The sequence below is a fragment of the Haemaphysalis longicornis genome, unplaced genomic scaffold (genome assembly GCF_048455015.1).
Source record: "Haemaphysalis longicornis isolate Haplotype H1 unplaced genomic scaffold, Haemaphysalis longicornis Haplotype H1 scaffold_1, whole genome shotgun sequence".
Taxonomy (NCBI): Eukaryota; Metazoa; Arthropoda; class Arachnida; order Ixodida; family Ixodidae; genus Haemaphysalis; species Haemaphysalis longicornis.
This window is the reverse complement of record NW_027526203.1, coordinates 22,892,927-22,965,015: the sequence shown is the minus strand read 5'-3', so window position 1 is coordinate 22,965,015 and position 72,089 is coordinate 22,892,927. Positions and strand designations below refer to the sequence as shown.

General features: G+C 48.3%; 2 pseudogenes; both read left to right on the top strand.

The window, feature by feature from the left end:
- Nucleotides 1-12,818: 12,818 nt before the first annotated feature.
- LOC144158388 (uncharacterized) lies at nucleotides 12,819-16,964 on the top strand (annotated as a pseudogene).
- A 3,383-nt stretch (nucleotides 16,965-20,347) lies between these two features.
- On the top strand, nucleotides 20,348-27,876 carry LOC144158335 (uncharacterized; annotated as a pseudogene).
- The last annotated feature ends 44,213 nt before the right edge of the window (nucleotides 27,877-72,089 follow it).

Genomic DNA, 72,089 nt, shown 5'->3' with positions numbered 1-72,089 from the left:
GAATCGATGTTGTCAAACTCACTGCCGGTGTCCAATGTTCTCAGGAGCTGCGCGCGCGTCTTAATGAACTTAGGACGCCCGAAATCTCGCAGCTATTTAAACAATGCAATAAATTACGCGTTAAGATCGCGTTGTGTGAGCTCACACGGTGAGTTCAAACAATTGTTTTACATGCAAGCCGCTGGTGCCTGTGAACCACCTGGCTTCGGACAGTGGTTGTTCAAGTTGAAGCCTCGGTCGCTTCGAAGCTTAGTTAAGAGTTCTGCCACCAGATGTCCTTTCAATCAAAGGTCCACGCGCGGCGCCATGGCGCCACCAACTCTATTTGACAGATTTTTGGGCTGCTGTGTTCACACCTAAAAGTATATATTCCACCGTGGTCGTCACAACGGGCCGTATAATTTTACATGGCGGACATTGAACCGAAAAACCTCAGAGTGATCAAGGCGGAGTGGGAAATATGGAAGCAGAAGTGGCAAGCAACACCTTCAGAAGAGCTGCCAAGGTATGCGACCGAGGCCATGAAGCAGTGCAACACCAGCCTGTTTCCAAATATCAGTACTCTCCGCAGGATACTTGCTACACTTCTTGTCACCACAGCAGCAGCTGAGAGAAGCTTTTCGATGTTGAAGCGCCTTAAGACCTACCTTCGCAAGAGCTCTGTTGAGGAACGGTTGAGTGGGTTGGCTTTGATGTCGCTCTACAGGGAGTCCGTGGACGTGAGCGATATAATTGCAACGTTTACGATTAAGGCACGGAGACTTGTGTTTTAGGCTCCCGATCTTGATGCACCAGTGCGGAGGATCACGCTATAGTGTTCGAAGCCAGACGTTGGGTGAAGCTCTCGAGCGTGCTTCAATAAAATTCAATAAAAGGAAATGTATCGCCGTCCGCCCAGTACACTCTGGAGTCGGTACGTGTTTGTCGACCCCTGACATATTAACGATTCTCACCCGCACTGTTGCACCTCTTTAACTCGCGCTGATACACCACCCCACCGTGCCCATCATACCCTGCAAGAGGCGCCACCGAGCATCTCCTGTGGAGTTGCCATGCTTTTGCAGCGCTCCGTGACGCATCACATCAGTCCCTCGGCGGACATCGACCTCGCACTTTCCGAGAGTAGATCGATCCGCGATCGCACATTGGCCCATCGCACAGACTTCGGCTCTGGCAGGCATTTCTTCAGTGCTTTAAGGAAGAAAAAGGACCTGGCCGCTTCTTCGCTGAGCCAGCGTCAAGACCCCCCCCCCTCCACCCCTCGTCAAAGAAGTGGACACCGGTCCCCGTTTTCCTCCACCTCAACTCACTTTATTTCTGCTGCAGTGGTTTTAACCTGTTATATTCAGAAATAAAAACGTAAAAAAATATTGCGGCTATTCGTCCTTTTATTTTTGGGCCTGAGTAACGTAGTTTTATTAGCGGAATTTGTTGAGACATATTGTTCGTATGAAAATATTGTACTATTTGGAAGATTACTTTCCAAACTAAAGAAATAAAACAGCGGAATAGCCCTTAAAAACTCGAATAATTTACATATTGCGATTTTCACCAAAAATAATTACTGAAAAAGGGTACTTTCTCCACATAGTCAAGGCCTACTGCGAGTGGGCGCCCTCCCTCCTCCCCCCACCTCCCGAAAAAAATTCCTGGCTATGGGCCTGGTCACCCGGTATAATCCGGGGAAGATATTTTTACTCCCGAAAGCCAAAAATTTCATTTCGTATTAATGGTACTTATACAGGCCTAAATGGCGCTGAAAATGCCATGGGGTCAGCGTCAGTATCTCATATATATTATTTAAAACTTCCCGAGTAGGACAGCGTGCATGTGCTGGAACGCCCCATCCAGAAGATATGGCGGCTAGAGAAAGCCGGTTCATCCTAAGTCAGCCTTAGAGGGGGTGTGTTTCGCTATACTTTTGAACGCACCAATCTAGCCCATGGCACTGCGCCGTAGAGGTTTGAACCAAAGGGAAAAGCGCGGTAAGCAGCATTTTTTAACTTACCGCCTCGTCCCCACGATGGGCAGCTAGTCTGGGCGGGCTGTGCTTCGCTACTCTGGGCTGGAAACGCTACGATGCTCATGCGCCTGGGCCGGTCGGATCAGCGAACGTGCCAGCATAGAGCGTGACCCACGAGCGCACCAGCAGCAAAAATCACGATGCTTTGTTCTCCACACTGTGATAATGATGACTTTTAAATGCAGAGCATTTGTATAACTCACGATGTCACCCGTGCGTCGGCGTCCGCAACAGCCAGCCTCCCCCTACACTATAAAAAGAAATAAATGTTACCGGCGCCTGGTTTTGATCCCACGACCCTGCGGGCGGAACGCAAGGTACATGGTGCTCTACCCACTGCGCCACAAAGCCGACACAGAATGGAGGGCTACAAGCGCGCCTTATATCCTTGACTCATTCAAACTACGTCAAGAAGCTGCTGATACAACGCATTCACTACCTGTGGGCGGAACCCGAGGTACATGGTGCTCTTCCCACTGCGCCACAAAACCGACACAGAATGAAAGGCTACGAACGCGCCTTATATCCTTGACTCATTCAAACTACGTCGTCAGCGGCGTGCGTTGGCGACTCAGCGGCGTGCTAGCGGCGTGATAGCTGCGTGGTGTACACGTGATAGCACCAACCTCCCAAACAATAAACTTTAACGCAATACACCCACCCCCTATGCGACGCATTTACTCGAGTCCCCCTCGTGGGGAGATGGGCCCGTTTTTGTGAAAATGGTCCGTGTCCACGACTGCAGACTGGTCGGGGATCAAGCGCTCACACCATATTTTGGGCAGAACACGAGTACGTAATCCAGCCACACTATTGCTGTAGTTAAAATGCGCGCTGAACTGCTCGTTGGAAAAATAGGCTGGAGTGATGGCATGGTAGGGTCGCGGAATCATAGGCTCGGGGCCTCCACCGCGTGGTTTCGCCCCCAAGTGAAGCGACGTGGAAAAGTAAATAAATGAAGCACACACACACACCTGACATACGCCATGACAGAATCGCGGTCTACACATTTCCCTGCATCCACGCCAGTAATTCAAATAATAAAACACACATAACAAAACACAATAGTCGCATTCTACTCAGAACTTCAGTGTACTGAGGTGCTGGGAAGGCTACAGCATAATGGTTTCCCCTGCAGGGATTCCTACCAAATACTTCTTGCCAGTGTTAAATCATGTGGTTTGTTTACTTCTTGCAGGTGAGCAAACGTTACACCAAATGTATTCGATCAAACAACCTTTGTTTAGTTGTGCTGCCGTGCCCTCGGCTACTTTGTCCAATGTTGTGCGATGTGTGTATCTATTTGAAGAAATTACTTATACTAGCTGGGGATGTTGAACCCGGGGCCCGATCTCGACGAACTTTTTAATCAGCTTCAAATAATCACAGGGGACCTAAAGGAAATCAAAGAACAGCGATTAACAGCCATCGACAATAAACTGGAAGGGTTAACTTCCCTAGATAACAAAGTTTCTTCTTGCATGGCTCATGTAGTTCAGCTACAGAAAACAGTATCAGCCTTAGAAATGAAGCTGGACGAGTTGGAAGATCGGTCAAGGAGGTCAAACCTTCTAGTGTATAGCGTGGCTGAGGAAGCAAATCAGAATGCTGACACATTAGAAAAAGCTGCAAATCAAAAAATTGTTAAAGAAATTCTTAAAGTTGAGCCGGTTGACATCGAACGTATTCACAGAATTGGAAAACCTGACGGAAAAAAGTGAGACCAGTTATCCTTAAACTACTGGCCTTCCGAGGCAAGAATCTGATCCTAAAGAACTGCCAGAAGATAAAAGGAACAAATTTATCGATAGGAGAGGATTTTTCACTAGGGTACGTGATATCCGGCAAAAATTGTGGAAAGTTGGAAGACCGCGAAAGGAATCTGGCGATAAAGTATCCTTGCTTTACGACAAACTACTGGTAAATGACGACTTATACCGGTGGTATGAAGGAGCAAATGACTCTATGCTAGTCAACATGAGGCCCCGAGCATCTGAAGAGGAAAAAAAACGAGGAAACAGCAACGCGATCCCAACGCCCACGTCACGCACTACCGCGAAAGAAATAACTTTTGTAAATGTGAACACCCGTAGCATCATGAACAAATTAACATCGCTAGAGTCTTGGGTGCTAAGCATCGGGCCCGACTTTTCAGCGCTCACTGAAACTTGGCTAACAAAGGATATCAAAGATTTTGAGATGGCGCTTCCTAACTATGCAATAGTACGCAAGATCGACCGTCCCGAGGCGGTGGTGTGGCCATTCTAATACAACGCGATATCCCCTTCGTAGCCCAGCCAGAAGTGATCGGTGTCGACGCAGTGTTCTGTAAGGTACTTTATGCTCCTCGCCCAATTTTTGTCGACTGAGTTTATCGCAGTCCTTCATCCGACCGTTATACCCTGCAATCTCTGTATGCCTAAAAGCACCATCACGTTCTAGGGACGAAAATTGTACTACTTGGTGATTTTGATCTAGCTGATATAAATTGGCAGATCATACAGCACCACTCCACGTGTTTTGACATACTTATCGACACGATGTTAACGTTTAATCTTTCCCAACTTGTCGCTCAACCTACCCGCGTACAAAAAAGCTGTTCAAGCATTCTTGATCTGGTATTATTAAGTGAACATTTTCCATCGGACAAAGCTAAAGTTGACATCTTGATGGTATATCAGATCACAGTATTATTTTGTGCTCTGTTGCTACATCAGACACCCATATTCTACTCAAATCTTTTGTAACATATCCCGATATTAACAATACTGACGATACCAGTGTAACAGACCACCTTTCTTTGAGCTTGCTTCGTTTGAACACCTAGGCAACGACGTAAACACCGATACAGAAACACTGGGAAAAGATTTAAGGCTATATATCATATCCCATTGCATTGATAACTATGTGCCAACCAGAAAGAAACCAACTGAAAGGCAGAATCCATGGATAACACGAGACATTATTCATGCGACCCGCCCGCGGCGGCCGCTTTTCTGATGGAGGCGAAAAGCAAAAACGCCCGTGTGTACCACATTTCGGCACCCGTTAAAGGAGCCATGAAGACAAAATACAAGTTGGCTTTATTAGAAAGACTGCTTAGTCCCGATAACAATGATACCAATATCATCGCAATCTTCGAACAAATAACGGAGATATTAAAGAAAACGTGTGAAGCAGTCGCGACCCCCTAGCCAATTTCGCGCAACTTTTCTATGACGTCACGGAACCTTGTTTGTGCGATTGGCGGCCGCCTAACTGACCTGTCGTGACGACAAATGACTGGACGTCTGTAATGGGGCCTCTAGTTGCATTTGAACTAACTAAATTTGAACTAGTTGCTAACGTGCACTTAACGCACTGAAAATTATGTTTTATTGTTGGCCCGTATGACGTCATTCTTGCTCATAACACGTCACTGTGGCGCAGAGTTTGAAAGTTTATAAATATTTCTTGCTTTTTTTTTCGTTAAAAAACATCTTTTGTGGGTGTAATGGAGCTGGGTGAGATACTGAATCCTAGTTCTTTTAAATTAAACGAAGTTGTATTTTCTCTTCATGGCTCCTTTAAGGATCCCCAGTTGGTCAAAATTAATCCGGAGCCCTCCACTACGGCGCGCCTCATCCCCTGCGTTGCGTCGGCGCGTTAATCTCTACAATTTATCAAATCAATTATTGATGCGAAACGCAAAGTGCAGAAGCTTAGAAAACAGATTAAGGCTAAACGTGACCCTGAACTCAGAAACACTCTTAGCTTACCGCTAACTAGTATGAAAACAAAAATAAAATCTGACAAATCTATGTATTTTAGGCATACACTCCCTACGTTTTTGAAAACATCTCCCCCAAAATTTAGGAACTACCTTAACCTTAACAAATGTGACTCCAACATTGCTTCCCCTGATGATAATAAAATCAAAGCGAACTCGTTTAGCGACTATTTTAAGTCAGTCTTTACTCAAGATAACGAAATATCTCCTGACATAATCATTCCTTTTAACCGGCAACTTCATCCCCTTACAGTATCCGAAGCTGGTGTTCTCAACCTTTTGTTAATGCTTGATACAAAAAAAGGGAGCTGGACCTGGAAATATACCACATGTATTTCTCAAAAGTTACGCTGAATGGATGGCCAAGTATTTGTTTACAATGTTTACGAAATCGTTGTCAACTAGCTCGCTACCGCCGAATGGAAAATGGCAAAAGTAATCCTCTTACACAAAAGCGGCAGCGAAGCAGATGCCTCCAACTTCAGACCGATTTTCCTGACAAGCACCGGATGTAAACTACTTGAACATATTATCCTGAAACACATAACTTTTCTTGCCTACGAGCGCGTTTTATCGCCATGTCAGCACAGTTTTCGTCAAGGTGTGTCAAGCGTCACCCAACTTCTTGAATTCGTTCATGACCTCTCCTGAAGCATCGACGACCAGAAGCAAACGGACCATATAATGCTCGATTTCTTGAAAGCCTTCGACCGGGTACCTCACACAAAACTATTAAAGAAACTAGAAGCAACCATAGGAAAAGGCCCAATCAGTGACTGGAATAAAGACTACTTGTCTAACTGTTCACAATACGTTTAAATTCATCAAGGTCATCCATAGTCAAAGTTACATCAGGTGTACCCCAAGGTAGTGTTGTGGTACCTAGTTTATTTTTTATATTCCTCAGCGACGTACCTAAAATATTCGAGTTAACATAAGACTATTTGCGGATGACTGAATTATTTACAAAGAAATAAATTCCCCCCCATGACCATTTATTGCTTAACAGTGCTTTACAATCAGTGTCCGATTGGTGCTCCGACTGGCAGATGATCCTGAACACAGTAAAATGAGCTCTTATAAGAATAAGCAGAAAACATCAGATATCAATGTTTTTGCTACACCGTTAATAACGTTCCTTTGACAGCCATGAATGAACAGAAATATCTGCGCGCAACTTTAACACACGACCTTAGATGGGATTCGCATGTCGCCAATGCCGCATCAGCTGCCTACGGCGACTCTTTTTTCCGAGAAGACGACTAAGCCAGGTGCACCACGAGAAACAAAAATACTCGCTTATAATACATTTGTAAAACCAACTTTGGAATACCCAAACGTCACCTGGTTCCCTTACACTAACACACTTACACAAAGACTTGAAAGGGTGCAGAGGAAGGCTATTAGGTTTATTTATAACAAATACAGGACTACTGTTGCGGCCGGGTGGAGGCACCCGATCCGATCTCCGTGGCCTCGGACATACGAGTGGTAGCGTGTATGATGCGAGCGGCCAGCCGCTGTTGCAGCCGTGGAGAAGTCCAGAAGCCGTAGGCTAACGTAGCTGTTTACTTCATAGCGAGAGGTGAGCCGAAGCCAAAGAACAATGCCCCGACGGGCGAGGTTACAATACAGGACTCGAGCAGAGCGACAGCATCGATTCGCTGCTCAAACAGGAATGGTTTACAACGCTTGCGGGATTCTATTTATACCCAAAAGCGGTAACGGTCAAAATGCAACAAGCGGCAAGACGCCACGAACGTCACAGACACACACAACGCTCTTTCCAGAGTTCGTAAGCCGTTCATAGCCTCGGCGCACGTTGAGTCCGGGAGAGGGGAGAGAGGAGCACTCCGCTGAGTTCACGGGGCCTCTGTGTCCTTGAAGAGCGTGGAGACGAGCCTCGCCGCCAGCCGCCGAAGTTTTGAAATGCGCCGAGAGCGAAGCGTCTGACGCGGCTTGCCGCAACTTGTCACTGACATGGTGGCGCCTGACGGCAGAAAGGCGCACGAGGTGGCTTCGCCGCACAGCCGTGGAGTGCTGCGCGAAAGTACTGTGGCGCTGGCCGATTCGTAACAGCTTCTCCGCCGGGGGTCCGAGATCCCGATGGATAAGGGTCTTCAACCGTTGTCCGGAGAGATGCTTTCGAAGTGAAGTGCTCGGCAGACGCTCGACTCCAGGCCTTGGCTGTACGACACCGTGCTGGAGCTTCACCGGGCGGGTCACTGGACGAGTAGTGGCTCCCCAAGAACGTCTCTGGCTTGGTCAGGCAAGCAACAGAACAACACAGGAAGACACAACCGCATTGCCGGCAAGTGCGAAGACAAATCCTCAGTGAAGCTCTACCAGGCTTTTAGTTGCGAAAAGTACGCGAATAACTAACTACTCTAGTTATATTTTAGCCCAGCAGTACTTTAGACAAGTGAAAAACTTGAAAGGTGACATTTCGCGAGATTGGAAATGTCTCACACACAAAAAAATGCAATCGTAAAGGGCGAAACCTGCTCCAGGAAAAACAATGCAATTGAGAAAGTCAGGCGTCTACAGGCCACTTCTCGCGCAGAGAGCCGCGATTTGAGCTCTCGTCATTGCTCCGAGCTTTCCCCAATTTGTACCGCACTTTAGGTGCACCTGTTTCCCGAAAGCGACTGCTGCGACCGCGTGAAAGGACACTGGCCGTTGTTTTTGACAAAGGCCGTGCGCGCGGAGGAGCGGGCGAGATTTTCCATCGTTCGAACGTAAAACGCGCACTCCTTCCTGGAGGCGGCGTTCCCTTGGCGCGATGCGAGCTCACGGCTTTGCCCCTTGGCGTGTCCGCACTGAAACACGCGGAAATTTTCCCTCTATCCTTCTTTCTCGCCTTTTCACCAACGCGTTCGGCAAGCGAACACCGGAACGTGTTTACGTTCTCTCCTCTAGGCTGATCGGTTCCCGACTTCGGCTCAGCCACAGGCGCCACCGAAATCTCAACTAGCCTAGCCCATATTGGCCTAGCGTCGGGAGAATAAGCTGGGAGTGACAAGGGCACGACGTGCTCATTAGACACCTCGTAGCTTCCAACAGACCCTATCTCGGCGTCCATCGCCTTTTTCGCAACACCCTCAGCAAGCGAACACCGAAGGGTGTTTTCGTTCTGTTTTGCGGCTGTCTAGGCTACACTAGATCCAAGCTGCCCTGTCTCAAAAGACGGCTCAGCCGCCCCAGACACCTGAATCTCTACGAGCTCGGCTGGCCGTGGCTCGAGGTCAGCTACCTGAGCTGGTGGCAGGACGGAATCGGCTTGCTCAGTGGCGAGATCGTCACGACTCCCAACTGAACCGTCCAAACCGTTCGCTGCCTCGGCTGCAGGCTTTCCTGCCACGTGGCTCGTTTCTGCACTACCGTCCGAAGTAACAACCTCCGTTTCGGCGGACTCGTGTTGCCTTTTGGTAGCCTCATCGTTTACGCATTCCTGCGAAACGTCGCTATCTCGCGAAATGTTCACGTTCAAGTCGGTGGCCGTTCCCAGGGCCTCCCGCGAATTTGAACCGTCCGAACCCTCCGCCCAGATCTCCAAAACAAACGCCGACACCTTATTGCACTCAGTGGACACGCACTGTTCTCTGCCGCCTCTGCCGACAGTCTGAGCTAATGCGCCGTCGTTATCTCTCTCAGCAACCTTGTCGCGCTGCTGGGCCGCAACCGTCGCCTCCGACTCGCGCTTCCGAACGTCTGCTACTGGCAGCGCTGGCGCTGGCACGGTGCTTTCCTCGACAACGAGGTCTTTTTCGAGCAACAATTCTAACTCGGGCTTCACTTCTTCCTGCTCGAGTTGAATTTCATGCTCTAGGTGCTTGTTCTCCCGTTGGAGTCCCTCTCGCTCGAGCCTCCTTGTTTCCCTTCGGATTCGCTCGAGGGCGTACCATCGCATCTTTTCCTCGTGTTCTCGTAAAAATATCTCATGTTCTCGCTTCCGTTCCTCGCGTGCCTGTTTCCGTCTCTCGAGCTCCTCACGCTTGCGCTCAGCCTCTGCCTCTGCAGCTTGACGCTTAGCGGTCTCCCTGCCATTGATAAGCTCAATGCATTCCGACAGCTCGTCATCGTCAGCCCCAACAGCGAGTATAGCCTGTATCAGCTCTGGCTTTCTCAGCGCGTCCGTAACATCCAAGCGCAACTCTTTTGCAAGATCCAACAACTGCGATTTTTTCAACGCCTTCAAATTCATGGCCGGTCTAGAGTACTGCTTTCCCACTGCTCCAAAAAATGTTTTGCGCGAATAACCCCCGCGACAAAAACACACGCCCTACCAGCTATCCTCACAAGCCTGGTAAAACTCAGTGAAGAAAAGTCATGCACTAACCCTTGACCGCCGTGAATTCTGCGAAGTCCGAAGCCGCCTTGACGTTCGTGGTATTGGGTCTCGCACCGCTGGCTTCAGGTGTTACGAAGTTGCCATCCCACCGCTGCCAACCAGTTGTTGCGAATGGGCGGGGGCACCCGATCCAATCTCCGTGGCCTCGGACGTACGAGTGGTAGCGTGTATGATGCGAGCGGCCAGCCGCTGTTGCAGCCGTGAAGAAGTCCAGAAGCCGTAGGCTAACGTAACTGTTTGCTTCATAGCGAGAGGTGAGCCGAAGCCAAAGAACAATGCCCCGACGAACGAGGTTACAATATAGGACTCGAGCAGAGCGACAGCATCGATTCGCTGCTCAAACAGGAATGGTTTACAACGCTTGCGGGGGTCTATTTGTACCCAAAAGCGGTAACGGTCAAAACGCAACAAGCGGCAAGACACCACGAACGTCACAGACACACACAACGCTCTTTCCAGAGTTCGTAAGCCGTTCATAGCCTCGGCGCACGTTGAGTCCGGGAGAGGGGAGAGAGGAGGACTCCGCTGAGTTCACGGGGCCTCTGTGTCCTTGAAGAGCGTGGAGACGAGCCTCGCCGCCAGCCGCCGAAGTTTTGAAATGCGCCGAGAGCGAAGCGTCTGACGCGGCTTGTCGCAAGTTGTCACCGACATGGTGGCGCTTGACGGCAGAAAGGCGCACGAGGTGGCTTCGCCGCACAGCCGTGGAGTGCTGCGGGAAAGTACTGCGGCACTGGCCGATTCGTAACACTACTGACTCACCCAAAAAATTTTTAAAAGAGCAGGAATATTAACCCTTAATCAGCGAGCAAAACGTGCTCGGCAGAAAATGTTGTACCAATTAGTAAGCAGTTAAACATAGATAGCTCCAAGTATATATCAAAAAACAGAAACCGGATCAACACGACACTCGCATTCACTAACTCTTCGAGAATACCAATGCCGCGCCGATTGCTTTAGGTTCTCCTTTTTTCCACTCGCCATACATGAATGGAGCAACTTGCCTTCCTCCGTAACAAGTTGTCCTACTTAAGAAACGTTTTCGCCTTTGCTGGAAAATTGCCTGCGCAATTCGGTGTAATTCAATCATAGTAGCAGCTACTTATACGCATCATGTTGTTTTCTTGTTTTTTTTAGTATTTCAGACTTTGTTTGCAGCTGCATGATTTTTGGTATGTACTAATACTGAACGGTTACACACGTAGGTGCACAAACCGGTACTGTCTTCTTCAAATTTTTGTATAATGTTGTACGTGTAAACGTAAGTTTGTGTTATGTTAAAATTTGTATTATTTTGCCCTTCTTGCAGCAATTCCTGCCGGGATCGGCGTATGAATAAGTAAATAAATAAATGTCTCCTTCTCTTTTTTTGATATCGTTTCTTCATCTTTCGGGTCGAGTTACTGTGACAGCAGACCGGCCGCACTTGACGCAACGCCGTCCCCAGAGTCAGTGCTCAGCTGTTCCACGTGAGTGCCGTCACGTGTCAAGAGGCATGCGCTGGGCCAACCGTTGTTCCAGCGCTGGCGACGTATTGCGATAGCGCGGTGGCAAGGCTGCAGACCGTATACCTCTCCAGCTGGTACCGGTAGGGCTTAGAAGCCGGTACTCTGGAGACCGGTGTCGAATTCTCATACACTTGAGACTGCTTTCTCTACGGACAACAAACTGGCCGGTGTTCGCACAATGGGCCGTATAACAACTGGAGCGCTATTCCTGAAAGCCCGAGTTCCGCCTATTCCCGAGTTTCAAGCTGCATGGGTTAAGAAGCCTTATTGGGGCCGCTTACGGTGAGGATGTACGGCGTGTGTTAACATCTGCATGCAGCGCTATGTGGCATCAAGCTGCACTATTCACTCCCTAGCATAAAGTGGGTAGCCCAATTACTTCCTTCAACACTTCAGCCTGGTTGCAGGCCACGACGGTTGCGCACGCAGGCAATAAATAACCACTACGTGATTGTTCTGCAGTGGCTTCCACCTCAGTGCGGTGCGGCTGGCAAGGACAAGGCCGACAGAGCGGCTGCATCCGCTCATTTCAGCAAAATTATTACTGCAGTGCAGGTAAGGCGGAGTGACTATAGTGTCATCGGTGGTGGCCAAGAACTCTCAGCGATTGCTGTGGACTGACGCAAATAAGACCTAAGTGCCGTTGCTCACATTAGACCCACAGTACCGATTGTGGATGCCAAACGGTCTGTGCAAGCGAGATGAAGCTTTACTAGATCGCATCAATCTCAATGTGGCTTACACTGCGCAGTTTAATTTTAAACTTTGCCAGGCTTCCTCACCTCTGTGCCCGACCTGTACAGTTTGCGAGGACCTGAAACACATTCTCTACGCATGTCCTCGCTACGAGCATGAGCGTACCACGGTTAAGCTTTCTTCGGGGCTTCCCGAGTCCGCTCAGATCTCTTTGCCCTTGCTTACAAAAGGCATGGCAAGTCGCGCAATGAATACGTTCTTAACGTTCCTCCGGAGTACTGAACTTGAGAGTAAAGAGTTTTAGCAGAGCGGGCCAGCGGCCAGCGGAACGGAGCGGACGAGCGGAGGCGCCACTGCGCATGCGTCAGTACGCTGATGCGGCCAGCGGCTTTACGACGCTCCGCGCTCGCCCGCTCCTTTGGTCATCCCAGCGCAGCGCGCCAGCGGCCCGGTGAGCGAGCGTCGGCATTCAAAATGGCTGCCTGTAGCGCGAGCGGCGGTGCGTCGTCATCGCGCATGGACGCATCCGAAAGGCGGCGACAAGTCAAGAAGCCCCGCAGGTGCTTCACGGCGTACGAAGACCTGTGCATTTTCGGGATGTGGCCCCGACGAGGCCTTTTGGCGACGACCACAAATGGGTTCGCGTCGTCGCCACGGTGAATCGGGCGGTGGGCCGAGAATTGACACTGCGCGTTGTTAAGGATCCAGTGGACATCCTTCTCGGATATTGGAAGACGCAGGACGCGAAGAACCTCAAAAAGTGTGCATTTGTTCGTTCTGCAGATACTGCTTTCTGGCCGATCACCAGCGCTAGTCTTGCGTGTGCTTTTCTTCGTCTCCTCTCTACCGCGCTTTTTAGCTTTGACTGCTTTCTGGCGCACATGTTGATTTGGCGTGCGTTCGTTGGCCTACTCCGATCTGGTACGGAGGAGCAATACGCCGAAAAAGAAGAGATCCTGCAGGATATGTGGGACTACGCACAAAGCGTCAACTATCAGCCGAGGGTTGCACCTAGAAGTGCCGGCAGCGCGGCGCGAAGGCGCAGGCGAGAATTTGCTGTTGACCCCAAGAAAAACACTGAGGAGGTGCCGTGGGTGCCGTACTGGGATGATGGTTCTGGAGACGTCACGTACTCCACTGTGGCAGACTCGCAATGCGGACAGACGTGCGGTAAGTTTTCAGACGTAAGCATCTGATTTCGCCTTGCTGGTACTTTTGTTTGTGCTGATAAGTATGAATTTTAGGAAAGCTGTACGATATCGTTACGTGCATGATGAAAGGAAGCGCAAAAAGCTATGAAAACAGAAACTACCAGCTGAGGTTTTATTGAAAAAGAAGCAGAAATATATGCCACGGGAAAATATGATATGGCATGACTCAAGGCTTCACACGAGCCAGCTGGCATCCTCCTACGCACACTCCGTTACATCTTCTCTCCCTCCGATAGGACTGCATAACCATAATCGTACTCGGTGTAGTTCTTTTTCTGCAAGTACATTGTGTTCACATAAACTGATTTTTTGAGGGTATTACATTGTGTTCGCATGCTTTTTTACTGCTGAGCAGTATACCTCCAACCAGCCAAGAAAGGTTTTGTGTCCGCATCAGCAGAAAATTCCCATGCTACTACTGACTACACAAACAAACATCCCAGGCTACTATTCACTACAGGCTAAATCCAGGCTACACACGCAAACTACAGGCCCCGCCGGCATCGAACCAGGACTTGAACAGAAGCGTAGCGAGTGCTTATTGTCTTGCCGACTAAACTATGCCCACACGTGAGACGGAGAGACAGATGGTGGTCTGAATTCAGCATCTGGGGAGGAAGAGGGTGATTTTTGGAGGCAACACATGAAACAAGAGTGAGGGGGAGGCACTGAGAGAGATGACCCTGTAGCCGTGCGTTGCACCCTCGTCACCCTTCAAAAAACACTCCCCTCTTTTTTATTCCTGCTGTCGCAGCTGCATTACGATGCAGCCACCGCAAAAGCCAGGTAACAGCTGGCAGAATCTCAGTTTTAACTCTTTGTAGAGCCATATGTGTGAATTCAAGTGATCCCGCATGGACAAAATTCTGGGTGTCGTTTCCAGCTTCGCAGTCCAAGCACCTTCGGAGGGTGCATTGGAGAGAAATTTTTCTATATGGGAATCCTTTCAATCACTTGGCTGCATTTGAACATAGTTATTAGGTTAGCGAATCGATAAGCTGCTTGCAATCGTGATTCTTCCAGTTGGCCACAGTACGCAGTGTCAGTAACGAGCAGTCAGACGGGAGGAAATGAGGAGCAGCCAACTGCGTGATTGTGTCCGGGGCTGCTGAGTGGTTGCAGGTGGCTGACTGACAGTAAAATCACTGCTGCAGTGGCAGCTGTGTGCCAGTATGCTGATTTCTTAAGTCACTCAATTGCAGGAGACGAAATCTTAAAATGAAGGCTATGATTGCCCTGTCTTCTCATTTCTCTTATTCATTAGCAGCGGGACCTTTTTCTGCAGAGCTGCTGGAGAGTATCTACCGGGAGCATGCGGTGTCACCGTCTACTGTTACGCATGATGCTGAACCGGGACAAGTGAACAGCGACCAGCAGGAGCACCGTACCTCACCAGAGCTACCGCAGCAGCAGCAGCCTTCCCCAGTTGGGCAAGAGCGCCACCAGCCTCCTAGTACACAGCCCGTACTTCCCGCCACCAGTAGAGGTAAGCCTGGAGAAATGGTTATACACTACTACACAACACGGTGATTTGCAGGAGAGCACCACAGACACACAGGGGGAAAAAGCATTTCTGAAAGCATGACCAGTGCGTGCAGATGAGGACAATCAAGAAAGAAAAGATGGCACAAAGCACTGAACAGCAACTGAACTTTCATTCAGATAGGCATGACATGCAAACTGGCATATCCATTAGGAGGGCCAACAAAACCTTCTCGTGTATGCTTGTTTTTTGTTGCGGGAATTACTGCGCACTGTCTGCACAATGCAGCACAAGCACACGTTTCACAGTGCAAGGCTAAGGGGCCCCAAACGAGTCTTATAACAACGTTCTTATGCTACCGTAGCCTATCCTTGATGTGTCAACCTGGCTGGCCAATTTTTATAGCTCTCGCCGCAATCCAAGGGGAGAGAGTAAATGAAACCTTTCTTACGTGCAACATATTACTCCCTGTGTGTCTTCAAGCAGCACGGTACTTTTTTCTGGCCCTGCCATTTACCATAGGACAATGCTTAGAAAGTTCCCAAGGGCAGCTAAAATGACATCAGCACCTGCGCTCATTGGTCAGACAGGTAGACCTATCAACGACAGGCTAAGTGAGAATAAGAACCGTGTTGAAAAGCTGTTTGGGGTCCCTTAGCTTCACTGTGTAAAAAATGTGCGTTTGTTCCACTGTTCGGAGAACGCACGGTAACTTCCTGGTGAAAGTATTGCGCATTCATGGGACCCAAGTAAGGCGTCCAAAATTGATCGTCCTAATGACCGCTGCATCAGCACGTGTCAGCTCACATTCGGCTGCTGCGTTCTCGAAAAAAAAGAATGTCTGAAGCAATGAGGGTGGCAACCAGAGAGCGAAATGATAAGTGTTTACATAGGGTTTGTTGGCCTTCCCCATTGGATGTGTCAGGGCTTTTGTCGTTTCTGTCTAAATATAACAGTGAGTTGTAGTTCGGTGCGTTGTACTGTCTTTTCATTCTTGAGTGTCCTTGCCTACCTGTGCGGATAACTCTTTCATGATGCTTTACCAACGAGCCTACCAAACCGTCCTTGTAGTAGTAAATGCAGTCATCAATCAGAACTCACGCACTTCTGTCCAGTAGTGGAGACAAGTAGGGCTTGAGCGCTCGCTGTTGTTAACACTTTCGCGGTGTTTTGACGCCAATTCTGTATTTTTCTGAAGCACATGCTTGGAGCTCAATTCTATGTATTCTATAAAATCTCCACAGCGAGAAGGGAATGTGCAATGCAAATATTTAGCAGGAACACATTTCGCCAAACCACACCAGCTCCCAAATGTACCTTTCAAATGTGAACCATCACCAGAATTCACACCAGGTTTTTGAATAAATGTAGGAAATGTTATGCAATTGCACAGGAATAATATTCGTTAATCAGGGCGTGTAGGCCATGAAAGCAGTACACGTAAAATCTATGTGCGCTGAAATGCATTCTTGCAAATTACATCAAACAGTAAATTATGCACTTAACTGCATTTGAAGTTTTACAGCGTCTATGTGGTACCGCTGAGTTTGGAGATCGGCATCTTCGCTTGGTATCATACAGTTATACAGCCAAGCTACAGTGCATGACCTCACATTAACTGATGGCCAAAAGTTTCTTGTCTATTATGCAGGAATAAGAGGATTGCAAAGAATGGGCTTGCAGCTGCTCGCCATGCGGAAGAAGAATGAGTTTGCGTTGCGCACCAAAGAGCTGGAGATTGAGCAGCGGAAAGTGCGGAACGAGGACCGACGTTTGGATTTGGTGGAGCGAAGGTTGGCGCTTGAAGAGGAGAAGCATCGATTTGAAGTGTCCCGCAGGGAGCAAGACCGGCAGAAGCTTCTTGAGCACATAGAAAAAATGTTCGACGAACAAAATAAGAAGTTGTCACAGCACCACAGTTCATAATAGTCTCAACTAGATTTTTTAACTGGAGTTTAACTAACAGTTTTACCTTAACAATTTTAACTGAATAACAGTTTTACCTTGAGGTCGCATTTTTGGGGAAATGCCTGTTTTGGTCCTTGCGCTCGTATCGCCCCACTTCGACTCGTAAGAATGAATTAGAAGGGTGTTTATTGTTTTTTATAGGGCCTATGAATGCCTATTTTCAGAATCGGTGCGTATATGAACGCTACTTATCCCTAAAATTTCGCTTTCAACTAAAGTTTTATGTTACCGGGAGGCTTTGTCAGCTTGAAACTGTATGCGGTTCAACCTAGTGGGCTAGTTTAATGAACTCCAGAACAACAACAACTACCAGCACGTTAGATTGTACAGTCACACTCAGTTAAAAGTGGCATAACTTTGAATCCCCAAATTTTGGGGATGGTGGCCGTTTTCGATTTTTTCCGCAGTTTTTGCAGTCTTTTTTAAACTACATTCTGCATGCTCTCCAAACAGATTTCTTCAAATGTGCAGACGCATCACGTTTTGTAGAATTAACTCAAATCTTACTATTTTCGACGTAATACTTCAGACTCGAAGACGCCTTTGTTAGCAGACGCCTTTATAGAGGAGCCCGCCGACAGCGAAACATAACTGCACGCCTGCATTTACTTATGCTTTAAGGTACACATTACCGACGGGGTGGAAAACACAAACTTCTATTAAAGACGTGTTCGGCTGCGAAACAGCAATGGAAAGTGGTCTTAAATGTATTAAATTGTATTTGCAGTGTTGAGACGTGTTGCCTGAAGAATCCTGATATCACTGAGTATTGGAAAATTGCTAGAGTTGTACATAGCAGTCTTCATGTAGGAAAATGTTAATTTTTCTGATAAACTGTGGTCTCTATTGCCTTCGTTACTTGGTTTTTTTGTGTTGTAATGCCTAAGAATCCCTACTCCAGTGGTAACCTGATAACACCGTCCTCTCATACGCTATGCAATTCTTGAATAAAGGCTTTGTTCTGAAAGATATGCGTCGTGGACCACTGCCATGGGGGAAACGTAAATTTTGAGGGATGGTGGCTCAAGGACCGAGTATGTGATTACCCTAGGCGCTGCACAAACAATTTGTACTGCACAGAGAAACCTTATATTACAAGCTGGGTAATTAGATACTGCGAGTAATGTTCTGGCAACTAGCACAATATAGCAGAAGCACTGGTACACTGAACGAAATCAAAATGCCTTGCAAGCGAAACAGTATTTTATTTGAGTACCCGAGAAGCATTACATGGGGGGATACCTTTATACAAGGTATGCGTCAATACGTGTAAAAAGGACCGCACACCACAGTCGGGCACATCTGAGTAAAAGATACATTTCGAAAAAAAAAGTCGGGGAGATAATACACGGTGCATTTAACATTAGCAGTACATAGCTCAATTCAAAGAAACACATGGCACATAGCAGCTGGGTGGAAATAATACACTAATAATAAGAAAACACTGCGCACAAGAATTATCAGTTGAAATTTTAGACGTCAAGAAATGTGCGAAGGGCAGGCTGGAATGCATACGGGTTATTTATCGTCACAATCACTCGGGTAGCTCGTTCCGCTCCTTTATGATAACACAAAAGGAAAATTTTGTTAAGTTTTTGGTTTAGTATTTGTCACAGCTTTAGCATTTCTCATTCTGCACATTTCATTTACATTGTGATGAACCAGTAGCGTGAATGTAGTACGATACCTGCCACGGTTACTCAGTAGCGAAGGCGTTCTACAGCTGAGCCCAAGGATGTGGGTTCGATTCCCGACTGCGGCAGTCGCTTTTCTGATGGAGGCGAAAACGGCCGTGTGTTCTGAGATTTCGGCGCACGTTAACGACCCCCAGGTGGTCAAAACTAACCCGGAGCCTTCCACTATGGCGCGCCGCATGGGCTGCGTAGCGTCGGTGCGTTAAACCTCATATTAACATTAATAAAAAAAAGAGTTCGACAAATGAAAGCTACAAAGTGAATTTAAAACATGGCTCGTGAGTAAACTTAATTTTCATAGCTGTTTGTGGTGAGAGAGCACTATTTACGGGAAAGGTAAACTTCAAGCTGTGGCGATTCAATGCCGAAGTACTGCGATACCTGGGCACCATACAAGTAAGTGTGACAGTTTGCGAGGTGTGCGCTCGCTTTGTATATATATCGAAGATTCTGCCGGTAGAGTTTCTGCTTTTTTTTTAAGTCTACGAAAGAAAACAGTCCCACAATTTTCCCAAAACTCCACTCCACAGCCTGCCTCACACTGCTCATAGCTTTGTTAAAAGCACACCGTTGGGGATTCAGGAGAGCTCCGCCATACGGCATTCGGGCACATTATAGCTTGATACGTCAGGGCGTAAACTCACTTGTGGCCGCTGAAGTGCAACTTCTGATTCCTTGATTGATTGATTGATTGTAGGGTTTAACGCGCCGACGCAGCGCAGGCGATGAGGCGCGCCGTAGTGGAGGGCTCCGGATTAATTTTGACCACCTGGGATCTTTAACGTGCGCCGAAATCTCGTACACACGGGCGTTTTTGCTTTTCGCCTCCATCAGAAAAGCGACCGCCGCGGCCGGGAATCGAACCCGCGACCAACTTCTGATTCCTTGTTGGTCGACATATCGGTCGCGCTTTGCCATCAATGAAGGCACAGCAATTCGTCAGCGGCGCACCTTTCACGTGAATGCCTAAAAAAATAAAAGAATATTTAAGAAAGTTAAACTTGCAAACGTACAATTCTAACTATTATCGCTTACGTGCGAGAACTCCTCCAGGGTGTCCAGGTTCAACCACGTGTGGTTGTTAACGTCATCCAGCAGGTGGGAAAAGTTTTCGTCGATCTGCTTGAGCACCGCGTTCGTCAACGACGATATGGCGGAGCTGTGTCGGGCGAACAGGTGCTCGAGATCGCGCAGCCGGTTCGGGTACGCTAACCTTCTAAGCGTGATGCAAAGGGCCTCGTCGCCGGGAACTGACACTCTCTGAGGAGTTGTGAGCACTTTAGGTATGCACAATGCTCTCTGCAGCCTCGGTATATCGTCATTTTCAAAACGAAAGTACGTCCGAAAGAAGCCACTGTCGAACGCGTCAATGTTCAAAAGACCGCTCATGAACAGTGGGTCACGCCGTGTCTCGCCCAGTACTTCTAAACACACGGCGTCTGATGTATCTGTGACGTCACGCCAGCCGAAGCCGCCGTTATCACCACTGCTCCTTCTCCTTCCCTCCCTCTTAACCCCTCTCGCACAACGCTACATTAACCCGCGCTATCGCAATTAACGCTTAGTCTTGGCCCAGCAACTGCCCCAGCGTGTTCGTTTCAGTGGCGACGAGGATCGAATGAGAACGGGGCGTTAACTCAGTCGACCATGACCGCGGCAACAACGGGAGGATACGCCAGCCCTCCGCAGTTCGACGAGACGAGCGACAAGTGGCCCGCTTACCAGGTTCGGCCAGGGGGATGAAACTTCGCCGTTTTTCTGTCCCGTGACCGCAGTGATCCTAACGTTTGGGGGCTGTACTACATACGAGCATAAATGAACGTTATTGTATCATTTTATATTTATTACCAGGTTACTTCATTTTTACGGATTTTTTCAATGTGAGAGGGAACTTAAAAGAAGCAGTTCGAGATTGCGAAAATACGAGCGCCACCCGGAGTGGAAAACGGGAACCGCGCCTTCCTACTTCGCACCGCTGAAAAGGGGCGTTTCTTGTCGCGGGCACATGTATGCTACTGTCCACCGTGTTCCGAAGGCCGTTTTTACCACCGTAAAGTATGTTTCCTCGAAACAGGCGCATGCATGAATTCGCGCCGTCATCACAGGTCGTGCTGTACTGAATGGTGTCAATTCTGCAAGCCACACCGGCGTAAAATTCTTTCGGATCCCGGCGGACGAATGGTACGATCTGCATGCTACTGGTTTTGCTTTTCTACGCTTGCACGACATAACAGGTTACGGTTGCAGCAGTAGCTTTATAATTTAATTGAGCATATGCGTGCACTTCTTATTTATTGTACTCAGACATGTCTTATTTGCTTCTTGAATTATGCAAGAAATGCACGGCAGAGCATCTGGCAATTAATCCAATGACTACATTAGCTACACACGCTTGTTTATACGTGCGTTATTGATTTATTGCGTTTCGATCGTGTGTTTTGCATTTTTGCTCAAGTGAATGCACGGTATGCAGCAAAATGTATTTGAGGCAACATATACAATACCTAATGGAATAGTGCGAGCTTGTCTGCACTCTTTTTATTATCTTTTAGTTGCCCACGTTTAGTTTGTTTTCGTAGCATGTGTTCTTGTTGGTGTTGTTATTATTATTATCAGTATTATTATTAACGTTATTATTATCAGCCTATTTATGTCCACAGCTGAAGGAAGGCATCTCCCATAGACGTTTGGCTCAAAGGGCGGGTTCATACGTTCATAGCATGTGTTGTTAGCACTATGTTAATTAAGTAGTGACTGCATAAATTATTTACACATGTGAGTTTATACGGGCACTATTTAATTTATTGCATTTCAATTGTGTGTTCTCCCTTTTCTCTTCACGTGAATCAACGGCATATAGCAGAATGAATTTGTTGCACTAACTATACAAACTAAGCGATTCCTGTATTTGTTCATAATACAATCATAACACTAATAATTATGAAACTTATAATTTATAATTTACGCTTCAGTTCCATGCTTCGAGTTTCAGCATTAAGTACAAGTACGATATATTCACAAGAACGCAGTTACAGCTATAAGCCGATAAATAATTAGACAATGCAGCCTTAACCTGTGCTAGTTATTCCTTACAGGTTTTTAAATAAGGTTTTTATTACCGGTTTACTGCAGGGCCCGAGAAATACCAGAGGAACACATAGTGCCCGAGAGTATATATGCATGAATAATTGTTTATATATCCTGGTGTGGGATGGCTGCTTTTGTCTGCAGAAATGTATTTTGGATTAGGAGGAAGGGTGGGTTGTTGCCACCAAACATTATGATCGCACAAATATAAAAAAACGTATCCGCGTCTCTTAATAATAAAGGCTGATTTTAATTTAAAATTCGCCTGCGCGATCGGTGTTGCCTTTGTAGCCAAACTCAAATTAAAAGAAAGATTCCTAATATATGAGGTAATGTTTATTTTGAATACAGATGCCAGTTTTCACTCAAAACTATCTTATGTGCGCCTGAAAGTAGCAATAAAGCTAGTATTCATTCTAACCCAAATATACACACGTGCATTTTGATGTTCCAGATCTCGCGTTTGGCTCCATGTGCGAGAAAGCAGGACCTGGATTATTCGCCACATCGTCAGATCAACAGCAGCTACCGCGGTGTCCTGCCCATTTCACCAGCAGAGACTACGCGGACCTTGGAGAGAAAAGGCACTGGACCGATATGCACTGGCTGGATACCTAGTTATTAGCATGCGGCCATGTGTCATACGCATTTGTATGCGATTAAAAGTGTAAAATATCCAAGTTGTGTTTTTACTGTATGATTGGTACATTTAGGCAATAAAAATGATAAAACTGAGCTCTTTATTCTTGCGTAGTTTGTGTGTACTAGTAAACTAAAACAACGCCGTACTTAGAATAAGTGGCGCAAAAAAAAAAAAAAGTGGACGTGCGAAACTTCATCAATCAGAACGAAACAATTGCCCTTTTGACAATGTGGCGGGTTGCGCAACAGGAACAAGATCGCACGCTGGCCATCTGAATATCTTCCACTAGCTCAATTTATCTTGCATGTGCGTCCCAATTGATTTTGGCGCTAAATCACCCCTCCCGCCCCCCGCCACGCTCGGCATTTGAGTCCTCATCAAGATGGCGTCTCCTAGTGCATGTCTGCAACGCGGCGCCATGTTTTTAGTACCGCCCCAAACACCAGGGGTTTGTCCGGCGCTGCGGGCGAATATCGCGTCCCATGGATGGTATAGGAAGTTTCACTCCCCTGGTTCGGCTGGAAGCCTTCTGTGAGGGGAATGGCATCACGGAAGAGAAAAAGAAGCTGCTGGTAACTGGTAACTGCTGGTAAAAGGCCCTGCTGGTAACTGCACTGTCCACCCACACCGTCGACGTGCTGAGCGGACGCTGTGCTCCGGATAAGGTGAATAAACTTTCGTACCCACAAGTGGTAGCCTTGCTTAAGCAGCACTTTTCGCCGCAACTGAACGAGATAGCACAGTCTTTTAAGTTCTTCACCCGCAACCAGCTGCCCGGCGAACCCGTCAAGGATTTTATCGTGGCGATTCGACAGATAGCGGACACCTGCAATTTTGGTACATCGTTGGATAGAATGCTACGAGATCGCATCGCGTGTGGACTGCAAGGCGCAGGAGTGCGTCGGCAGCTACTCGCGAAACCACAGCTGACGAGGAGCGAAGCGGAAGAAATTGCGATATCCGCCGAAATGGCCGAAGTCAACGCGCAAGAGATAGTAAGCCCCGCCGCTAAGGCAACTGTGCATGCGCTGGGAGGCCAGTCCTATCGCCCAAAAAGCCGGCCACAGATTACGTGCTACCCCTGCGGAGCAAAGGGGCACGAACCCGAGGATTGCCGCTTCCGATCGGCGTCATGCTTCAAGTGCAAACAACGAGGTCATATCGCCCGAGCCTGTTGCCGCCGTGAGAGTCATTTCGGGGTGGTGCCACCAGTGCGCCAAGTACAGTCGCGTGCGATTTGAAGGTAATCGCGCGAGCTTCGACCAATAAATGCGATAACGCCCCCGTGCGGCCTTTTTCGGAGCGACTGGGACCTAGTTTATGCATTCTCCTCTCTCTCGGTCGCTGTTCCATGAAGCAGTGATCACTCCCGCGGCAAGTAAACCACCCTTTCCGCTTTGTGGTGATTTTGTGTGCAATCACGTGTGCGTTTTTTTCTTGGTTATCATGAGCAGCGATAGCACCCATTGTTATAAATGTCCTGTATTTCCCGAGAATGCGTTTCTGCGCACCTTTTCGAGAACTGCTGTAAAATACCACGAGTGGGACGTTGTCGCTGCGTGCGCGATAAAAAAAGAGGAAGGGGTTATTGGAGTGATGGCTGCTGAAATAAACAGTGACCGAGGGAGAGAAGAATGCGTAAACCAGGAACCAGGCAGAGTAAAACAAGCCGCGTGGGTGCGTTATCGTCGTAGTCGGTCGACGCTCGCGCGATTACCTTCAAATCGCACGCGACTGTACACGACCTGTCGTCGCGGGATGAAGACACGGGCACCGACGGTATGTTCGCGCTGGAGGCAGCGAACAGTCATATCGGCCACATCGGCATGACGCAACCCATCGTGCGCACCTTGGATTTTGCTGGGGCTCCAGTGGACATGCAGGTCGACACAGGCTCACCAGTTTCGGTCATCACGTGGCCCACATATGAACAGAACAAAGCAGTGTGGCCCAAGCTGCCCCAGTGTGGCCCAGTGCGTGGTTCGCCATTGAAACTGGCCTGCTTCCTGGGACGGCTTCCAGTGCGGGGACAACTTAAGCTGAAGATTTCGTGCGGAAACAGGTCGACGGAGGGATCTTTGCAAGTCCTTGGTTGCTCCGGCCCCAACCTCTGCGGACGCGACCTGATTCAAGCGTTCCACATGCTCGAGGCACCGGTCATGAACGCGAACACGCCAGGTGAGTAACTGCCGTTAGTGGGTGCTGACGACATTAACGTGGACCAGTTGCTAGCAGAATTCGCTTATGTGTTCGCGCCAGGTTTAGGGCTGATAAAAGGGCCTCCGGTACACTTTGAGACGCGAGAAAACGTGGTGCCAAAATTTTGGAAAGCACGCGAAGTTCCTTATGCTTTTTGTCCAAAGGTCGACGCGGAACTGGACCGCCTTTCGGGCGCGGGTATTATTGTCCCGGTGCCTCATTCGAAGTGGGCCGCGCCAGCGGTACCGGTAGTGAAACGGAAGAGCTGCATCCGCCTTTGCAGCGATTTTAAACTAACGGTAAACAAAGCCTGTCACACTGAGCAATATCCGTTGCCACGGGTGGAGGACATCCTGGCGACATTAAACGGCGGTGAAGTTTTTACCACGATAGACTTGCGGGAGGCGTACAACCAGCTTCCGTTGGATGAGGAAGCCATGCTACTCACGACCATAAACACCCGTAAGGGACTGTTCAGCTTCACTCGCCTGCCTTTTGGAGTGGCGTCCGCGCCGGCCGTGTTTCAACGTCATATGGCGACCATTTTGCAGGGGCTTCCGGGTGTTCAGGTCTACCTAGATGATGTCATCATGGCAGAGAAACGCAATGACTGCACCACACTGCGCGCAGTATTGAAGTGTTTCCAGGAATATGGCGTGCGCTTGAACGCAGACAAGTGCAAGTTCCGCCAACCAGAGGTGGATTTTTTGGGACATCGAATTGGCGCTCGAGGTCTTCAACCAAAGACGGAGAACATAGACGCCATCCTGGAGGTTCAGGCACCGTGGAATCCCGCAGAAGTAAGGTCGTACAGTCGCGTGCGATTTGAAGGTAATCGCGCCAGCGTCGACCGACCACGACGATAACGCCCCCACGCGGCTTGTTTTACTCTGCCTGGTTCCTGGTTTGCGCATTTTTCTCTCCCTCGGTCGCTGTTTATTCCAGCAGCCATCACTCCAGCAGCAAAATCAATAACCCCTTCCTCTTGTTTTATCGCGCACGCAGCGACGACGTCGCACTCGTGGTATTTTACAGCAGTTCTCGAAAAGGTGCGCAGAAACACATTCTCGGGAAATACTGGACATTTATAACAATAGGTGCTATCGTGCTCACGATAACAAAGAAAAAACGCACACGTGATTGCAACCACACAAGATCACCACAAAGCGGAAAGGGTGGTTTACTAGCCGCGGGAGTGATCCCTGCTTGATGGAACAGCGACCGAGAGAGAGGAGAATGCATAAACTAGGTCCCAGTCGCTCCGAAAAAGGCCGCGCGGGGGCGTTATCGCCTTTATCGGTCGAAGCTCGCGCGATTACCTTCAAATCGCGCGCGACTGTACCTTGGCATGGTCACGTACTACCACAAGTTTCTGCCCAACGCATCGACCGCCATGGCGCCCTTATATCAACTACTCCGGAAGGAAGCTAAGTGGGAGTGGGGTACCACTTAACAACAGGCATTAAGCAATGTGAAAGACCTTCCTTAATCCGCATATTTTCTGGCGCATTTTGACCCACACAGACCGCTAGTCCTGGAATGCGATGCCTCCCCGGACGGAATCAGCGCAGTGCTTTCACACGAGTTCGGGGGTGGGGTACTTCGGCCCATAGGGTTCCGTTCTCGGTTATTGACGGAAGCTGAGAAATATTACTCATAGCTGGAGCGTGAAGCCTTGGCACTTGTGTTTGGTGCATCTAAATTCCGACAATACTTACTCGGGAATACTTTCACATTGATGACGGAGCATAAGTCGCTTGTGGGACTTTTCCATCCAGACAGGCCAGTACCCGTGATGGCTGCTGCGCGAATCCAGCGATGGGCTCTGCTGCTCAGCGCATACGATTACGCCATCAAACACCAGCCAGGGAAAGACAAAGTTCCTGCAGACGCCCTCAGCCGGCTCCCAACGTCAGCAACTTTTCAGCCGGAGACGCAGGAACAAACTACGGACGGTGAGTATGTCCTGCTCACGGAAACCCTCAATGATGGTGTCATGTCAGCGAAGCAACAAGGCACTCTCACGAAGCTCGATGACGATTTAGCAAAGGTGCGAAAATGGGTGCAGGAGGGGTGGCCAAGAAATTTGGAGCCTGAGGACCAGCACTTGATGCCATACTTCAACCGGAAGGCGGAGATAACGGGGAGTTACGGGCTTCTCTACTGGGGCCATCGAGTGATCGTCCCTAAGAGTGCCCGATCAGTGATGTTACGTCTGTTGCATGATACTCATCAAGGAATTTGCTCAATGAAGCCGCTAGGGCGCTCTTTGATGGGGTACCCCCGGATCGATAATGACATTGAGCACATGGTTAAGTCCTGCCCTAGTTGCATCCAAGCTACCCCTATGCCCCCCCCCCCTAGAAACCCCCGGTTGCATGGCCGGAGACGGATGAGCGTTGGTCGAGGCTGCATATCAATTTTGCGGGGCCGATCGATGGTCACATGCTACTGATTGTGGTGGATACACACAGTAAGTGGATAGAAGCGATACCTATGAAGACTTCCACCCCGCACGCCAGCATAGAGGCTCTGCGCACCTTGTTCGGTACATTCGGGTAGCCCCGGACGCGGGTATCCGATAATGGCCCACAGTTTACGAGTTGGGAATTTCAAAATTTTATGGAGCTGAATAACATAGTACACCTGCGAACACCACCGTATCACCCCCAGTCCAATGGGCTCGCGGAGCGGGCTGTGCGTACTGTCAATTGAGTATTCTTTGAGAAAGAATGTGCGAGGGTCACTGAAAACCCGCCTGGCGAGGATTCTGCACAGGTTCCGCAGGATGCCGCAGGCCGGGGGCCGTGCACCCGCGCAACTCCTAATGGGCTACGATCTTTGCTCCAGGCTGGACAACGCAGTGTCCGTTCCGCCCTCGCCAGTGGACTGTCCCTCCCTCAATGTGTGGCAGCCCGATGAGCCAGTCTGGGGGAGGAACTTCGGGCGAGGGGAGCCGTGGACTCCAGCCAGCATTACATCGACATACGGAGCCCGCTTAGTGAATGCCGACGGTCTGGAGGGGGAAACCATTCGTCGCCACAGCGACCAGGTGAAGCCACGGGAGTTGGAGCAAAACCAGGGAGAAGCCAGTGACTCCGGGTGCCAGGAAACTGCCGGCGGACCCCTAGCAGGACGAATACCAAGGCGAGTGCCAACAAGCAAAGAGATCGCCAGAAGCACCTTCACTCCGGTGTTGCGTCGGTCGGGCCGGCAACGCAAACCGCCAGACCGTTACTCGCCGTAGGGGGAGCGAAATGATGTATCTGTGACGTCACGCCAGCCGAAGACGCCGTTATCACCACTGCTCCTTCTCCTTCCCTCCCTCTTAACCCCCTCGCACAACGCTAGATTAACCCGCGCTATCGCAATAAACGCTTCATCTTGGCCCAGCCACAGCCCCGGCGTGTTGTACTTGAGCCCCTCGTTCGTCAACGACGATATCATAGAGAAATAAAAAAATAGAAGAGTGGACACACGGGCTTATCGCGGCCGAGTGGCCTGACTCGCTCACCTTCCGGCAGTCGGCGCAAGTGGTAAAAAACTATATATTTAAAATTAAGCTAACACACAATATTTTATTTTTTAAATTTTGTTACACATTAGACTACACATTTATATTTGAGTAGTAAGTGGAATGGCTGTGCATGTAAAATTTTGTGGCTTCTTTGCGCCAAGCCTGGCCAAGCCGCAAGCGCAAGCCGCCATTTGACTCTTTCGGCAGCGTTTGCACGTGCGTTTCTGCAGCCTCGTGCTAACCTCTGTTGTTGAGAAGGAAACGCCTAGCGCTTTCTTTGCGACATCGGCTTTGCATCCTGAACGAAAGGTGAGACTTTCTTTTTTAAAGTGCTCGTGTGGCGTATCATATTTACGTTTTCTTGTACTGCAAACGCTGCGATCACTGCGTAACCTCAGGGAATCAGGCATAGCTAGTGCTCCGTCTTTAGGATAAGCGCTTTGGAAACGCCCCGGAAAGGCGTAAGACACCATTTTTTAGCCGGACGTAATGGTAGTTTAGGCTTGTTGTGCCGTTTTATCTAGCGCTGAGGGATGCCAGCGGTACGCGCCCGTCGTCACACGTAGCGTTTACGTGCCGCAAACGACGGCGGTGAGTTACGGAAGTGGCCGGCCGGCCGGCGGTCCGGCCGGCGGTCCGTAGGCGAAGCAGGTGTTGTGCGCTGTCGCTGCACTGAATTACGTGAGCCGCAGGCTACGTTGTATTACACTAGCTAGCCATTGCTAGCTTGGCCAACTGTTACTGCTATTATGTATTATGGCCGTGATGCGCTGAAAAGCGTTCCGGGCTCACGTACACGGCGAAGTGGCCGTATCTGCATTAATTTGGCTTATCTGGGCATAACCAGCAGCCGTACACTCATCGTAAGTTTTACACATGGGTGCATACCAAGCTGCCTGCGTACAAAGCAAACCCGCTCGCCGACGCCGATAACGCGCGCTCGTCGCTTCGCTTTGGCGCGTCAGCTACGGTAAAAACGCGTCTTTCGTCGGCAGATAACAGCTTTGCTCGAGGCGGGGTGAGTGCGCAGTGCATTAAAACTTTTGAAATTTGGTCTTCGTTCTACATCGTATATCAATTCCGGTATCGCAGGCATTGCATACAACTGTTCCACACTTGCGGTTTTTTCAAGCGTTTGCTCTCTTTTCTCTGGTCATATTTTGGCTAGTTTCATTAAATGCGTATTGCGCAGATTGCACCGATTCAGTCGGAACTGTGTGTTTCTTGTCATATCTTTTTAAGGCATGGCCTTTGGCGGTCAGTAGTACTCAGTACGACGCTCACTGCTGCTTGCCATGGTGCCCACACAGCGCCCAAATATACTTTCGCCAGGTGCCCGTTCTCGGGATGCGTTTCTTTTGCGAGCCCGTAAGGCAAAAGGTTTGTTTAACGTTCAGCTCGCTCTCGCTCTTCGTCGTGATTTTACAAAAAAAAAAGACAAAGGGATTCAGGCTATGTGAGCAGCGTTATCATTTTTGTTTACCCAAACAATAGCTGGATTGCATTAAGAATGTGCCTAACCAGTGTTGCGAAATTACAAAGACCCATATTTTTAGCGTTGCTAATAGCTTGACCGCATGATTGCTGAATAGAATAAGAGAACTTGTGTTTTAAATAGGTGGCATGCACTGGAGGCAATACTTGAATACTAGTTGCAGTGAAATTTTCAGACTATTCGCATATCATCTGTCATTGCAAGCACTTTGTGTACTATATCACCTATCACCTGTGCAGGTCTACAGGTGCCCTCAAGACAGAGCCAACCAGCCAGCTGCATTCGTCATACCAAACATGGTGCAAGCACTTCATGAATGGTGCCCTCACAGGACTCATAAAAGTGGCCGTGCCAACTATTCTCCCGGAGTTATTCAGTTGTATTGATGACTGCCTGCAATGCTTCTTGCTGCCTTATTGATGCTTCTGATGGATACCGCAACTGTATTCCATCTATTGAACCTTGCCATTAGCACCTAAAATCTAACTCAAGTCTCGGCACTCAATAAGGCGTGACCACTGAAAAGACTATCGTTGACTCAAGGAACAAACTGTTTTTTATCACTGACATGCCTCATCTCATTAAAACCACTAACAACAGCGTGTACAGTCTCTCAACTCTACTCGCAATTTATTGTTGCTGCTAGTTGTAATATTGTGAAAACAGTACATCCACAAAAACCCTTTTACATTATGAAGACTGACAGGGTAAGAGGTCATGCTAAATGTCGTTTGTCACCGTACGTGCTGCCTGTTGTCGGACTGGCCTAGATGAAGATAACCATTTTGGGACCTACGTTGTCAAATGCTTATGGGATTCTGTAATGTGCCACCATTGTCTCATACACGAGAAGCATATACTGCTTCCCTGTTTGTTATATTAGACTGTTCGTATTGACAGCGGAAGGCATGAATTTGTGTGCCTTAATCGAGCCTGGAACCTGTCGGTTGACTACGTGCACGTACCTAAAATATCCCCGCCTGGCCCTTTGCCTATACTGGGAAGGCGACGCTTTCGGAAGGTAACCCGGCTTCTTGGGAAAATGCACCCTTGCAAGGAACCAATAGGAAGTTGATTGTTTTCCTCTTAACCTTTTGCGTGTGCATCTCCACACAAATGGGATTTCTGTTCAATTACTGCTACTGATTTGAAGTAGCCCCGAGGCAACAGATCTCATTAGAGTTCATCAAATAAGCGAGGCCATCAAAGCCCAAGTTTTTCCCTTCTTTCACATCCTAACTGGAGAAATTGCCAGACTAAAAAAATTATCTGCGGAGATTGTGGTTGTAAACAGTTGCAAGTATCCCAGTGTCTAGATTATGTTATGTTTGATATTTTTGTATGACTGCAACAGCGCAAAGAGTCTGAGGGTGTCGTAGATACAAGTAAACCTGTGGGTGGCTGAGTTTCTGGGTTTTCTACATTTTCAATTACCGCGGAGAAAAAATCCTTTGTGTGGTTGTGATACCTTTACTTGTGCATTTTTTTTCATTCCTGGAAGCGTATTTCCTCTCACAACTGTGTATTGTCTCTGTTGTGTATTACTCACTGTTTATTATTATGTGTGTGTTGCAAAGATTGATGACAATTTGAACTTGTTCCGTTTAGTGCCATGCAATAAATATTTCTTCATTTATAATGTGTCTCTTTTATGTGGCTCGGCAACATGTGAACGCGACAGAATTCTTAACCAAGTGTGAGTGGTACTGTAAATTGCAATTTCACGTTTTCAGAAAAAGGTTTTTTTTTTGTAAAAGCATACGGGAACTAAGCCTGAGAATGATATATTCAAATAAACACTAATTATTGCATGAAAGCGTCCGAATACCGTACCGATGCCCGTCGCCGTGAGCAGCGCTTTCCAGTCCTTCAAACTACCCGCCAAAATCGGTGTCCGCGAAACCGAAACCGAAAGTGAATGTACGAAAGTGAACGAAAGTATGGTTAGTAGTTTGGCTACCCGTCCGCTCGGTGCGCTACACTACAGTACAGTCATTCGGCCGCAGGGCTCTATGGGAGTGTCCACTCTTACCAGTATTTCTTTCTCTATGACGATATGGTGGAGCTGCGTCGGGCGAACAGGTGCTCGAGATCACGCAGCCGGTTCGGGTACGCTAACATTCTAAGCGTGATGCAAAGGGTCTCGTCACCGGGAAGTGACACTCGCTGAGGAGTTGTTAGCACTTTAGGTATGCACAATGCTCTCTGCAGCCTCGGTATGTCGTCCTTTTCGAAATGAAAGTACGTCCGAAAGACGCCCCTGTCGAAAGCGTCAATGTTCAAAAGACTGCGCATGGACAGTGGGTCACGCCGTGTATCGCCCAGTACTTCTAAACACATGGCGTCGACTATGTCCGACCATTTCAGCCGAGTCATGAGGAGGGGGTCCTGAAGAATGCTTTTGGGCATCGTGGAAAGCGGTTTTCCGCAGCTAGTTGCAGCGGCAAGCCCTAAACTGTGGGTTAAAATTCGCGGCAACAAACAGCTGGCTTGGAGCTTCGGCTTCAGCTGGCATTGGCGGAGCACGTTTTCTTACTTTAACGTCCTCGCTGAAAAATCCAAATCACAAAATAAAGTAACATAATATATACTGAAACATAAAATTCGTGCTTGTATTGTGGTTTTAGCATCTAAAAAGAAACCTTTGTTTTTATTCCCATCAGGGTAGTTGAATTTTGAACGGACAGATGGCGCAGTACAACGCTTCGCTGTATAGTTCCTGTATATCGCGTAGCGCAAGAGTTGCGCGTCTGATTGTCACATGCCGCGGGTTCCAGTTCGGCAGAAAGCCCGCTTTCAGTGCTGCGCACAGTTACTTCTCCCAATGCTTTACTGGTCACGAAACTTGGGCGCTCGGTTTATATAGGGACCGCGCGCGCCACTACAGGCGCCATCGCCGCACTAAGGTCATCCAGCCGCCGCGCGTGCGGCGTATTGGCCAGCTCTTGGCGTGCAAACGCTTGCTGCTTTTGGTGTCTGCGCGCTGATTAAGTGTGTTTTTTTCGTAGTAGTTAACGATGAATAGTCCAGTCATTGTGTATACCACCTGCCTTCAGTGGGGTTTTAGTTTTCGAAGTAAATTACCGTAGACTTCGGCCGCGAACGGCAACGACTTCTGTGTGCTCTGGCACAAGCGCTACGCCGTCGTGTTTACGGATTTTTAAATTTACATTGCTTCTTTTCTTAAAACAAATTTGTAATTACCACATACTATACGGTAGCTGTGTAGTCACGGACAGCAGCAGGCCAGTCGATAATACAATAAAAAAAACTGAAAGAAACCAAGTACGCGTGTTAGACTACGCTTATTGAATCCGTTGATTGCTCTGGAATGCACAGAACGGTAAAAGAGATAGCCAAATAGTATTGTCGTTTCGAGGAGTGGGTACACACTTGAGAACATATAAAAACGCTGCAGAAACGCGAAGGATCAAAACACGAAGAAATATATGTTGACCATGTGTCTTTCTGCATCCACTCTTTGCAATACTTGAAAAAACAGGAAGCGAAAAAAGAACAATAAAACTTATTTTATCACACGCAACAAAAAATTTCAATCTTACGAATGGAGACAAAAGAGCGTGGTCCAGCGTACAAGGAGGAGGAATAAACATTTAATTGAGCAGTCAATGTTGTTGGGTTGACCGCCAGGTGGGGGACCTCCTTAGTCCAGGAAGCCCTGGGTCTTGGCGGCCTGTCTCGCCCGGTCTACCAGATGTTGTCGCGCTGCGATGTGCAGCACACTGAGAAAACAGAATATTTTCACGTAGCCAAGAACGAAGCAAAGCTTTTTTGAACGCAGCGAGCTAGCGACCTCCTGCACTACAAAAGACTAGACTCAAACACAAACGTCAAAGTAGCAGTCCGCAGTGTGACGTGCACAGATGAACGTCGATAAAGTGAGTTGCGCGGCGTTTGCTATGCAGGCATTACTCTTGGAACGTTATCAATTTTAGATCCATGGAAATAGGATGGAGAACATTGTCGAAGAAACAAAAAATCAAGTTAGCGACAAGGTTAGCCCTTTCCATATCAAACAACATTGCCTGACGGGACGTACGAGAAACAGAGCAAATGGGCGCTCCGGTTGTAACGCAAGATAAGAAACCTGAATCGGCCACGCGCGGTTAAAAAACAAACAAAACGAACCATAAGGGATAATTCGCGGAAATATGAAAACTAAAAGCACAAGGAAGTGCCAGAGATTTTTGACACGCGAGCCTGAGCGCAAGGTAATACAAGTTTGCAAACAGGTAATGGAGCACCGCTACTACCTGACTGATATGACAAAAATCCGGCTTTAAGTTAGCCTTGTACAATTCTAGGTCCACGATGCTCTCAAAACAGTACATTGCTTTTTCCATTCTCATATACAGTGCATTTCCACACACTGTCGCACACTTATAATCGAAGCTGAAATCTCCCTTTGCTTGCCTTGGATTGGCGCGCCTCCAATTAATTCTCACGTAGGTGCCCGTCGCTCGGTCAACAGAACAAGGAAACATTTTCTGTGGTATCGTTGTACAAGGACCGACATCCCGGGACGCAACACATGTTCGGCATCGTCGTTGCACTACTTAAGTCGCATCACAAGAGCGCGATATGCACGATACATTTTTTTCCCGCACATAACAAACACAACTCGCCGCCGCTCCGCCGTTCGAGCCAGCGCAACGCCGCCCGAGGAGTGACCTCAGTGAGAGGGTGGCGTCACCGCGCGGCGGCCAAACGCATCATATGAAGCTCTCCCATTGAGTTACGGAGCAGTTTCGTGACCAGCAAAGCATTGAAGGACTGGTTCTACTCAACTGGCCATCGGCGGTTGTGGGAGCGGCTGCAGCGGCGGCCGCTCATCTGATAAGCGGCCCAATATCGAGTGCCAGTTTTTGCCCGGCCGCCCCTCGCCAGTCCTCCTTGCCGCTGCCGCTGGTGCGGCGGCCCGGAGGCAGCTTTTTCACGCGAGAAGGGTGGCTTTCCCGCATGACCTGGAACTCAACGTGGCGGATGGACGCGCAACTCTGCTTCCCTAGGGGAGCTATATACAGGAGTTCTACATCGCGGAAGGCGGCAGCCGATCGCTCAGCTAAATCTTTTTTTCGCGCGTCGTTCCTCTGGCGCTGCGCTCGTCCGCTCCGGTCCGCTGGCCGCTGGCCCGCTCTGCTAAAACTCTCAGTGATCTATGAACTCCCGGACAAATGTCTATATCACCTGATTGGGTGTGTGTGTGCTTTTCGTGTGCGACTGTGTGCTTCAGCATTCGTGTATAAGTGAGAGTTCTTTTCAAATAATTTCATCACAGCTTCACCCACATTTGGTGTAGGCACTCAGGCTCCTAGCCTGACTGGCCTCACCTGTCCATTAAAGATGTTTCTCTCTCCCCCGGTCGGTCTGGACGTGCGCCGTACAGCGAGCGGAGCGCGTCCACACCGCCCATTGTCGCACGTGCGCAGTCAGCATGACTTCAGAAGCCAAAACAGTGACGCGATGCACACGGCGGAGCAGTGCTCGCCAACAGCAGCCATCGCCTTGGCTTCTTCACGGGAGCCTTGACGTCGGTAGTCTCGGACTCATCGTTCATGCCGATTATGATGTCCAAACGGAATCCGTTCTGAGCTTTCTTGTGCATGCAAAGAATTGAATTGAATTGAATTGAACGACATTTTTTAAGACGGGGAGGCGACACGGCTGTAGTTGGGGAAGGGGAATAAAAGTAATTTAAAATATGTTACACTGAACGTTTGCTGCTGAAACTTCATGGGAGATATCTCTGTATACAATCGAAGCTTTTTACATAGTTAACTTACGTTTGAAATTTCGTCTCAGTGCTCCTTTAGGGCTTCCGCATTCAAATACTTGATTGGTATTAGCACCCTTGCAGATAGTTCAAAGCTGGCCTGCGCGATGCGTGGCTTCTAATATTCTCCTTTTTCCCACTGAGGGGGATTGGCCATGGCTTGAGGTTTTTATAATTATTTAAAAGTGTTCTTTAGGATTGTAAATTAATGACGAAGTCATCCTCTCCGCGAAGCGCTACTTCTTCATCGTCTTCATAGAAAGTAGAAGCATAAACATGGTTTCTACGCGGCGGAAACCGGGGATGCGGTACTTTTATTGTTTCAGCGCGTTTTTCGAGAAAAACAACCTAGGTCAAGTAATGTCTCTTGTGTCGCAAGCGTACCGCTGGGAACCATGAAAAAAGCCTAGCAATGAGTGGCAGGCGTCCCCCGAGGTCAAGTGTGGATATACCAAAAAATAATGCACCCCTTCGCCTAACGACGACGAGCTTTGCCTTGATGGATACCTTGGTTGGCCGATCCCACACTCCGAGTATGTGCTGCTCTGGAGGTATGTACCACTTTTCTAGACTACCCACGGCAACTCTCGGGTGTGCACTCTCTGGGCCTAATATTTGGGTCTGGGGTTTACGGCACGAATCGGTACCTGTTGCTTGGCGCTCGCTTCGACCACGTCGAAATGGGGCAATCGGATATTCGCAGGTTGCATAGCACAAGGGACCCAGGTGAAGTTCCTGCCACGAGAAGCGTTTTTTTTTCTTCACCCACGATCATTCACCATCATCGACACAGAAAGTTTGCTTTCCTGCAGGGCGTATTGGCGTACATCATCAGTAAGGACACTAAAGCTTCGCTATATAATCATGTCGCAGATTCAGGTTCTCCGACAATCTATTGCGCTGGCGAACGTTTCTAGTCACAGGGTGGGAGGAGCGGGGCGGCGGAGGGTCAGCCGGGGTTGCTGCTGACACGCAGCTGGGCCATGTATAACATCGGTCTTCTTCCCGTTTCGGGATTTGTGAAGATAGACTTGTGAAAGGAACGCTCCACAGGAATTTTCTGGTGTAGCAATACCATGTTGAAATACCGTCTAAACAAGTTCCGATGTCACGATGACATATTTGACACACACCTTCTGAACGTTCGCTATGACGCCCTGAGCAGGCGCAGCTTCCCTGCTCGGTACAGTTATTCCAGGACTTGTTACTGTGGAGACCCAGAGAAAAGTTAGCTATTTTGCGTTCAGTTGACTTTGTGCGCAGTTTCACGATTAGGAGGTGGTTCAGAAGCATAGAAGGTAACTTATTTTTTACCACAAATTGTGGGGACGTTATTGACGGTCATGCAAAAATCTTCGGGGTGTACAACTGTGTAATAAATTATTCACCGGTATTCTTTACTGGGTGCGTAACCTCTACACTTGCTATCTGGTCTTTTAGCTCCACGACGCTTCTTTTGAGGCCGTTGGAGTTGCGTCATTACACTAGTGGCCCCAGATTTCGGCAAAACAACCTCCCTCAAATTTCAATAAAAAAAGCTCATCTGGCGTGGTGGAAAAGGACCGCGGACAGGTGTCACTTCGAGCTCCTTTCAAACTGCGTGAACGAATGTAGGAACCACTTTGTCACGAGCCGAACAAATTATAGCTAGTGATATATTAAGAAGGAGCAAAGGTTTTCAAAAAATTGTAGTAATATTAGCATGAAGTATTAGAAAGTTCAAATATTTGCGCTAGTGTGAAGAACGTTTGATAAAGTTTACCCCAAAACGACAAAATTATAGGAGAGAATATGCGTCCAGTTCTTCGACCTCGCAACCCACACTGCGGCTCTCTTTGCAGTCTCCAACACCTCTCGTGCGCCATTCTGGGCCCTCGCGAAGCACTCGAGGTACGCGGTAGGCGTTGACTTCGGGCGGGGAACGGCGCGTCGGAGTAGCTGTGAAGGGCAGCCACCATCCACTTGTCAAGGATGCCGCCTAGGGATCCGGGGGAGTCAGTGCTGAAGCACATGAGGATCAGGTGCTCATGAAGCGAGAACGGCGGCCGCAGTCTGTCGTAGGCCTTCTGGCGGCACGTAGCGTGGCCATCTGCGTTCCAGCCGCGTGGAGGCCGCCGACGTGTTCGTGGAGCATCGTTGGGACGCTCACCTGCGCAGGCTGCTCCGCGCTGAAGGTGGCCCGAAGACGAGTGGTGCCCTCGCCGGCGCCTGCAATCGCCACTGCGGCTCCTCGGAGGGAGGCACGGCGCCATCCTTCGTGCTTGTCGTTTGTAACAGCAGAGTTCTGGCAAGCCGGTCTCCGAACACCGCTGGAGGCATGGAACGAAATGCGAACGTGGAGCTCGCGCAGCCAATGAAGGAACTTCTTCCTCAAGCCAGTCGCTCTATGCTGCGCTTAGCGTCGTACCGTAAAAAGTTAAACGTGTAATTACCGAAAAATGAAATGGCCAGCAGCCGTGATTTTTTACTGATCACACAATTTTTAATTCTTATGCGCAGTAAAACGGCAAATATGACTTTCGCACATTATTACCGAGTAAAATGGCCAATTACCGCCTTCGAGGAATTCTGCACTCAGTTACGGGTGAATAAACTGGGAAGGAGGGGGTGGAGGAGTAATGCTCATCGGCCACTTTACAAAATAGGGGAGGGGTAAAGTAAACGTTGTGTGCACAACGCTTTTTTATACGGTTTCATCTGCGCTTAATCAATATAGCTGCTACGAGCTAAGCAACGCCCTGGCTCGATACACGCAATTCAAGTTTGTGACGTAGTCCGGAAACAACGTGCGAAATTATAATTGCTGGTCCATGAATTTTGTTCCTTGCTATAAGGCTTCAAAGATTCAAAAGCCAGAACCAGACGAGGATGCCGTAGAAAAAATGTATTTGCTTTATTCTCACCTCCAGAGGCTACGCGCCGCTAGCACACACCGAGGAATGTGAAAACATCAGACCTCGTCCTCTTCTTCCACAGCACCTCGTCGCACCGTCCCAGTTTGTGGAAACTGTAGCAAATCCCCCTATAACAACATAGTTTGTTAGTCGATTGTTCTTGCCTTGTGTCATTATATCCGGCGGAACAGCGCCGTCGCTACGCTATGGGGTTACAGCGTCCGGCAGAAAATATGGCTTGAGTAGTGCAACGTAGTGGGTCTCATGGTCAGTCCATTTTTTCCTCCTTACATAGCTTATTTGAGCGAAGTGTGCATTAAAAGCGGTGTCAGTATGACTCTGATGAAGCAATCTTTTGAATAAATCAAACTTGTGTTTTGTCTCCATGGCCCCTTCAAGGGCGGTAGGAAGTTCTTAGAGAACCAGAAGGGGTGTTTTGAACGGCTAGGTTTGCGATTGCGGATAAACTGACTCGTGCCGCTTTTGACTAGTTCAGTGAACCGTTCAACATGCGCATCATAACCAGGGAATTCTGGAATTTGTAAGCATGTCAAACGAAGAACAAAAGTCATACATGCCAGTGGAATCACCACTCACATAACAGTAGAAAGACCACTCATTTTCCTTCACGGAAGCACTACAACGCTGGATCGAGACGGGCGCAGAAACATCTAATTTTTCCAAATGCTGAATAGCAAACTTCGGCAATAAAAAAAAACTAGAAAAAGAGGATGAAGCTTCTTGGGTTTGACCAAGAGGTATCCGACAACGATACTCGCGCGTTTTGAATGTCCGAAAAGCAAAGATAATAATAATAATCAATCAATCAATCAATCAATCAATCAATCAATCAATCAATCAATCAATCAATCAATCAATCAATCAACCTTTATTTTCGGTGCCCAGGAACAACCCTAGGGTCTTGGTACTGGTACACCATATACAAAACATACATAAAAACAAACTAAAATCAAGACAACACAACACACAAAACCGTATGCGTGAAATAAACAATAAAGTAAAGATAGTTACACTAATCTCAGAAAGCAAAACAGCAAAAAAAAAAGAAAACAAACAGGAGACCTAGCGTTGCAAGCCATGACACTCGGACAGCGAAATATTCAAGGCAAGTGAAAAACAGGAAATACTCACTGAACATGACAGAGATACGTTATACGCATAAAACGAAGGTTTTATAACAAAATGTTCGGAAGTTTCAACTTTGAAAGAAGCTCAGTATTACAAGCACTGGCACTCAAACCTACAGAAATTCAAGCAACGCGAAACCAGGAATTGTGAAAAACAAACAAACAAGAACATGATTTGCCTAAAATAAATACGGCACATAAATTTGCAATGACATAAAGGCACTTAAGCTACAACGGTTTTCAAGTCGTTTGAGAACAAAGAAAAAAAGCTCTGGAATATATCAAGACGATCAGAATATTCATTATATGCACATTGTATTCTGCAGATGGACGAGCGTCTTCTACTTAAAGCATCTGTTCTAAAAGTTCGAAATGTTCGGAAAAGTTTGTTCGGCAAGTTGACATTGATAAGTGTAACCAAGTCGTCACACAAAATATCCCCATGAAGAAGTTTATAAAGAACGATAATATCAGCTCGCATTCGTCGACACCGAAGGTGTCACCCGCTTCCTTTAAATTAGGGTGCACTGTCAGAAGATATGGGGAGTCGACTCAAGAGAGCCAACAAACCCCACCGAATCTACAGGGCACAGGTGACAAAGGGGGTGGCCGTCTGATGTGCGGCTTTCGCCGACTAGAGCGGCAAGAATGAGCAAGAGCCTTGAACGGAAAAGACAGCACAAAGACCTATATTTAGACAGGCAAGTTACAACACAAGCACGAGGTAACGGATCGATAATTACAGGCAACTTAGATGGAATTCAAATACAAGAAACAGTCCAATTAGACAAAGTGATACAAACAGGAGCGTTAACAAATGAATATTACGAAACGGAGCAGATAACTAAAAGAAAATGAACAGTTCGATGCATATGAGAGACAGAGTCCCAGCATATTCACCGACCTGGCCGGACGATGCACCGCTGTCGGAGGCGAGTCGGCTACCTGGGAAGCGTGGCTTCGCTGTAGGCCAGGCCGTCCGAGACGATCACGGTCATTCGAGGCCCGGGAGCACGTTGGAGTCTTCCAGGGCGCGGGTCGCCGATGGTGTGATGTACAAACTGGCAGGTGCAGTTGTCAATCACGACGTCCAAACGTAGCTGGTGGGTTTAGGTGCGGCTTCTCTTTTTATAGGCGCGCCGGCGTGCTGGTGCGGAGAGGGAGAGCACAACACACCACGCGCCGCCGCCGTCAGCGAAATAACTTCACTCTTCTCCCTTCTAGAATCTTCGACGCTCTTTAGAGCTGGCAAGGCCACGCGCACCTCCTCGAAAGTACTGGAAGCTTCGACGAAACCGGAGCGGCGGAGGTTTTATTTTTGTTGTTTTCTGGCCGGCCAGCCGGCGTGAGATCGTGTTACCGCCTCTTCGTTCGAGAAACTTCCACCCTTGTCTCGGGCGAATAGAACCGAACTGAATGAATCGAACGACTGCAAGAAGAGTTAGGCGCTGTACAATAAAAATGAAAAATTTATAAGGTACTTTTAGAGGTCGTACGCTCGAGTTTGTGACACAGCCCCCCAGTTTCAGAATATTATGCAATAATATTCTCAAAACTCACAAAGTCGTGCGTAGGCGTCGTTCACACTTCGTGAACAAAAGAGGCTGTGCCTACTAACAAAATCGAGTACAGCCCAATGTGCTTCATAAGAATAATGGCAGGTACAGAATTCGCGTAGAGAACAGCGGTTTGGCGCAGATTTCTCAACAAATACACATCCTAGGCACAACTCATAAGTTGACGAACAATAAAGTTCTAGCAGTCGACAACTGCAACGTTTACGAATGCCACCACTAGTAACGCCAACAATACACGGCAAATGTACTGTATAGCAGCGAAAGTAAAGTTTATGCAGAACGCAACTAGTACGTGAATATACACTGTACAGCCAGAGTGACAAAATAAGTACAAGCTTCGCGTACAGTACGACAGAGAAACAATGAATACAATGTTCAGGTAGACAGTACTCGACGTGAAAATACAACTCTGTCTTACACAATTCCACTCATATCCCACGTGCATACCTAAATTGGCATTCTTCATGTTTATCCCGTGTCTATCGGGCGCTTGCGTAACTGCGCCTGCGGAATTTTTCTCTTCGGAGAAGTTACTTTCCAAATGTCGCACAGAGCGACAAACTCTTTCGTGACCGCCATGATACCGGGCTGGCGAAAATGTTTCACTGCCTGGGCCTTCACCTGGTGAACGACCCAGTGGCTAATAACGGCTCGGCGCTTCTTCCCACCTGTCCGTCGGGACAAATGGCAGTAGAGATGTTTTCTCTTACTCTTGAGCCCAAACCTGCACTCTTTGTTTCGGCAGCTCAGCTGCTTTCCGAATTTCTGAAGGCCGGTTTCCCAACTTTTGTTATTTCCACGACCTTCGGCACTTATTTTCCTTCTGTGCGGCTCCATCGCAGGGTCCGCAGACTTTGGGCGCCGGAAATGTGCCAGCTTCACTTTTTCCGGTGCTCGCGTTACGACGAGCACGGCTTCGCCTCTCTCCGAGGCCTCGAATTGGAGTTCTTTCGAAACAGCGGGTGGTTTCTCTCCCACCGCTGAAGTCACAGGATCGTCGCCAACGCTTATGTACGGCGCGTTCCCTCCGCGGAGTGCGGCTCCGCTTCGCACGGGGGTTTCAAACTTGACCTTAGAGTCGGTCTCTTTGCTCCTCAAGCTGTCAGTTACGCACGCGGCGCTAGTCTGCCCAGAGAGTTCGCAGTCTCGAACTGGGACTTCCTGCACAATGAGCGTACAATTACCCGTGTCTTTCGGAAAGACAACGGTTTCCTTGGGCACTCTCCCCGCAATATCGGGTACCCATTCGTCTAGAGAGTTCGGCCCCGACATCGTGATGGCATCCACAACCGGGATGTTATCTCCATCCTCCTCATCACCTGTAGGATCATCGTCCTTCCAGGTCTGAAGTGGTGCGCTTTCGCACAATTCTGGAGGGGTTTCCTCCTTGCTGATTGCGGATACTTCCACCTCTTCGCTTCTAGAGATATTCTGGCGTTCCTTTATCGTTTCAGGGTTAGCACTTAGGTCACTATACCCTTCTCTCGCATTTTCCTCATCTGATGAGGATTTCGCTTTCAACCATCGTATCTCGAGTCGCTTTTTTAGAATCTCGAGTTCAGCTTTGCGTACTTTCTCCTCTCGCTCCGCTTTCGCTCGCTCCCTTTCTGCCTCTGCCTGGCGGGCTTTCTCTTCTCGCTCCGCTTTAACTTGCTCCCTTTCGGCATCTGCCTGGCGGGCTTTCTCTTCTCGCTGCGCTTTCTCTCGCTCCAACTGAAGTTGCCTCTGAAATTATTTCTCTCTTTCTCTTTCAGCCCTCTCGGCCTCTTCTCGTGCTGCCTGTCTTGCTCTCTCAGCCTTCTCGTTTTCTTCTTTTTCTTTCTGCGCAACCCACTTTCGCAGTTCGGCCCCTGAGAGGCCCAGCTTGTAGCCCAATGCTACAATTTTCTCTAAATCCATGATTGCAAATGTATCGCAATCTAGCCACAATACTCTAGCCTCTAGCTAGGTATGTCTACACAGAGAAAGTTTACAAGAGCACCAACTTATGAAGGCAGTAGCAACCTATGCCAAAAAAGTTCCAGGCTCTTTCTCTTCCCTACCGCTCACATCAGACGTCCTGTCGCGGACGCCAGAAATTGTCACCCGTTTTCTTTAAATTTAGGGTGCACTGTCAGAAGATATGGGGAGTCGACTCAAGAGAGCCAACAAACCCCACCGAATCTACAGGGCACAGGTGACAAAGGGGGTGGCCGTCTGATGTGCGGCTTTCGCCGACTAGAGCGGCAAGAATGAGCAAGAGCCTTGAACGGAAAACACAGCACAAAGACCTATATTTAGACAGGCAAGTTACAACACAAGCACGAGGTAACGGATCGATAATTACAGGCAACTTAGATGGAATTCAAATACAAGAAACAGTCCAATTAGACAAAGTGATACAAACAGGAGCGTTAACAAATGAATATTACGAAACGGAGCAGATAACTAAAACAAAATGAACAGTTCGATGCATATGAGAGACAGAGTCCCAGCATATTCACCGACCTGGCCGGACGATGCACCGCTGTCGGAGGCGAGTCGGCTACCTGGGAAGCGTGGCTTCGCTGTAGGCCAGGCCGTCCGAGACGATCACGGTCATTCGAGGCCCGGGAGCACGTTGGAGTCTTCCAGGGCGCGGGTCGCCGATGGTGTGATGTACAAACTGGCAGGTGCAGTTGTCAATCACGACGTCCAAACGTAGCTGGTGGGTTTAGGTGCGGCTTCTCTTTTTATAGGCGCGCCGGCGTGCTGGCGCGGAGAGGGAGAGCACAACACACCACGCGCCCGCCGCCGTCAGCGAAATAACTTCACTCTTCTCCCTTCTAGAATCTTCGACGCTCTTTAGATCTGGCAAGGCCACGCGCACCTCCTCGAAAGTACTGGAAGCTTCGACGAAACCGGAGCGGCGGAGGTTTTATTTTTGTTGTTTTCTGGCCGGCCAGCCGGCGTGAGATCGTGTTACCGCCTCTTCGTTCGAGAAACTTCCACCCTTGTCTCGGGCGAATAGAACCGAACTGAATGAATCGAACGACTGCAAGAAGAGTTAGGCGCTGTACAATAAAAATGAAAAATTTATAAGGTACTTTTAGACGTCGTACGCTCGAGTTTGTGACAGAAGGGAAGGAAGACTTTTCAGTAAAGGCACACTGCCGTTAGCGTCTTCTTGCAGATGACGGAAGCGGTGTTTAAAGATAAAGAGGAACTTATTTTGAACTCTTTCGATACGGTCACTATTGGACTTGCAAGTTCCATTCCAAACAACAGAGCCGTATTCAAGAAGAGGTAAGCAGAGAGCCGAATACAACTTGAAGAAAGGAAGAGGACCTTTAAACTCTCTAGAATATCTGCAAACAGCACCCAAACATCGAAGAGCGACGGGTAATTTGTGTAACGTGGGAAGAGAAAGTCAGAGAAGAATCAAATAGTACTCCCAAGTCTCGAATTTCGGCAATGCAGTGCTTGCAATTTTATGAGAGTATTGCAGCTGTTGAGTTTTTCTACTATAGGAGACAATTTTCGTTTTTGAGGGGTTCAAAATTAGGTCGTTTTTGGTGCACCAACGATGGAATGACGCAATATCAGCCTGAAGATAATTACAGTCATGAATATTACGCACTTCTCTAAAGATTTTCATATCATCAGCATACAACAAAAAAGAAGAATTTTGAATTACAGAAGCAAAGTCGTTAATGAAAATGGGGAAAAGAAGGGGACCCAGAACAGAGCCCTGGGGTACACCACTGGTTGCTTTGTACCTAAATGAAGTTTGACCGTTAACACTTACATAGCAATATCGCTGCTGGAGATAGCAACGAATAAGACCCACCAAAGAAGCGTGGACATCTAACAGAATGAGCTTGGCAAGCAATAACGAGTGGTCGACTACATCAAAGGCCTTGCTCATGTCACGGTAGACCACATCCAGCTGGATTCTACCAACGATTGCTGGGACGGCCTGCTCCATGAAGCACGCGAGGTTTGTGGAAGTTGAACGACCACGCATAAAGCCATGTTGATTAGGAATGAGGACGTGTTTAAGTGAGGAAGACAAGACCATACGAAGAGATAACTCGAATATTTTAGAGGCAGAACAAAGGAGCGAGACTGGCCTATAGTTTATGGCGTCAGTTTTTGGGCCTGACTTGAATACAGGGAATACGCGAGAGATTTTCCATGAGCGAGGGAACGTGCCAGACCGGAGACAGTTATTAAACATTGAAGTGAACACAGGAACGAATATGTTTGCATACGTTTTTAGAATGGCGGCAGGAATACCATCTGGTCCACAAGAAAGCGAGGGCTTTAGCCGCTTGATACTGGTCCGCACGATGTTCTCATCCAGTTGGAAACAACCAGAGTTACCGCCCTGGTGACAAGGGGCGCTACTGTTATCACTGCCACCGCTAATTCCAAAAAAAGAAGAAAACTGACGAGCAAAGCAGTCGGCCACCTCCGCAACCTCATTGCCGTTGGAGTCTAGTAAACGAATAGATTCTTTAGTTTTACTAGATATTGAATGAATGTACTTCCAGAAGGCTCCCGGTTGATGGATTGCTTTAGCTTCTACTGACGCCCGGTACGAAGCATGATCACGCTTGTGCAATATTTTGCATAAGGCACGTAGGCGCCGAAACTCCTGAGCGAACTGGTTCGCACCAGAGCGCTTCATCTTTCTGTGCGCACGTTCTTTGAGTTTAAGGGCATCCCGCAATTCAGAAGAAAACCAGTGTGGGAATTTGAACTTCTTTGGTAAATATTTCGGGATGTATTTCTTCATACCCAAAAGTACAGTCTCAGTAAAACGGTCAACTTGTTCCTTGACATCAGTTTCGTCAATGACTGTCGACCAAGGGGCAGCAGAAAAGTAATCATACAGCCCAACGTAATCTCCCCGGGCGAAAGAGTAGCGAGGTTGCGTGTTGCAGGAACTTACGGAATGGTGGAGCATTGTGGGAAGGGAACAGGAAATAGAAAGAGGAGGATGAAATCTGTCAGGTCTAACTAAAGGACAAGCAGACTGTGACACACTAACATCATCAAAATTCGAAAAACACAGGTCCAAAATGTTTCCACTGCAGTTTTCTATGTGATTATGCTGTGCCATGGAAGTGAAAGACGAAAAATATAGTAATCTATTACCCTTCTGTTCAATGTGGTGGTTATGGTGGGAACAGGATAGATGGCTCCACTGAACGCCAGGAGCGTTAAAGTCTGCAAGAAGGAGGACCTTGCGGTTGCAATGAGTAATAAGCTCCTGTTCAATGGAGGAGACTAACTGATTGAATGCGTCAGGAGCTACATCAGGGGGAATGTAAAAAACCCCAACAAGAAGTTTTTCAGTTTTAGAGATAAGAATTTCAACCCATACAGACTCATCTGCATTCTGAATATCACTACAAAGCACACTCGGGAGAGATTTGTCGACGGCAAGAAGGACCGCACCCCCTTTTTGTTTGCTTCCCGTCAAGGCAGGATCAGTACGATATACATGGTAATTTTGAGGGAAATAATCACTAGACAGGATATCAGGGCACAACCAAGTTTTAGAGATAGCTATTAACGGAAAACAAGAAGCCAGAACATTACCAAAGAAGTCAGTTGCCTTGCACTGTAAACGCAAACTAGCCGGAAATGGAGTTTTAATCAAGTAATGTGCCCTGAAAAGTACCTATAGCAAAAAATGTACTCCCTAGGCATGATCTAAAGAAGTGGACGAACCTCCATGGTAGTACCTTTGCCCATCCGGGTAGCAAAAGGGAGGATTTAGAACTACTTAACACCATTTGTGAGATGGCGTTCCGTTCCTTGTATACTACCACGTCCACAATAAACGCCCTATCTGAGGTAATCATCTCAAGCGGGCGGTCGCCATGTTAGTCTTCTGTTGTCTCCGTGCACCAGCACTTCAACCATGGCCTAATGCTAATTAGAACGAGTGAGCAGGACGCGACGGTTGCACGCCGCTACAAAACCAATACCGTACGTATACCCGTATAGATGCTTCAACCAGCGCGATCACAGGCAGAGAGCGCGGCCGTGTTGTCTCAATCTGTTTATTTTGGCGATAGGTGTTGTCAAACTCTGCTGCTAACGAAGAGGCAGTTCTCGCCTTTGCAAACAATTGCAATGTTCATCTGCTTCGCTTGCTTGCGCATACATAGACGATTTAAATTCTCGTGCCAGCGCGCCAACGCACCGGACTGCAGCGACTCAACTTGCCCTGGCGGCACGACTGGCTGCCCGGATGTAAACAACCTCTGTGCTTTCAACGCAGCGCGGCCGGTGACTCGGCGCGGCCGGAGCTTCAAGCCTGGCCTTGGGCCGTCGTTTTTTCGTATTTGTGAAGGACTAGTAGTGCCATTTGGTGGAAAGATTTTCATGTGCCCCTGTCACACGAGGAACGGCCGCAAACAGCATTTGGATACGGCGACAGGTGTGGACAGCTCGCTGGTAAGTGGTCTTTCATCATCAGTCGATGCGTTTGTCAAACGTTTGGATAGGGTTAACAGCGAAGTACCCGGGTACCCGTGCCGCTCACAGCTCGTACACGCACGGGCAAAGAAAAAAGCGCACACTCGTATTATTTTACTTGTTTGTGGGTTTTGGGGTATGCGTTCGCATTCTTTTGTAGGCCGGTTTGTAACAGGGTATTCGAGATAAAATCGTTTGTCGCGCGCGGCGTCGTTTCAAAGCAACGTGACGGTTACTTCGTGGTGGCGAAAATCGGCGCAGTCAGACGGAAGCGGGAAGGAAGGTAGAGAGATCGGGAAAGAGGGCGCTAATATATAAAAGAAAGCGTAATGCAAGACGAGAAATATAACACAACCCGCCTGTATTTCTCCGAACTTCAGGACAGAGCCGCACACGGGTACGTTGTCACAAACTCGAGCGTACGACGTCTAAAAGTACCGTATATTTTTTTTCATTTTTCAACGTGACCTGAGCCACTTATCTTCTCATTACCGCGCATGCAGACCTGATTGTGTCCCTGTGTTTGAGCGCACAGCCATCCTTTTGCGACATAAGAACCAGCAAACGCGAGAAATTGTAGAAGCCAGCCACATCAGAAAAGCTGGTTCCGAACTTATCAGTCATCTCTCTATCGCCCTGCTTAATCGAGAAGTCGCATATTTAGACGCACATTGAGGGCTATTTCGGTGCTTCTTCTGGGAAGGCGTGTTGGGGGTGGGAGGGGGGTCTTAATCCATGTATGATGCGGTTATCTTTGCTGATTTTTCGCCTTTCGTGCGCCTCAAAGTTCGTTTTGTGGTTTTGTTGTTACGGTTTTTTAGTATTTTCGGCTGAGTGCGCCGAGAACTGTGACGCATTGGGGGCGCGGCAATTGGGCGCTTGGGCATATAATGCTTTGAATTGTGCAATAATAAACTAGTTGCGAGTGTGCGCTTGTGCCGTCTTCATGTGTTCTTGTCCTCGTTAATTTGCGCGCAGTTTATTTTTCGCAATGCATAATTACCAACTCGCCCAACTCGCAACCCTTTTACAGATCCTATACTCCGTAAAAATGAGTTGCCTGTCCTTTTAGGTACGGCAAAATCTCGCGCAGCGCATCATTCTGCCAGGGGGCCATATCCTATTCCACACACTATGAAAGCAGCTTGCACTTAATGCGTCACATTGTCTGCTGATAAGCATTTTAGATTCGCCCCTCTCATCATCATTCACTTCGTTGAGATGGCGGGATTTTCTTTCATAGCTTGTTGTCACTGCAGTAATTAATAGCAGAATCAGTCCTACAAATCACAGAAACGGTTCGTTTCACGTTGAAAATAATCACAGTAACACACTTAGCACCACACGGAGGAACAATCGGTTGCAGTGATGAGGCATAAGGGTAACTTGTTGTTAAAGGGTCATTGAAGACAACCAGCAAGTTGATTTCAAACGGAAGTCGGACCTCCGCATAGCCATTTCAGCATTGATTTAGTGCCAAGATGCCTTAAGTGCTGCGAAATCGCTGTTCAACTGCTCATCAAACGTGACGCAAACACGACTGCAGTCGCTGTTTGCATCAGGATAAACCGGAAGCAAGTGAAGCAGCGGTGATTAATAGCAGTATACAAGCAACTGAATACAACATTACCCCGTACCAAGCAGTTTGGTCAGTTCCGGTCAAATCGCTCATGCTTCCCCAAACTCCCCTGTCATTTGCCGTTCGAGACCACTAAGCAAAATGTTTCTCCATTGGACCTGTGATCAGTATTTACGCTTCACTGAAGAAAAACATTGGCCTTTTGAGGCCCCGCAAGTTTTGGCGTCGAACGATTTTCTCATGCGTAGCTCGCATGCTCCCTTGGAAAGCGGTACTGCACCCCAAGTATGGACGAGTAGCACCATCCAGCGGCAGCCAAGAAAGAAGTTGTGCGCGTCAGGCCACTTAAGCCCTTCCGGTGAAAACGTGTTTTTGCTAGTTTCAACCTTATTTAAAAAAAAAATGCCAGGTGTAAGAGGCGTATAATAGTGTTCTCCGTGAGCTAATCTATCAACCTAGAGAGACTTGCATTTTAACTTCACTGTCATTTAAAGTTGTGCTCGAGTATATTGTGCGGAAGTAATATCTTTTTTATTGCTGCAAAAGCCACGATGGTTAATGTACTGGCACTTGGTTTTATGAAGCCTTTGCATTCCTAATTTAAGTACTGAATCTTCGCAGGGAACCTGGCATAACAATTTTATTACTGTACCGAATTATTAAGTTCATTTAACCATAGTGTCTGTTTTGAATTTTACATGTGGGGCATTTTTTTTTTCTTTTTTGCTTTTTCAGGTAGATGTTCCTTTGACTCCCTGCCTGCATTCCGCGAACGGGGAAATTAGCCTCCGCATCGATGGCCAGAGTGTCTTGACTGCATCATCTTTACTGGGAGGACTGTGTAGTCTGTTTGCATCGTTCTGGGTTTTCAACATTCAATATCCCAAGAAGGCACACAGAGCTCTAACGTTTGTGGAACATGCCTTTTTGGACCTTGCCAGCACCAAACCACGTGTGAAGGATTTAAAACGAATTAACTTTTATCGCATCAATATCCCTCACCAATATTTTATTTGTTTTCAATCCTGTAATCATTGGATAGTAGTTTAAAGAATTGCGTATTATGTTTCTGACGTTTTCTTTTTTTTTACTGAACAGGGGATATTTGATGGGCCCTTCTGTATGCTGATAATACAGCTATCTTTTAGTGAAGCAATAATATTAAACAACTAATATAACTTGAAACAATTATCTAAATAATGTTGGCAACTGGTGCCAAATGAATCAACTCAAAATTATCGGAAAAACACGAATTACATGGCTTTTTCTTCTCACTCTGAAGAAGCTGTCGCGATACCACCCATTCTGTTCTATATCCTTGCAATTAACCCCTCAGACTGGGTCACTTTTCTTGGCGCATTTGTGTCTTTATCAAAACGCACAGGTATTTTCCGCAGCATATTTCTCGTTCTTTATATTACTCATTTATCCATAGCCATCTCATTGCTGTCTGTCTCCTACATCATTTATCTCTTGTGCCTTTACCATCTACAAAATGCTCGTTACCTTTCAATATCAAATCGTTACACAGCTCTCGCTCATTTCACCACCAATTGAAAAAATTTTTTGTTGTTTTAAACCACTGCAACCATTTTTTTTCACTTTGTGTACTGAGTACTGATGCGTACTGATGAGTACTCACGCGTTCTCAATCCTCTAGTATTATATAATGATGTCACTTACCATGCCGTTGTGTTTGTGCCTATATGTTTTTCGCGTATTTCCAGTTCTTGTAGTAATATTGTTTCTACAGTTTGTTCAACTAGCACACAGATCGCTCATTTCACCACCAACTGAAAATTTTTTGTTGTTGTAAACCACTGCAACCATTTTTTTCACTTTGTGTACTGAGTGCTGATGCGTTCTGATAAGTTCTGATAAGTACTGACGCGTTCTCGATCCGCTGTTATTATATAATGATTTCACTTACCATGTGGTTGTGTTTGCGCCTATCTTTGCTTTTCGCGTATTTCCAGTTCTTGTAGTAATATTAATTCTACAGTTTGTTTAACTAGCATTCTATTGCTGTCTTCCATTCCTAACTGGCGTGTTTTTAGCAATTTACCATTTTTGCTTTCTTATAGGAGGTCGCCCTAAGTTTTTATTTCGGAGCCTCCTTGTGTACACCATGTACCATGTAAACTTGTATGCGAAAGTTCGTTTGAAATAAACCTGAAACCGAGAAAAACCGTGTGAAATCAGTACTCCCGCAGGGAACTAGAAACTCTCCCTTGTGGCCTTGAAAAAACTCCTTTCGGAAGGCCTACAAAACCGCCCCAACTTTGCAAAACTCCATTCAAAAGAAATATATGCTTCCCTTGAACCTCCTAAAAACTCCCCTCGCGAGGCCTACAAAACGTAAAACTCCATGCAAAAGAAGTAAATGCTTCCCTTGAACCTCCTCAAAACGCCCCTAAAATAACATAAGTACTTCCCAAGGGAGCCATAATAGGCTCCTATTCAACCGCCTAAAAAGTCCATAAACATCACTTAAAAACGCCTTGAGGAAGTAAAGAATACTCCATTTTGATCTCCTTAAATTCTCCCTAAAATTTCTTAACACTCCCTAACTACCTCCTTTCTATCACCTAAAAACACCCTGTTTTGAGGAGGTAAACAAAACCTCCCTGTTCCATGTAGTAAAAAAACTCCTACAAGGAGGATCACTAGAGGACAGGCGAAAAAGAACCTCTAGGGAGTATATGGGTGGAAAAAAAGTTTAGAGTGTGGTACGAAGACCGCGCACATTCTGACACATCCAAAGTACTAGTCATCTTTGCTTCTCTTATGTGATGCGCTCAGAGCTGTGAAGCATGCCTTCGCGAAACATGCCTCGAAACTCCTTAAAGAGGCAGTCTTTCGGCCAAACAGCGGGGTCATTCAAGCGCTCGAAAAACTCTTCACTGACGGATAAATAAAAGGATGCGTACGTGTCAAACTTAGTCTTCAGTTGTCGGCAGCTCAAGGACGAGACACCTAAGGTTGACAGATGGGCATTAAGGCTAGCAGAGGTGGTGAATGGGGAAAGCTTTGAGACGAACATAGCTTTGGGGCGCTTCGGCTGCGGAACGACGACGAGTCCACATGTGTCCGATGCACCTACAAATGCCCGGCTTCGGCGTTTCTTCTCAATAGTAGGAAGGTTACGGTCAAGCACAGACACCGAATGCACCGGGGAAAGTGGGGACGGAGTGGGAGGCAGTGTCGGAAAAGCCGAAGACACCGACTCCAGCGGAGCCGACGTAGCCGACGGCGACACTTCTTTGTAGACAACTTGCGTGAAAGAAGGCTTTTCTGAGCTGCGACGTACTTCATCCTGCAAGGCAGGGGGGCGACGAAGTAATTCGGCACGCAAGGAGCACACCTCCGCACGCAGGGAACTAGCCACCCTCGCATAATGGGCGTAGTCTCCCTCCCTTTCTTGACGGAGACGGTCGAAAGAGTGCGCGTTTTCCCGGCGCATGAGGTCGTTGTCCTCCCGCAGCCGGGCCACTTGGTCGATGAGGAAAGAAATTCCGTACAGCGCGTCGATGAGGAGTGCGCGAAGACCGGCAGCTTCGGTGTCAAGGTCAACCGGCTGGGACGGCGGGGCCGGGGTAAGGTGGCTAGCCACCTTAGCCGGGGCCTTCTCGACGACGGGCGGCGAGTCTCGTCGAAAGGAGCAGGGGGAAGGAGCCCCGCTTGCGGACGTGCCGAAGTCGTCGCCGGCTCCGCTAGGCCTAGCCGCCGCCTCAGCCGTTTCACAGATGTTTCACTTGAACGGCGGAGCGCCAGAACTCGGGAGTTGAAGCTCAGCGTCCGGCCACACAACACACTTCGCGTGCACGCGTTTTTTTACAGGAAAGGCAGCGGAAAAACTTTTGTTTACCATAAAAAACACAAGAGCATAGAATACAGCAATCCTTGCTGCATAATAATAATAATAATAATAATAATAATAATAATAATAATAATCATAATAATAATAATAATAATAATAATAATAATAATAATAATAATAATAATAATAATAATAATAACAAATTAATCAATGTTTGTCAGCGTGCCCAGGCGCACGAGAAAGAACAAAAACAAGGAAACAGGCGACGCAAGACGTGCACATCTCACACAGAAGAAAAGAAAATACCATTGGTTACACTGAACGAAAATTGCATGTTTGACACCCGCAAGCACATGCACGCACACGTACGCACGCACACACACACGCACTCGCCCGCGCGCACACACACACACACACGCACACGCACGCACAAACACACACACGCACGCACACACAGACACACACGCACGCATGCACAAACGAACACGTACCCACGCGCACACACACACGCACACGCACACAAAGACACACACGCACGCATGCACAAACGAACACGTACCCACGCGCACATACACACACGCACACGCACAGATGCACACACACTCACACATGCGCACACGCACACGCACAGGCACACGTACAGGTAATCGAAAGCCAGAACCGTTATTCTGTCCAGAATTGAACACGAAACCCGCCGCGGTGGCTCAGTGGCTAAGGCGTTGCGCTGCTGAGCACGAGGTCGCGGGTTCGATTCCCGGCCGCGGCGGCCGCTTTTCTGATGGAGGCGAAAAGCAAAAACGCCCGTGTGTACGAGATTTCGGCGCACGTTAAAGATCCCCAGGTGGTCAAAATTAATCCGGAGCCCTCCACTACGGCGCGCCTCATCGCCTGCGTTGCGTCGGCGCGTTAAACCCCACAATCAATCAAATCAGAATTGAACACGAACCCGAACAGTTCTTCCTTCATCCCGTTGAACGCGAATAGGAACTGAACAACAAAAAAAGAAATTATGGTTACCAGTTCATGACGAAACGGTTCAACCATGCGCTGTTGATAATGCGCGGTCAACGCCATTCGCGGCCTTTCTCTTTCACGCATCATCGACTTTGTAACTTGTGACGCACTTTCCTTTCCATATCAGTAACAGCGCTATCAACGTTCTTTTCGTCCTTACAGGATCAGAACTTCCATGGAAACGCAAGCACAGTGTAAGGCTGAGCCATCCCCTCCTGCATTTTTACAGAAGGCAATGGCTGAGCAAACGAAGTGCCCCGCTCTTGGCAGCCCGCAGGCGATAAGAAACATCTAGTTTGCCCCCTTCCCTCGCTGCGACTGCTTAGCGAATATCGAACCGCAGAATTGCTGCACTGCGCAACGGCGCAGGCGAACACCCGAAATGTACATTCCTGGGGCGCTATTTCAGAAGGCCCGAGTTCCGCTTGCCCCGCCGCGGTGGCTCAATAGTATTCTCGTATTCTGCTTCCGGTTACGCTCGTGAGCGGCCGCAGGATGCTTGGCTCCGCTGGAGCGGTTAGTGCAACCATGATTGGTCGCGGAAACAGGCTTTGTGAACAGGACGCTGACGATTACCCAGTTTCGCTGCCTACGTTACCGACAAGACGATGTGTTTTGAACACAGTTTTTATTTATGCTGACGTACGTGCTCGGCCATATCGAGTGGAAGAATTCCGGGACATGTTGGCTCATCTGACTCTGCTCCCCGAGGTGGTTGCCTTGGGGGCGTATCAGATGAATCATAAGTCACCTTCAAGGACGACGCCGGGGTTAAGAGGATGCTCTCGTGCGACGACGTCAGGGTCAAGGAGCGCCGGTGTATCGTCATCGACCCCGCAAATCAAGACGTGCGCCTCAAGATACACTGGCTCCTTGACAATGTTCCGGACGACGATGTTCGTGCGGCGTTGGCACCGTGCGGCCGAATCATTGACGTGTCCCGCGAGCGCTGGCGCGTCAGGGACGTGCAGGACAAAGGCTCGACGACGGGGTCGGTGACGCTCAGGCTGAACTCGGGCGTGAGAGCCGACGATTTGCCGCACCAGCTCCGTGTTGCAGGTGAGCAGGCGCTCGATGTCGTACCTGACAGGGCCCCGCAGTGCCTGCGCTCAGGGCCGTACCCAGAGGGGGGGTTTGGGGGTTCGAACCCCTCCCGAAATCTTTACCAGGCAGCGCGTAAGCAATACTTCCTGTTGCTTTCGGCAAAACTACCTCCTTCCCAAAACCCTTAACCCCCTCCGAAAAAAATTTCTGGCTACGGCCCTGCCTGCGCTGCTCCGGCACGGGGCACATGAGGCGAGACTGTAAGGTGCCGCGCTGCACACTCTGCCATCGTTTTGGGCATGAAGCGAGCGAGTACGTGCGAACGTACAGTAACGTGCGATTTGAAGGTAATCGCGCCAGCGTCGACCGACCACGACGATAACGCCCTCCGCGCGGCTTGTTTTACTTCACCTGGTTCCTTGTTTAAGCATTCTTCTCTCCCTCGGTGGCTGCTTATTCAAGCGGCCATCACTCCCGCGGCAAAACCAGTAACCCCTTCTTCTTTTGTTCTCTTCGCACGCAGTGACGACATCCCACTTGTCGTATCTTACAGCAGTTTTCGAAAAGGTGCGCACGAACACATTGTCGGCCAATACAGGACACTTATAACAATAAATGCTATCGCTGCTCACGATAACCAAGAAGAAAGCCTAGACACAAAATTGCCACAAAGCGAAAAGGGCTGTTTACTAGCCGCGGGAGTGATGACTGCTTGAAGGAACAGCGACCGGGGCAGAGGAGAATGCATACACTAGGTCCCAGGCGCACCGAGAAATGCCGCGCGGAGGCGTTATCGTCTTTATCGGTCGAAGCTCGCGCGATTACCTTCAAATTGCACGCGACTGTACGCGAAGGTGGCCGGACCGCGAGGAGACCCGGAACGGACCGAATATATTATTGACGAGGCGGAGATGGAGGAGGTGGCAACAGGGGGCGGCAACGACCCTGTGGTGCAGCTGCACCGCAAGAAAAGGAGAACTCTGATAAAAAGGTGGAGGCCCCGGTGGAGGTTCCCGCCTTGGCCAGTGCCGTGCAGTCCGAGCTGAGCGACATCCAGACAGGTGATGCCGAAGGTGGAGGCTCAGTGAACGTCGAGGACAGGGTGCCCGGTGCAGAAAATTTCCTTCCCCTTCAGGGAGCGGACTTCTCAAAAGGAGACGACGACGACCAAGCTTTGCCGAAAAGGTCGGGCCAGGAGAAAGTGGGGATGCAGGGAGGTGGGGATGGATCTGGACCTGTGAAGGTGTCTGCAATGGGGACTTCGTCGAGGCGCTCGAGCTTCAAGCCAAAACCGAGAACGCCCTACGACAGAGGACCTTCCTATATCCTTTGGCGATCATTGCCTTGTTTCGTTTTCACTCGGCAGGTCCGAGAAGCACGCGTCAAAGTTTAACTGGGATTTGTGGAAGATGAATAGTAACAGGATGAACAATTTGTAGCAGATGTAAAAGGGATGATGGAAAAAATAGACGGGAGTGAGACAAGCTTTACTTTCCAGTGGGAAATGTTCACGCAGAACGTTAAGATAACGGCACTAGAAAGGTCTAGTGTTCTCAGATATAATAAAATGAAAACAAAAAGGTGATTCGTGAAAATTTCAAGCTTACAGGATTGGAGTGCGAATCACCAGGGCTTTTTAAAGAGGACATTAAATCACTGAAAGCGCAGTTGGAGGCCGAGGAAGAAGAAAGGTATCATGGCGCATTAGTTCGAGCGAGGGCGGAGAAATTGCTTTTGGGTGAAGCCCCCACTAAGAGGGCCATCAGTTCGGAGAAACGATATGCAAACAGAAACATGATAACTGATATTGAATATAAGGGTGCGGTGTCTAAGGACCAGCAAGTAATCAAGCGCGCGTTTTGCGAGTTCTATAATCACTTGTTTGCACGTCATCCCATAGACCTGAATGTCTTTAAGGAGGATTTCATGACGTTACTGCCTGTTGTAGAAGATGAAATGAGGACATATCTTGAGGCCTCTATTTTAATCGATGAGCTACAGCAAGCCATTTCCGAGCTAAGTCCGGGTAAAACCCCAGGCCCTGATGGCTTGTGCGGGGCCTTTTACAAGGCTTTCGTAGATGAACTCAGCCCCATCTTTTGTGCATTATATGCAGAGGCCTATGAACTTAAAACTTTGCCCCCATCCTTTCCCAAATCTCATACTGTGCTCATCCCAAAAACGGAGGATGCAAGAGAGTTGATGAGCGTAAACGCGTATAGACCCGTAACTTTAACAAATGTAGACTACAAGATATAATGAAGGTACTCGCTAAAACACTGCAGACTGTGACGAAAGACTTGGTAGGGCAACACCAAACCTGTGGAATAAAAGATCGCTCAATTACAACCAACATCCATGTAACCCGAAGCATTCTAGAATGCTGCGATTGCATGCAGTCCGCTGTGGCCCTCCTTCAGATCGACCTGGAAAAAGCTTTTGACCAGGTCTCACATGAACTGTTGCTTGCTATTCTAGAGCACGTCAACGTTGGAAAGGTTATTACTGATGGAGTGCGTATGTCGTATAAGGAGTGCACCACAAGTTTTGTTATAAACAAGGCACTCAGCACTCCAGTCAAAGTGTCCCGTTCAGTACGTCAAGGGTGTCCTTTTCGCCCTTACTTTTCTGTTTATTTATAGAGTCTTTTTGTTTGAGCATTAATAACAGTGTCAGTATACGCGGTTTTCGGTTGCAGTCATGCGAAGTGCGCGTGCTTGCGTACGCCGATGACATCGCTCTTTTTTCGAAGACAGAAGAAGCATAGGGGAGGCTGTTAAGATACTAAAAGATTCTGTTATTGTAGCCGAAGCTCTGTCAACTGGAAAAAATGCTTGGGCCTGTGACATGGTAACTGGGATGCGACACCAAGCCTATACGAAGGTATAAGATGTATACGAAGGTATAAGATGGGAACAGACGCCTCCGAAGTATCTTGGTGTGCCACTAGAAAACTACCGCGATAGCGACCCTTACTGGCGGAGGCTGGTGACAGAGCTGCGCGATTGGACGGAAATGTGGGAAGGGAAAGGGAAAATGCGGTCAATGTTCGCTCGCGCGACAGCATGTAATCTGTTTTTCGCGGCTAAAGTGGGGTACGTGATGCAAGTACCCCACTGCGCGCGTGCAAATGTGCAAAGGCTGCACCGCGTATTTGCCGTATTTATTTGGGGGTCTACTTGGGAGCAGACGAGTCGCACGAACATGTTTCGACGCGTCCGCTCCGGGGGTCTGTCACTGGCACATCTTTTTCTGCGTCAAGTTGTAAACCGGCTTTTTTTTCTGCGCGAGGTGCAAGATCCTTTCTTACGCACCGTTATTTAGGTACGCTTGGGCAGGGTGTTAACATAGTATGTTGTTAGTTAAACCGAACCATTAGCCGGCGGTATTCATGGTTTTTTGCGTGAAGTTGTTCCAGCAGCTCAATTTTTGTGCGCACGATTTTCCATGGATTACTTGTACAACGTACCGAGGAAAAGGTTGTATAGAGATCTCCTTGGTGTTTGTTTCCAAGTTCCACTGTATAGAACGTTGTACCGTGCAGGAACTGGCCAAGATGTACTGAAACGGGTCAAATTAATGGCGGTTCCACCTGGTGTCCAATCCGTTTTCTTTAAATTGCACGCCGGTGTTTTACATGTGAAAACGTGGATGCAGGAGAAGGGCCTCTTTGTCCCGCGGGGTGTGGACTGTACCCTGTGTAAGAAGCCCGGGAAAATAAAACATGTGTTCCTGGATTTCTGGGACGCGGTCTTTCTGCGGGACGGGCTACAGCGTACCCTTAAAAAGGATTTGCCTCTCGATTGTCACGGTATACGGTTCCTGTATGTAGAAGACTGTAATGGTGTACTTCATGACTTGTTAATGCTTTTGGTCTTGCACGGCATATGGAGGTCTCGCATGGCTTTCCGCAACAGTGATATCGATGCCAGGCCAGCGAGGCAGTACTTCTGCGAGAACGACAGACGGATAGTAGAAGTGTGGAAGGTCTAGCCGTGTGTACCGGACTGGATTTTGGAGGTGGAAAAAGTATTTAACATGCCGCGTTTTTAATTTGAGCTATGCTAGCGACCATAGCGTTAGCGGTTTTACCCTTGTTGTTCATGCCTTTTTGTTTTTGTTGATGTCCAAACCCGGCAATAAAGAAAAAAAAAGCGGTGGCTCAGTGGCTAAGGTGTTGCGATGCTGAGCACAAGGACGCGGGTTCGATTCGCGGTCGAGGCGGCCGCTTTTCGATGGAGGCGAAAAGCAAAAAATTCACGCCAATCCACCCTGTGAATGTGTTTGGAAAGCAATGCTGTAAACGGCACCCACAACGATTACCCACGCGGCGTCACTTAAATTCACTCACGTCTCTCTACAAATAGTGAAACCAGAGAGAAGTGAAATGCACTTAACCACACCCTCTATTACTTCAAAGAGATATTCTTGGTAAGGTGAAGTCAATGCTTGATGCATGAACATTGGTTCGTTGAATTGTCTTGGTGAGCACACGAGGGGAACCTCTTTTTTTATAAAATTAAAGGAAGATCCAACCCGGTGTTAAACGATCTCACTTCTCCGTCTCTGCCACCACGGACGGAGGCGGCGAGATGGACGGCAGAGACGGAAGAGGACAAGGAGGAGGAAAAAAGGGAGGAGGAGTATATGGAGAAGGAGGATGAAATACTTCTATTCAGATTTCTGAACACCCCAGAGTGCGGCTCAGGGGAATGGTTCCTTCTTCAATGTAGCCCATATTCAGTCCGCGCCGCCTGTTCTCTGTCCACCAGCTGCAGCTGGGCAGGCAGAGAGACCCGCCGCGGTGGCTCAGTGGCTAAGGCGTTGCGCTGCTGAGCACGAGGTCGCGGGTTCGATTCCCGGCCGCGGCGGCCGCTTTTCTGATGGAGGCAAAAAGCAAAAACGCCCGTGTGTACGAGATTTCGGCGCACGATAAAGATCCCCAGGTGGTCGAAATTAATCCGGAGCCCTCCACTACGGCGCGCATCATCGCCTGCGTTGCGTCGGCGCGTTAAACCCCACAATCACTCAATCAATGGGTTGGCAGAGAGGGGCTGGACAGCAGCATTTCCCATTGCTCTTGTTCAGTAGTGGACGGAAAGAAATGAGGGTGCTCAGGGCTAAAGTCGCACACCCAGATCATGAGGCACAGTGTTCCTACCTCTGATGAAAGTTTACATTCAGCGTTGTAGCGATTCGGGTACATTAGGTGAAGACGCGTCGGGTATGGGAAGGAGCCAGATTTTATGAGCCGTAGGACAGTTTGTTGTTCTATAGAAAAGTCGGGGTAAGGCGAATGGAGGGTCTGTCTCAGAAGGTGATAATGCTGGGTTATGTCCCTTAACGAGAATAGCGGGGGACTGTCCTAGCGCAGCTCCATAGCTCGGGGGGTAAAAGTGCAGACTTGGTTGGCGTATTCTTTGCCCTTCATGGAAACGTAAGCCGGTGTCCAAGTGAGCTGAATGGAACACTTTGGGGAGCGAATTTTTAGCACACGCATTGCAGGTCGGGACACCAAACCCGACTGGTAATTCCGGTAGGCTTGTTGGGAATCGGTGACCACCTTACGAAGCCCTGGTTGAGTGAGAGCCAAGGTGATGGCTGCCTCTTCTGTTGACGTCATGTCTTCGTTCTTGAGTGAGGCTCAAGCAAAAGGAGGTTGGTTCTAGAGGTGGCCATGATGATGGCGTAGTGCTGCCCTCGATGTTGGGAGGCGTCTGTGTAGATAACTGCATGATCCCCACCTAGCCCGGTGTTGAGCGCTTGATCCCGTGCTTGTCGGCGACCCTGCTCGTGTGAGGGGTACAGGAGTACATCAAGCTCCAGGAGTACATCAAGCGGGGTGATATTCTGTGCTGCCCAGTCAGTCTGGTGAAGGATGTGGTGACCCGCCGCAGTTCTGCTCACTCGGAGCGTCTGGATAGAAAGATGGCCCTCTAAAATCAGCTCTTCCACCGTGCTGTAGCCCCATGCTAAGCAGCCTGTCTGTGGACGCACTCATGGGAAGGCCAATGGCTTGCTCAACCGCCTTTCTAATCATTATATAAAGCACCCTTATGTCCTCCTTTCCGAGAAGCAGACATGGGTTGACGTAAGTGATTCTATAGAGGACAGAAGCCTCAACTAATCGAACGGTATCGGATTACTTGAGGCCTCGCTTCTTCACGGCAACTCGCCTGATCATGCGTATGATTTTATTGATGCTGTGTTCGAGGCGCTGCGAGGATTCGTCACTCTTGGTGTTGGCCTGAAGATGGAGGCCCACGATCTTGATCTGGGGCTTGGAATGATGGCCTGACCATCAAGGAGTATTTGAATGTGTCCCTTGGGTTGTCGTTTGGCGTGAGGGGGGACGACAAGGACCTGAGCTTTCTACGTGAACACTGGAAGCCACGGGCTTTAGCACCTTGGCGTGCTAGCAGTGAGATGCCGTGAGTTGATGTGAGCTTTGTTTATTTGGCATCGCGTGGAATTCAGCGAGAATGCAGGGATTAAACACGTAGATGGGTTTGGTGAGTGCACCAGTTGTCTTCCTTGTCCCCGCATGGGCTCGTAGCTAAATCGGTAAGACAACGGGCTCTGGCTTTATTACTCTATTAGTTCCAGGTTCAATTCCTGGCGGTGCCAGTAAATTCTTTTATGCTGTGTCTAGAGTGCCCTCCGACGGTTTTATAAGCACTCTGCTATATCGACGTCCACAGGCGTTTTATGACAAAATTGCCGCGTCTGGCAGTACATCGCTCTAGATAACATAAAGCTAGGCAACCTAACCTAAACATAACATAACATAAGCTAACCTAACGCACACAAAGAAATCATTTAAAACACCAAAACTAACCCAAGGGACAAAAATTGCACTTCAAATAAAAAATGAAAAAAAATAAAACAACCGAGGCAGGAGCCGGTGTCGAGCCACCGACTCGGTGATCAATAAGGTAAGACGGATCCTCTACACTACAAGAAAATTTTTTTCTTTATTGCATGGGAAACTAGCCCGAATAGTTTAAAGTCCCACCCTAACTACAATAACGGTACATTCACTAATACATTTTAAAAGTCAGGCAGGCACACACACGCTTCAAGAAGATGCAACCAGTCCGGCGGCTGCGATTGCGCCGCATAGACACTGTACACAAGCGCACATTGTTCGCGAAAAATTGACTTAGTTCCACGAGGTTCCTCGGCATGGGGGTCAATCATGCGACACTTCCATAGGCTAAACAATCCTATCAGCACGAAAAGGTCATATGGCACGGAACAGTTCTTCATCACTGGCAGGAATGGTATACTGTAAGGGGTGATGTCTATGTCCTTTTCAAGAGTCCGCTGCAGAACATCCCAAAAAAACACAGCATCCCGACATAAAACAAAGCAATGATCAATTGTCTCCGGCTGGTTACACAAGCGACAGTTAACGGACCAAGGCACATATACACCTTTACTGTCGAGCCATGTTTTAACAGGCAACGTTGATGTGTGCAACTTAAAAAAATTCACAGCATATCCACGGGGTGAATGATGATGAGTGGGCGAAGCTCCTGAGGGGAAATCATTGGTAAAACCGTGACTCTTCAGTGAAAGTTCGCCCACTACATCTGTGTCCGAACGTAACGTCTAGAAAGTCTCGCTTAAACCGCGCGTCGGCACCTTGGGGCTGAGCTCGCCTGATGCGTTTTGCAGACGCCTCACGAGCTCTCACTGCATCGGGGTCTGCCTGCCGATACGCGCGCTTTCTCGCCGCTTCCCGTTCTCTGACGTTTTGGAGATCCTCTTCGCGCCGCAGCCGTGCCGCTTCGCGCACGGCAGGGTCCTCGCGCCTTTGCCGTGACGCTTGGGCCTCTCGTTCTCGAACGCTGGGATCTTGGCGGCGGCGTCGCGCAGCCAGACGACACGCTTCGGCCTCCCGCTCTCGTACGGCAGGATCTTGGCGGCGGCGTCGCGCAGCTTCACGGAGCTCTTCTGCCTCGCGGGCTCGCACATCTGCAGCCTTATCCATCGGGCGACTCCGAGCGCGCGCCAACAGCGAACGGATTTTATTACAACGCTCCTCGCCATCTAGTAAACAATCCAAGAACTAAACTAGAGGTAGCCACGCCATCTAGTAAACAATCCAAGCGCATCTTTTTATTATATACAAGTACCGCCATCTAGTAAACAATCCAAGAACTAAACTAGAGGTAGCCACGCCATCTTGTAAACAATCCAAGAACTAAACTAGAGGTGGCTACATACATACGTCTAGGATGGACAGACCCACGCCTTAAGGAGCTTCGCCCCTAAAAAGAAAGTTTTTGCAGCCGCTTGGATGCACATTTTCCTGACTCGCTTCAACACACTGTCTTCTAAAAACATCAGATATGGTTGACGGTAAATGGGCACTGGAAATAAACTTTCAATTAAAATTCCCGTCAATTCTTTCCTTGAGAGACCGTAGAAATACTCGAGAGAAAAACACACAATAAGAAACTTGAAAGTGTCAGAAACCTCTTTCAGAAAGCCCCAAAGCGGCCTAGGATTCGCGGGGTGAGTTGGAGCAAATAAAAAAGGCAAATGAGCACTCAATTTATGCTGAATAAAAACTTTTAAAAACAGATGATCAGCCGTTTTGATAAAGAACCGCGAAACGAGCTCGTGTACAAACAAATGCACCAATCCAACACCACTAGAGCTCAACGGGAGGAAGAGGTTATCGCTGCGCATGGGCTCCCACTTGGATCGCCATACGAAGGTAGCCAACACTCTGTGAAATGCTTGAACGTTTTTTCGTGCTCAACTAAGGACCTGCAGAACATAAACAAGTTTGGAGACAAGAAATACATTACACAGTTCTGCACGCGCAAATATAGACAGCTCCCGCCCCATCCACGCCTGCGTTTTACGCTTCACTACAGTAAGTGCAGAAGACCAATAAGGTCCACTGTTCCGAATCTGATGTAGAGGAACCCCCAAGGTACTGTATTGTTTCAGAGTCCCATGTTATGCCTCCATATTGACGTGGCTGCGTACCCCACCAGCCCTTCCAAAAACCTCTTGATTTTTCAAGGTTCACCTTAGCACCACTTACATCGCAAAACCGCTGTGTCAGCATCATTACCTCCAAGACACTTTTCTTGTCCGTACAAAAAAAGGCAAGGTCATCTGCCGATGCTAGGCTTTTTTTTACTTCATAGTTTTCCAGTGAGAAACCATGAATGGCATTGCTTTGGAGAATACTAATGCACGGGGGCTCAAGGTACAAACCGAATAAAAGGGGTGACAACGGGCAACCTTGCCGTACGGAAGATCTAATGGGAGTAGGTCTAGAGAGTTCGCGATTTATAATCAACCGGGTTGTACAGCTTTTATAACAGAGAGATATGCCTTTATACAAGGCTTCCCAAGCCCAGCTGACTCTAGAACTGCAAAAAGGAAAGGATGGCTAACCCTGTCAAATGCTTTGGCAAGATCAATTTGAAGGAGCGCAACCTGCCCAGCACCATCGGATACGCACTCCAGTACTGAACGAGCAATATGGATGTTGGTCTGAGTGCTCCGCCCCTGAATACCGCAAGTATGGTGCGAACCTATCAGACTTGTGATTACAATCTGTAACCTGCGTGCCAGCACCTTCGCGAATATCTTGTAATCCACGTTACACAGAGATATCGGCCTGTAGCCATCCACGCTTTTCAACTTTTCTGTGTCGTCACTTTTCGGGATTAGTACAGTATAACCTTGTTAACATGTAGGAGGCAGGACATCGAGTTCATCGGGTTCATCGAGTTCATCGAGTTCATCGAGTTAATCATTTACATGAGTAAATACCTCATGTAAGGCAGGTGCCAGAATACTCGAGAATTTTTGGTAAAACTCCGAAGTGAGGTCATCAGGTCCAGGTGACTTATGGGTTTGCAGGTTTGAAATGGCAATTTACACTTCTTGAAGCGTAATTGGTCCTTCTACAAGAGCCCGCTCATCGTCACTGTGCTTAGGAAAAGGCTGGAGGAATACATTAAAATCAGGCGTACTACAGGTACCCGTGTTGCCATTAAACATTTTTTCATATTGAGCACAAAATGCTCCAAGTATACTGCGGCTATCAGAGTAGCTTTGGCTCCCATACTCAATTTCGACTATAAGTTTTTCTAGTGCTGTCTGCTTTTCATCTCCAAATGCGCGTCGTGTTGGCGGCTCCTGCAAAAACCTACGCGTTCTTGATCGAACAACGGCTCCCCGATATTTTTCAGTCATATGCTGCTGCATTTGAGCTTTAACATTGCATATTTCATCAAAAAATGTCCCGGCCTCAGCTCTTTCAGCCGCATGTAATTGCATCAAGGAACTGCGGAGTTCACGCATGTGAAGTCGCTTCAAAAAGGATGACCGAGCCGATGCCTCTATAGCTACGCTTGTGATTTCTTGTTTAAAAAGGTCCCATTTTTGGAAAATACTAAGGCTTGAAAGTTCGAATGTATCATTCAAGCAAGCTTCTATGTGTGTTGAAAAAGTCCGTCCCAGAGTATACTATTGTTCAGTTTCCACAGTTCCCAAAGGATGAGCCCTGTGGACCAATCCGTGCAGATACCATGCAATGGTCAGTAAAAAATATTGGCCTAACAACATAATCACGCACAATGGAGCGCTTTCCCGTTGAAACATAAATTCGGTCCACGCGGGCACTAGAAAAACGATGGAAATGCGTCAAGTATACAGTGCTCCCTAAAACGCTTCCTATGTCAACTAGGCCGTATTCACTTATCAGGTCACTGAGAACCGCGGAACTGGAATCATAGCGCCAGTTACGTGCCGAACGATCCTCCTGAGTACACACACAATTAAAATCACCTATCAGTAGCACGCTTCTCTCGGTGCGCATAAATTGAGCCAAGGAGAGGAAGAAACTCCTCCTTTCAGTCAATTTGTTGGGGGCATACACACAAATAATGTGCCATTCAGTTCCCGATATGTCAACGTCGCGGCAGACAAACCGCCCCACATCATCCACTTTGCAAGCAGGGACAGTTGCATGAAGGTTTTAAATGCGGAGCATTTCTTAGGCTCGCGATGTCACTCGTCGATGTTGTCGGCGCCGTCCACACGATCACTGCGCATGCGCGTCGCGTCGAGGCGCAGGTGCGCGTCTCTCCCCCGTACCCTCCTCGCTCTCAACAACAGGTGCGGCGGTGCGGGAGAAGCGCGTGTACCCCGTGCGCTCCGTCGCTCTCAACAACAGCGGCGTCGGTGCGAGGGGAGTGCGTCTGTGAGCGCATGCGTCGTAGCTACCCGTGCGCTGCGTCGCGCTCAACAGTAACGGCGGCAGGGCGTGTACACGTGATAACGGCGTGGTGGGTGCGTGGAAAGTTCGCGCGCTTGTGTACGGAATTGTGCGCATGCGCGTCTCTCCCGCGTACTCCTCTCCCTCGAACGCGGGCGGTGTGTATATAAGCGGCGGAGCGCACGTTCGGAATTCAGTCAAGGGCGTCTTTGCTTGGCTTTCGCTTGACTTGACGCTTTGCTTGACGGTACCAAGCAATAGAGACAAACTTTAACTTTACACTCCTTGCCTTCGCTTCTCCTTCATTTAATAAATAAGAATAATAAAGACGAAATAACAATTACGCATTCCCAAACCATACCCAATTACGCAACATTCACGCGATACCCCCACCACTCTGCGACGCATTTACTCGAGTTCCCCCCGTGGGAAGATGCGGGCGGGTTTTTTTTTTGCTAACCAATAGCATACACCCACCTGATAGGGCAACCGAGTGGCTAACGCAAACACTGTATTCAGATAAAAGAGCTGGAGAGCTGCCTGCGTGTCCTCGTCTGTACTGAGCTTGGTCTCCTGAATGGCCGCAATAGTTAAAGAATTTCTCTGAAAAAGCTGCAGAAGCTGATACTGTCTGCGTCTCTGTCTTAATCCCCTTACATTAAGTGAGGCGACGTGTACTACTGCTAAGTCGGCCATAGGAATCAGCTATTCGCTCCCCTCAGCTAAAGAAGGAGTCACCCTAGTTTTTGACGACCGCTGAGACTGCCTCCGTGGGGTGGGCCGTACAATTGACCTGCTAGCTCCCGGATCTCCCCCTGCAACTGCTGCAAGGTCAGGACTCTTGGGTCGGTGCTAGCCTAGTATTAAATATTCGAATGTCGTCGGACGGCACTCTAGCCATGCCTGCAACGATCAGCTAGAGTGCCGTCGGGCGGCACTCTAGACACTGCGTTCTTTTATTTGTTCGCGGGAGTTTTCTGTTGAAACCAACGGTAGCGAAAGAACCCTCGGGGGCTGGATATAAAAAGCTTTGCTTTAAATGACAAGGCCCACCAAGTGGTTTTAAATTACTTCGTGCCGAGTTCCCTCGCGAATAATTTCTCTTCTTTTTTTCTGCCTTCACCTATGGAAGAAGCAGAACACCGAAAGGTAGATGTTGCTTTAGACATCCCTTCCATTGTCGAACACTTAACATATCCAAACGTGTACTCATGGAGAAGGCAGCGAGCGTGGTGACTGGTTTAATATTCTTTTTTATAGACGATGATCTTCTTTGGGCTACTTAAACGGAAAAATTACGGTCCGTATGTCAAAGTCAAAGTCAAAGATAAAGTCATGTTTATGCCAACATAACGGCTATGCTGTCTACACTGGCCGAGGTTGAGCAGTTTCGCGTGGTTCCTGGAGAGCCGTGCTGCGTAGGAGCGGCACGGGGCGGCGCGGACCACTTGATGATCATGCGAGCTGTGGCCGGGTGTGGAACCGACAGCTCGTGCGTCGCAACAACACCGTGCTGCGCCAGCGCGGCACGTGGCGGCCTGGTACACTTTGTTAATCATGCGAGGGGTGGCCGGGTGTGAAACTGATGACTTGTGCGTCGCAGCAAAACCGTGCTGCGCAAGCGCGGCACGTGGCGGCCCGGTCCACATGATGATCATGCGAGGGGTGGCCGGGTGTGAAACCGATGGCTCTTGCGTCGCAGCAACACCGTGCCACGCAAGCGCGGCACGTGGCGGCCCGGTCCACTTGATGATGATGATGCGAGGGGTGGCCGGATGGCACGTGGCAGCACTGTCCACTTGATGATCATTCGAGAGGTGGCCGGGTGTGGAACCGATGGATCGAAGCAGCAGTATGCACGATAATCGAGCTAATCGTAGACAAGCAGGAGAGCTAAGAATAACCAACTGAACCTCAACTCACGCTACGTATCCTCGGTATTAAATGGCGTGGAATGTATGCAGGCAACCAAGTGTGCGCCGCCATATCTGTGGCCAAGCGTCTGTTGCTAGGCGACGTTGCGCGCACGGCCCGCAGATCAGACACCCTCTTCTCCTCCATGCAGCCGTGTGAGTGCGCCCGTGGCCTCCGCGATTTGCTGCCGGCGGCGCGCCGCCGGTAGTCGATCGCGAAGGCCACGGTGCGCCGTCACTCGTTACGTCGGGCTCCGCGGGATGGGCGGCACTTGTCCGTGCTAAGCCCGACTGTGAAACACATGACTGTTTCACGTTACGAACTCTTTGCCGAGCGCAAAGTATTGCGTCGAGGTCGCTGTGAGCGCGATTAATAACATCTCTATTGGCGCCACAGTTTAGAATTGGATTGGAACGGAGCAGGTGACGCACTCCGGTGTCTTTTTTTTCTTCGGCGTGCGGCCGCAGTGGCCCAGGCTGCGCCGTGTCCGTGACGCATCGGCCATGTCTGTGGCCGTTTCCAGTATTGCTAAGCGAAGAAATTGACCACTAAACTTTTCAACGAATACCGTCTATATCGTGGAATAGCCGAGCTGAGCCACTGATAAATTTTTTTGAAGATAACTCTTTAACGATACGAATTTATAGGCAAACCAATTTTCAGGCAACTAAAGCTGCAGGAACAAGGCTTCATTGTTTCCACTGCTGTTCAGAAAAAAAGAAAACATTAGGGATATTTGAGGCAACGCAATACTACATAAGTGATGGTTGAAGTGTTATTTAATTAAAAATAGATGTGGGTGCTAATTTTTGCGTTCTCAAACGAGAAACAACGCTTTAAAAACAGCATTTTAATCGCAAACTGCAAAAAAAGGCTCGCGCTGGAGCTTTGGGTTCGTGGCTCGCAACCATAACGAAAGGTTACAACCATAGAGTTTCTCAATATTACCTAGAGTGGAAACTGTAGCTGCAATTGCACGCCGCCATGGGAAATGTGGGCACCGGGAGAATCGGGCTGCCAGCGAGTGGATAGTGCAAACGGCTACGGATTAGACGTCTCGGCTCTCAAGTGTTTGTTTTAGTTCTGCTTCCGGCATGCTTTTTTGTTTCCCGCATGCCACTTTCTGCGATTGAATGGCTATTAAAAATATGTCTAAATAACAACGTTATTAGCACGTAGCGCATGTGCTCGCGTTAGCCGGGTGTTCAAGATGAAAGGGTGACCATACGCAGGGATGGTGACAAGCGACGTAGGAAACGTAAATCAATAGGCACAAGAAACAGATAGTGTGGGCGGCGTTGGTGTGGGCAATAGCGACAAGCGAAAAAAACCATGTACTGGCGCCAATGCCATCCGTCTTCCTCGCTCGTCGCTACAGTTCACTGTACCCATTGAGTTAGGATTTTTGCGTCACTCGTCGCCTTCGCTGCTTGTAGCTTGAAGCGTGCGCTGATACGCGCAATGAGGCAACATACATGGCGACTCGGCAAGCCGGTATTTATTTGCCATTCGAAGCATTAACGCAATATCATAATGCTTTGCGCGCGTGCTTGAGGACATACTTACGGGAGCAGGGTTCACACACAGCTTTATTTATATCTCCCTGTACAAAAAAAATAAATACAATGTGACTAAATCACTTTTGCATCTCTAGCGGTTGCATCTGTTTCGCCGGCCAAGAGCGAAGCAGGCGATATTTCAGTTTGAGGAAAGCATATACAGTTTAAGACAATCTAAACAATTATTTCTGGGCTATATATAAAAAAATGAAGAATACAGCACGTAGTTTGGAGTATGTAATAATTTATAAATATGTTCGGGACGGCCTGCTGTATCTGGCGGCGTGAGCATAATGCAGGACTCCTGCTTTTTTTTATTTCTAACCCCCCGAATTATTTCTCACGTTAAGCACTAACACAGCAGTTTTAGACAAAGTAAAATTTATGATGATGTTTGGAGTTTAATGGCGCAAGGCCGACTAAGGGCAAAGAGCGCATAACAATAGTGATTACATGAAAGTGGCATGGAAGTAAAAGTAGAACATTTCAGTAAAAATAAACAAAGTAAAAGACAACGTAATGAAGACGATGACTGGTGTAAAGGGCCAGGTTGTCAACATGCATGATAAGAAATGAGATGTAAAAATTTTACGTCGGTAAAAAACTCGAAAACGCGTTTGATTGAAAACATGGCTTCATCTCCTAAGAAGTATGACGGGTGTGGTGGAATATGTCGCGTGTGTAGTTGTGGGAAGTATTTGTGTCGTGTTGTGTCAAGTGCCTTACATTGTATAAGGATGTGGATCACGGATAGGGCTTCTCCGCACCTGCTGCACAGAGGTCTTGGAGACCCCGTGAGAAGGTGCGAGTGCGTTACATGAGTGTGCCCCATCCGTAATCTAGCTAAGGCGACTTCAGTGTATCTATTACGTGTGTCGGTGGTGTATGGTCCCAAGTGTGGTTTTATTACGTGTAACTTGTTGTCTGTTTATTCATTCCAGTGTGTTTGCCATGTTTTGCGAAGTTGTTGTCTAAGTGTGGTTTCACGTCGGTGTAGGGTAATGTGGTTATGTCTACTGTATTCGTGAGTGTAGCAGCAGCAGCCATTCGGTCCGCTGCTTCATTCCCGGCTATACCACAGTGGCCAGGGACCCAGCAAAGAACCAGTTCAAATTTGCGTACATGCACAGACATAATACCCTTGACGATCAGATTGACAACGTGGTTTTTCGAGGGCATTGTTGACGACAGTGCCCGCACAACACTGAGGGAATCTGTATAGATAATGGATTGTGGGATGTGGCTTTGAAGTATATGATTGACAACAAGAAGTACACCGTAAGCCTCTGCCGTAAATATACTAGTATGACTATTCAGAGTTTTGGTGACACTAAGGCCGGGCCCATGCGTCGCGCAGGACACAGAGGTGGAAGTCTTAGAGGCATCCTTTTAAAATTCAGAGCACTCATACTTCTGCTGCAAATACAAGAAATGCTGCAGAATTGCACATGTGGGAGCTCGGTTTTTATCTACATGTGTGAATTATGTGTCGCATGAGACAGGGCGGAGATGCCATGGTGCTATGAGATCTGTTACAGAACTTTGGATGGTATCTAAAAAGGAGACAGCAAGCTCTGACGCTTCCTCTCTAACTCTGTAAGAGAAGGGCGCAGAGAACGATGGTCGATTTAGCAGGAGTTCAGTCATGGAGGTATCATGAAAAACTGATTTAAAAGGATGGTGAGGCATGGATGAAATTTTAAAAGCATAAAGGAGATCTGTGTATGCTCGCTGACGTTGTAGGTTCCATTTGTTGCACTCTACATACAGGCTTTCGACTGGACTAGTCCGAAAAGCGCCACAGGACAAGCGGAGCCTTAGATGAAGCACAGGGTCCAGCATTCTGAGGGATGTTTTAGTGGCTGACCCATAGACAACGCTGCCATAGTCCAATCGTGAGCCTATCAAGCTGGTAAAAACACGCAACAGAAGCTGTTTGTCAGCACCAAAAGAGATGTGCGAGAGAACCTTCAGGATATTCATTGTTTTTAAGCATTTATGTTTTAGTTGTTTTATGTGTGGGATGAATGTGAGCTGTTCGTCAAAGATTATACCTAAAAACTTGTATTCCTTTTTGACAGGAATCGAGACACCGTGGAGTTGAATGTCTGGATCCGGCCGGATGCCACGCCTCTTGGAAAACAAGACACAAGTGCACCTCCCTGGATTAAATTTAAAACCTTTGCTGTCTACCCAACCAGCTAGCTTGTTAACACCAAGCTGGACTTGGCGCTCGCAGACAGACAGGTTACAAGACTTAAAGGATAATTGTACGTCGTCTACATAAATTGAGCAGGAAATCGACGGTGGCAATGCCTTCCTGAGGGAATTCATTTTCACAATAAAAAGGGTGCAACTTAAAACTCCACCTTGTGGCACTCCATTTCCCTGCACATGC